Raw genomic sequence first — 72089 nt, 5'->3', positions numbered from 1 at the left:
ATAGTGGGGGTTTGGGGCTGCCCAAGACACACGATTTGATCTCTCCCTGGCGCAGCCCTACCTCTCTCCTCCTCGTCTCTTGCGGTGCTTGGCGAAGCCCTGCTGGAGTACCACGCTCCTCCACCACCACCACGCTGTTGTGCTGCTGCTGGATGGAGTCTTCCTCAACCTCTCCCTCTCTCCTTGTTGGATCAAGGCATGGGAGACGTCACCGGGCTGTACGTGTGTTGAACGCGGAGGTGCCGTCCGTTCGGCACTAGGATCTCCGGTGATTTGGATCATGACGAGTACGACTCCTTCAACCCCGTTCTCTTGAACGCTTCCGCATAGCGATCTACAAGGGTATGTAGATGCACTCTCCTTCCCCTCGTTGCTGGTTTCTCCATAGATTGATCTTGGTGGCATGTAGGAAAATTTTGAATTTCTGCTACGTTCCCCAACAGTGGCATCATGAGCTAGGTCTATTGCGTAGATTCTATGCACGAGTAGAACACAAAGTAGTTGTGGGCGTTGATTTTGTTCAATATGCTTACCGTTACTAGTCCAATCTTGTTTCGACGGTATTGTGGGATGAAGCGGCCCGGACCGACCTTACACGTACTCTTACGTGAGACTGCTTCCACCGACTGACATGCACTAGTTGCATAAGGTGGCTAGCGGGTGTCTGTCTCTCCCACTTTAGTCGGAACGGATTCGATGAAAAGGGTCCTTATGAAGGGTAAATAGCAATTGGCATATCACGTTGTGGTTTTGCGTAGGTAAGAAACGTTCTTGCTAGAAACCCATAGCAGCCACGTAAAACATGCAAACAACAATTAGAGGACGTCTAACTTGTTTTTGCAGGGTATGCTATGTGATGTGATATGGCCAAGAAGAATGTGATGAATGATATGTGATGTATGAGATTGATCATGTTCTTGTAATAGGAATCACGACTTGCATGTCGATGAGTATGACAACCGGCAGGAGCCATAGGAGTTGTCTTTATTTATTTATGACCTGCGTGTCAACTTAAACGTCATGTAATTACTTTACTTTATTGCTAAAGCGTTAGCCATAGTAGTAGAAGTAATAGATGACGAGACAACTTCAAGAAGACATGATGATGGAGATCATGGTGTCATGCCGGTGACAAGATGATCATGGAGCCCCAAGATGGAGATCAAAGGAGCTATATGATATTGGCCATATCATGTCACTATTATTTGATTGCATGTGATGTTTATCATGTTTATGCATCTTGTTTACTTAGAATGACGGTAGTAAATAAGATGATCCCTCATAATAATTTCAAGAAAGTGTTCCCCCTAACTGTGCACCGTTGCGACAGTTCGTTGTTTCGAAGCACCACGTGATGATCGGGTGTGATAGATTCTAACATTCACATACAACGGGTGTAAGACAGATTTACACACGCGAAACACTTAGGTTGACTTGATGAGCCTAGCATGTACAGACATGGCCTCGGAACACAAGAGACCGAAAGGTCGAGCATGAGTCGTATGGTAGATACGATCAACATGAAGATGTTCACCGATGATGACTAGTCCGTCTCACGTGATGACCGGACACGGCCTAGTTGACTCGGATCATGTAATCACTTAGATGACTAGAGGGATGTCTATCTGAGTGGGAGTTCATAAGATGAACTTAATTATCCTGAACATAGTCAAAAGGTCTTCGCAAATTATGTCGTGGCTCGCGCTTTAGTTCTACTGTTTAGATATGTTCCTAGAGAAAATATAGTTGAAAGTTGACAGTAGCAATTATGCGCACAGTAGAAAGCTTATGTCCTTAATGCATCGCTCAGTGTGCTGAACCCCAAACGTCGTTTGTGGATGTTATGAACATCGGACATACACGTTTAGATAACAACATGATAGTTCAGTTAAACGGTTTAGAGTTGAGGCACCAAAGACGTTTTTCAAAACGTCGCGGAACATATGAGATGTTTCGAGGGCTGAAATTGGGATTTCAGGCTCGTGCCCACGTCAAGAGGTATAAGACCTCCGACGATTTTCTTAGCCTGCAAACTAAGGGAGGAAAGCTCAATTGTTGAGCTTGTGCTCAGATTGTCTGAGTACAACAATCATTTGAATCGAGTGGGAGTTGATCTTCCAGATGAGATAGTGATGTTTCTTCAAAGTCATTACCACCAAGCTGCTAGAGCTTCGTGATGAACTATAATATATCAGGGATATATATGATGATCCTTGAGATATTCGCGATGTTTGACACCACAAAAGTAGAAATCAAGAAGGAGCATCAATTGTTGATGGTTGGTGAAACCACTAGTTTCAAGAAGGGCAAGGGCAAGAAGGGATACTTCATGAAACGGCAAATCAGCTGCTGCTCTAGTGAAGAAACCCAAGGTTGAACCCAAACCCGAGACTAAGTGCTTCTGTAATAAGGGGAACAGCCACTGGAGCAGAGTTACCCTAGATACTTGGTAGATAAGAAGGCTGGCAAGGTCGATAGAAGTATATTGGATATACATTATGTTAATGTGTACTTTACTAGTACTCCTAGTAGCACCAGGGTATTAGATACCGGTTTGGTTGCTAAGTGTTAGTAACTCGAAATAAAAGCTACGGAATAAACGGAGACTAGCTAAAAGGTGAGATGACGATATGTGTTGGAAGTATTTCCAAGGTTGATCAAATATCGTATGCTCCCTCTACCATCAAGATTGGTGTTTGCGTTGAGCATAGACATGATTGGATTATGTCTATCGCAATACGGTTATTCATTTAAGGAGAATAATGGTTACTCTGTTTATTTGAATAATACCTTCAATGGTCTTGCACCTAAAATGAATGGTTTATTGAATCTTGATCGTAGTGATACACATGTTCATGCCAAAAGATATAAGATAGTAATGATAGTACCACCTACTTGTGGCACTGCCACGTAAGTCATATCGGTATAAAACGCATGAAGAAGCTCCATGTTGATGGATCTTTGGACTCACTCATTTTTTGAAAAGTTTGAGACATGCGAACCATGTCTATTGGTGTATATGCATGAAGAAACTCCATGCAAATGGACCGTTTGGACTCACTTGATTTTGAATCACTTGAGACATGCAAATCATACCACATGGGCAAGATGACTGAAAGCCTCGTTTTCAGTAAAATGGAACTAGAAAGCAACTTGTTGGAAGTAATACATTTTGATGTGTGCAGTCCAACGAGTGCTGGGGCATGTAGTGGATATCGTTATGTTCTTACTTCACAGATGATTTGAGTAGATGTTGAGTACATTTACTTGATGAATCACGAGTCTGAATTATTGAAAGGTTCAAGTAATTTCAAGGTGAAGTTGAAAGATCGTCGTGACAAGAGGATAAAATATCTATGATATGATCATAGAGATGAATATCTGAATTACGAGTTTGGCACAGAATTAAGGAATTGTGGAAATTGTTTCACAACTAATACAGCCTGGAACACCATAGTGTGATGGTGTGTCCGAACATCATAACTGCACCCTATTGGATATGATGCATACCAAGATGTCTCTTATCGAATTACCACGATAGTTTATGGGTTAGGCATTAGAGACAACCACATTTACTTTAAATAGGGCACCACGTAATTCCGATGAGATGACACCGTATGAACTATGGTTTAGAGAAACCTAAGCTGTCATTTCTTAAAAGTTTGGGGCTGCGACGCTTATGTGAAAAAGTTTCAGGCTGATAGCTCAAACCCAAAGCGGATAAATGCATCTTCATAGGACACCCAAAACAGTTGGGTATACCTCCTGTCTCAGATCCGAAAGCAATAAGGGATTGTTTCTAGAATCGGGTCCTTTCTCGAGGAAAAGTTTCTCTCGAAAGAATTGAGTGGGAGGATGGTGGAGACTTTATGAGGTTATTGAACCGTCTCTTCAACTAGTGTGTGGCAGGGCACAGGAAGTTGTTCCTGTGGCACCTACACCAATTGAAGTGGAAGCTTATGATAGTGATCATGAAACTTCAGATCAAGTCACTAACAAACCTCGTGGGATGACAAGGATGTGTACTACTTCAGAGTGGTACGTAATCCTGTCTTGGAAGTCATGTTGCTAGACAACAATGAACCTACGAGCTATGGAGAAGCGATGGTGGGCCCGGATTCCGATAAATGGCTCGAGGCCATAAAATCCGAGAGAGGATCCATGTATGAAAACAAAGTGTAGACTTTGGCAGAACGGCTCGATGGTCGTAAGGCTGTTGAGTACAGATGGATTTTAAAAGGAAGACGGACAATGATGGTAAGTATCACCATTAAGAAAGCTCGACTTGTCGTTAAGATTTTTTCCAACAAGTTCAAGGAGTTGACTATGATGAGACTTTCTCACTCGTAGCGATGCTAAGAGTCTGTTGGAATTATATTAGCGATTACTGCATTATTTATGAAATCTTGCAGATAGGATGTCAAAACATTGTTTCCTCGACAATTTTCTTGAGGAAAGGTTGTATGTGATACAACCGGAAGGTTTTGTCAATCCTGAAAGATGCTAATAAGTATGCAAAGCTCCAGCAATCCTTCTAAGGGCTGGAGTAAGCATCTCGGAGTTGGAATGTATGCTTTGATGAGATGATCAAAGATTTTGGGTGTATACAAAGTTTATGAGAAACTTGTATTTCCAAAGAAGTGAGTGGGAGCACTATAGAATTTCTGATGAATATATGTTGTTGACATATTGTTGATCAGAAATGACGTAGAATTTCTGGAAAGCATATAGGGTCATTTGAAAGGTGTTTTTCAATGGAAAACCTGGATTAAGCTACTTGAACATTAAGCATCAAGATCTATAAGGATAGATCAAAAACGCTTAATGGTACTTTCAAATGAGCACATACCTTGACATGATCTTGAAGGTGTTCAAGATGGATCAGCCAAAGAAGGAGTTCTTGCCTGAGTTGTAAGGTATGAAATTAAGACTTAAAGCTCGACCACGGCAGAAGAAAGAGGAAGGACGAAGGTCGTCCCCTATGCTTTTGTCATAGGCTCTATACGGTATGCCATGCTAAGTACCGCACCTGATGTGTGCATTGCCACATGTCTGGCAAGAGGGTACAAAGATGATCTAGGAGTAGATCAGCATATAGCGGTCAAATTTATCCTTAGAGGAATAAGGATAAGTTTCTCGGTTATGGAGGTGATAAAGAGTTCGACGTAAAGAGTTACATCGATGCAAGCTTAACACCTATCCGGATAGCTCTAAGTATAGTAGAACAGTTATTTGAAATGGCTCCAAATATAGCGTAGTAGCTGCATCCGCAAGATGACATACATACGAATCTGAATGTTGCAGACCCGTAGACTACAACCTCTCTCACAAGCATAACATGATCAAACCCAGAACTCTTTGGGTGTTAGTCACATGGGGATGTGACCTTGAGTGTTAATCACATATCGATGTGAACTGGATTATTGACTCTAGTGCAAGTGGGAGACTGTTGGAAATATGCCCTACAGGCAATAATAAATTGGTTATTATTATATTTCCTTGTTCATGATAATCGTTTATTATCCATGCTATAATTGTATTGATAGGAAACTCAGATACATGTGTGGATACATAGACAACACCATGTCCCTAGTAAGCCTCTAGTTGACTAGCTTGTTGATCAATAGATGGTTACGGTTTCCTGACCATGGACATTGGATGTCGTTGATAACGGGATCACATCATTAGGAGAATGATGTGATGGACAAGACCCAATCCTAAGCCTAGCACAAAGATCGTGTAGTTCGTATGCTAAAGCTTTTCTAATGTCAAGTATCATTTCCTTAGACCATGAGATTGTGCAACTCCCGGATACCGTAGGAATACTTTGGGTGTGCCAAACATCACAACGTAACTGGGTGGCTATAAAGGTACACTACAGGTATCTCCGAAAGTGTCTGTTGGGTTGGCACGAATCGATACTGGGATTTGTCACTCCGTGTGACGGAGAGGTATCTCTGGGCCCACTCGGTAGGACATCATCATAATGTGCACAATGTGATCAAGGAGTTGATCACAGGATGATGTGTTACGGAACGAGTAAAGAGACTTGCCGGTAACGAGATTGAACAAGGTATCAGGATACCGACGATCGAATCTCGGGCAAGTACAATACCGCTAGACAAAGGGAATTGAATACGGGATTGATCGAATCCTCGACATCGTGGTTCATCCGATGAGATCATCGTGGAACATGTGGGAACCAACATGGGTATCCAGATCCCGCTGTTGGTTATTGACCGGAGAACGTCTCGGTCATGTCTGCATGGTTCCCGAACCCGTAGGGTCTACACACTTAAGGTTCGATGACGCTAGGGTTATAAAGGAAGTTTGTATGTGGTTACCGAATGTTGTTCGGAGTCCCAGATGAGATCCCGGACGTCACGAGGAGTTCCGGAATGGTCCGGAGGTAAAGATTTATATATGGGAAGTCCTGTTTTGGTCATCGGAAAAGTTTCGGGGTTTATCGGTAACGTATCGGGACCACCGGGAGGGTCCCGGGGGTCCACCAAGTGGGGCCACCAGCCCCGGAGGCTTGCATGGGCCAAGAGTGGGAAGGGACCAGCCCCTGAGTGGGCTGGTGCGCCTCCCACAAGGCCCAAGGCGCAGCTAGGAGGAGAAGGGGGAAACCCTAGGCGCAGATGGGCCTAAGGCCCACCCTAGGGCGCGCCCCCCTCTCCCCCTCTTGGCCCCCCCCTCCATCCTATCTAGGGCTGCCGCCCCCCTAGGGGTGGGAACCCTAGAGGGGGTGCACCCTCCTCCCCTTCTCCTATAAATAGTGGGGGTTTTGGGCTGCCCAAGACACACGATTTGATCTCTCCCTGGCGCAGCCCTACCTCCCTCCTCCTCGTCTCTTGCGGTGCTTGGCGAAGCCCTGCTAGAGTACCACGCTCCTCCACCACCACCACGCCGTTGTGCTGCTGCTGGATGGAGTCTTCCTCAACCTCTCCCTCTCTCCTTGCTGGATCAAGGCATGGGAGATGTCATCGGGCTGTACGTGTGTTGAACGCGGAGGTGCCATCCGTTCGGCACTAGGATCTCCGGTGATTTGGATCACGACGAGTACGACTCCTTCAACCCCGTTCTCTTGAACGCTTCCGCATAGCGATCTACAAGGGTATGTAGATGCACTCTCCTTCCCCTCGTTGCTGGTTTCTCCATAGATAGATCTTGGTGGCACGTAGGAAAATTTTGAATTTCTGCTACGTTCCCCAACATGAGATGCATTAACAGTTACTTATTTTTGTTCGCTCAGTGTTTACAAGTTACTGATCGATCACTAGCTAGCCTACAAATGTGCTCCTGGCAGTTTTATTTGCGACGCAAGATGCGAAGTGGCAGTTTTTTGAATAAAAATGCCTACCTCTAAAGAAACTGACAAGCTCGTACACAAGCAAGTGCCTCCTATCACACCTCTGGCAAGTCCGAGGCGAGACGGAGGACGCCGGTGCCGGCATTTAGCATGGACAGCAGATGGCGGCCGGCATCGTCTAGTTAGCTAAGAGTAAGTTAGTACTTGTATGCTACTAGAGTGTTAGTGGGAGTAGATAGTTAACTTGGCTATGATGGTTGTCAACGTGGAAGTTCAGTACTCTATATGTGGATCAGACCTGTTACTTTGGTCTGAATGTTGAACTTTCCGTTTGAACGTATGGAATGGGCTATTATTTTTTAAAATGGGTTGTATTTGTCCTCCACGGTTTAGAGGCTGACTTGTGGGCATAGCAAGTTGACGCATACACAATCAGGAGATGATTGTACGTGGAGAGGATGACAGCAGGGACCCGCCAAGGTCATGGCAGTACGCAAGCAAGTGCCTCCTTATTTCAAGCCAATAAAAAATGGCTCCTCCTAGTGGATTTCTGACATCTGGGTCCCATGCCATTGTCAACGTAGTCAATAAACGAGAGAATTGCACAACGAGCGGCTGACACCAGGGACCCAGCAGCTCGCCCAGTTATTTTTGTTTTGGGTTAATTTGATAAATGCCACTTCAAATTTGGTGTATCCGAGAAATGCCACTGCAATTTCCAAACTTTGAAAAATGCCATTTCATGCCATTTCTAGTGGCATTTTTCGAAGTCTGGAGTGGCGTTTTTCAAAGTTTGCAAACTGCAGTGGCGTTTTTCAAAGTTTGCAAAAATTGCAGTGGCATTTTTCAAAGTTTGGAAATTGCAGTGGCATTTTTATGAGTTGCCATAATTGGAGTGGCATTTATCTAATTTGTTTTTGAGACGGAAGCAGGGTGTCAACTGGGCTGTGCGGGACACTCTGGCCTATCTAGACATCCTTTTCTTTTATGTTTACCACAGACCAGCCCAGTAGTTTTTTTTTCTTTCTGAAAATGGCTAGCCCAGTTTTTTTGTGATTTGTCAAGTAAGTCACTTTATCAGGCCTGTTGGGATGCAAATCTTTCAAGACGAGGAGAGTGGCCTATCAGTAATGAGAAATGGGCTGTACATTTTTAAAACACATCAAACCGGCAATTATTTTCAAATATCTTTTTTTTCATTTCGAGATTTTAAATTGCATTGATTTTTATGCGTGGACAATTTATTGGATTTTATATTGATATACATTTATTTTTTAAAATCAGTCTGAATGTGACTCGAAATTTCGGGATTAAAAACAGTTCAGACTGCACTAACATATGCAAAATTTTGTATAATTTTTTAACCGTGGCCACAATATGGGCTGTAATGCTAACATAAAGAATATGGGCTCCAAAAAACCCCGTAAGAATTAGCAAATGGGCTGTAAATTATTTGAAATAATGGCAGATGGGATGTATGCTGTTTCCCACAGATTTGAGGCTTTCCACAGATGGCCTGTATACTGTTGGATGTCCATCCAACGGCCGTCGTGCTTCTTCAATCTCTGCTCTTCCTGCTCCAACCGCTCAAACAAGCGCCGGCGGGACTGCCTGCTCCCTCCTCCCCACGGCCGGCTATGCTGCCGCGCAGGCCTCACCGCCCCACCGTACTCCCATCGCTGGCCTAGCCATCCCTCTACTCACCCACACCTGCTGTTATTCTCCGGCGACGGCAGACGAACCAGTAAACCCTCATACAGTCATACTCCCCTCCGCGTGGGAAACAAAAACAACGGCCGAGTCTTCCCTGCCTCCGTGTTGTTCCCTTCCTAGGCCTCGTCGTCGTCCACCGCCCTGGTGCTCTCGGCGTGGCATGGTCAGCGTGGTCAACGACCGACATGCATCTGAAGTGGACTGTACGTGGAGAGGCTGACAGCTGGGTCCACGGCCGCACGCAAGGAAATGCCTCCTTATTACGTGCAAAATAATGATTTCCTCCACATGACATCTGGGACCCACCGAAACGGCCTTTGTATTTCGTGAAAAAAACGTCACCGCCGCTGACAGCTCGGACCCACCAGCTATATCTTCGCACGCAAGGAAGTGCCTCCTTATTACGCACAAAAAAAATGAATACTCCCCTGCTAGCTGGGACCCAGTATAGTGGGCCTACTAAGTTGACGGGGACGAAGGGTTTGTCAACTTAGTCAATATGCATGATTCTAGCTCGACTGACCGTACGATGTCCATCCAACAGCCGTAGTGCTTCTTCAACCTCTGGTCTTCTTGCTCCAACCGCCCAAACCAGCGTTGGTCGTGACGCTTGCTCCTGCCTCCCGTGGCCGGTTGTGCTATCGCGGAGGCCTCACCGCCCCCATACTACTCCCACCGCTGGCCAGGCCATCCCTCCACTCCACTCACCCACACCCCCTGTTATTCTGCGGCGATGACAGCGCAGCCGAACTAGTGAACCCTTGTACTCCTCTCCACGTGGGCATCCACTGCCGCGTCTTCCCCGGCTCTGCGTCATCCCCTTCCTAGGCCTCGCCGTCGTCCACCGCCGTGGTGCTGTCGACGCGCCGTGGTCAATGTGGTCAACGACCGAATTCCATCGGAAGAATACTGTACGTGGAGAAGCTGACAGCTGGGTCCACTGCAGCCGCAAGGAAGTGCCTCCTTATTACGTGGAAAATAATTATTCCTCCACCTGACAGCAGGGACCCACCGGATGGGCCACCAGTATTTTGTGAAAAAATTATTTCCCCTGACTGCTGGGACCCACCGGACGGGCCATCGTATTTCGTGAAAAAAACGTTCCCCTCGCTGTCAGCTCGGACCCACCGGAAGTGCCTAATTATTACGCACAAATAAATGAATACTCCCCCGGCTAGCTGGGACCCACCTTGCTGGGAGGCTGACTTGTGGGCCTACTAAGTTGACGGGGACGGAGGGCTTTGTCAACTTAGTCAATATGCACGATTCTAGCTCCAGTTACCGTACGATGTCCATCCAACGGCCGTAGTGCTTCTTCAACCTCAGGTCTTCTTGCTCCAGTCGCCCGAACCAGCGCCGGTCGTGCCTCATGCTCCTGCCTCCCGTGGTCGGCTGCGATGCGGCGGAGGCCTCACCGCCCCCTACTACTCCCACCGCTGGCCAAGCCATCCCTCTACTCACCCACACCCCCTGTTATTCTGCGGCGACGGCAGCCTCACACCGCAGCGAACCAGTGAACCCTCGTACTCCTCTACGCGTGGGCATCCACTGCTGCGTCTTCCCCGGCTCCGCGTCGTCCCCTTCCTAGGCCTCACCGTCGTCCACCGCCCTGGTGCTCTCGGGGCGGCATGGTCAACGTGGTCAAGGAACGACTTCCATCAGACATGGACTGTACGTGGAGAGGCTGACAGCTGGGTCCACGGCCGCAGCAAGGAAGTGCCTCCTTATTACGTGCAAAATAATTATTCCTCCACCTGACAGCGGGGACCCACCGGACGGGCCACCGTATTTCACCCCCCTGCCTGCTGGGACCCACCAGCTACATCTTCGCAGGCAAGGAAGTGCCTGACAGTCGGGACCCTCCTGGTCGAAGCGTACGTAGTGTTGTCATTCTGGTCGCGAACGTGTACATACATATATACTGGTGGATGTAGAGGCGCACACGTGTCGTAGTAGAGGCGGCAGGGTGCAAGAAAGAAAATATGGCCACGTATGTGTACATACGGGTGGGGTCTCGAACGCCTAGTCGCGCATACGTACGGCGAGGGCTCGTGTACATGGCTGGGTCGGAACGGAGAAACAGCGTCGTCGTCGTGTTCATGGGTCAGAACGGAATGCGTGGTCGTGTTCATTGGGAGGGCTTGGATGGAAGAGGCGATGGAAACGAGGCCTGGCATACCGCACAACGGAGGAAACTGACCTTCTACGGTCGAAACGGGGGTCCTGTTGATCGGGAGGGGTGTGGCGTACCGCAAAACGGAGGAAATGGACCTCCTACGGTCAAAACGGGGGTCCTGTTGATCGGGAGGGGTGTGGCGTACCGCAAAGCGGAGGAAGCGGACTTGTGTTGGAGTGCTACTGTCGAAACGGGGGTCCTGTTCATCGGGAGGGGTGTGGCGTACCGCAAAACGGGACTCCACGGGATATTGTTCATCTCCACCGTCGACCCCCTCCAGCCTCCACGAGCTACTGTTCATCCACCGTCGACCTCCTCCAGCCTCCACGGGCTCCTGTTCATCCAGCCTCCGCCGCGTGCTACTCCACCGGCTACTGTTCAACCACCCCTCCACCGTCTACTGTTCATCCAGCCCTCCACACCACGGGGTCCTGTTCAACCACCCCTCCACGGGCACCCCTCCACCGTCTACTGTTCATCCAGCCCTCCACACCATGGGGTCCTGTTCAACCACCCCTCCATGGGCACCCCTCCACCGTCTACTGTTCATCCTGCCCTCCACACCACGGGGTCATGTTCATCCACCCCTCCACGGGCACCCCTCCACCGTCTACTGTTCATCCAGCCCTCCACCACACCACGGGGTCCTGTTCATCCAGAGGCAACGCCACCGCTCACTGTTCATCCAACCCCCTCACCCCCCGCAACACTCATTGTTCATCCCATCAATCGGCTTCAGTTAGCAGCAGTAGCCAAGGAATCGCTCGATCAGGTTCAGTTAACAGCCATCGATCGATCGCTCGGGTTCAGTAACGCGTAGCCTGCAGTGCAATTGCTCGGGTTCAGTTAGAGCCCAACGCCTCGCTCAGGTTCAGTTAGAGCCAACGCCTCGCACACACGCGCATACGTGTAAGAGAGAAACGCGCATCGCTCGGCCCCCGACCTCCCACCGTAACCGGGAACTCCCCGAAATTTTCCTCCCCCTCGCTTCTACCACGGTTTTTTCCGTCATGGATGGCCCAAAGAATGTCATGCAGCTGCGTCTCCGGCCCGCCCAGGACGAAAAGCCCATTTTCTGTCATGATTTTTTGTCATAGAAGTAGGAGCCCACCACATCTATGATGATACCGGGTTTTGTCACAATTATCTTCATAGAAGTGTCATATGTATGACAGAAAAAAAATTCGTTCGGCCCAAAATGTCACGGATGTGTCTTTTTTTTGTAGTGATCGTTGCCATTGAGGATAACAAGATGGGGTTTATTTCATATTGCATTAATTTATCTCTCTACATCATGTCATCTTGCTTAAAGCGTTACTCTGTTTTTAACTTAATACTCTAGATGCATGCTGGATAGCGGTCGATGAGTGGAGTAATAGTGGTAGATGCAGAATCGTTTCAGTCTACTTGTCACGGACGTGATGCCTATATACATGATCATGCCTAGATATTCTCATAACTATGCTCAATTCTGTCAATTGCGCAACAGTAATTTGTTCACCCACCGTAGAATACTTATGCTCTTGAGAGAAGCCACTAGTGAAACCTATGGCCCCCGGGTCTATTCTCATCATATCAATCTCCATCACTTTAATCTTGCTTTTCTTTTTTACTTTGCCTTTTACTTTTCACTTTGCATCTCTATACCAAAAATACCAAAAATATTATATCTATCAGATCACACTCTCGTAAGTGATCGTGAAGGGATTGACAACCCCTAATCGCGTTGGTTGCGAGTAGCTATCGTTCTATGCAGGTACGAGGGACTTGTGCGTGGCCTCCTGAAGGAAATATGCCCTAGAGGCAATAATAAAGTTATTATTTATTTCCTTATATCATGATAAATGTTTATTATTCATGCTAGAATTGTATTAACCGGAAACATAATACATGTGTGAATACATAGACAAACAGAGTGTCACTAGTATGCCTCTACTTGACTAGCTCGTTAATCGAAGATGGTTATGTTTCCTAACCATGGACAAAGAGTTGTCATTTGATTAACGGGATCACATCATTAGTTGAATGATCTGATTGACATGACCCATTCCATTAGCTTAGCACCCGATCGTTTAGTATGTTGCTATTGCTTTCTTCATGACTTATACATGTTCCTATGACTATGAGATTATGCAACTCCCGTTTGCCGGAGGAACACTTTGTGTGCTACCAAATGTCACAACGTAACTGGGTGATTATAAAGGTGCTCTACAGGTGTCTCCAAAGGTACATGTTGGGTTGGCGTATTTCGAGATTAGGATTTGTCACTCCGATTGTCGGAGAGGTATCTCTGGGCCCTCTCAGTAATGCACATCACTTAAGCCTTGCAAGCATTGCAACTAATGAGTTAGTTGCGAGATAATGTATTACGGAACGAGTAAAGAGACTTGCCGGTAACGAGATTGAACTAGGTATTGGATATCGACGATCGAATCCCGGGCAAGTAACATACCGATGACAAAGGGAACAACGTATGTTGTTATGCGGTCTAACCGATAAAGATCTTCGTAGAATATGTAGGAGCCAATATGAGCATCCAGGTTCCGCTATTGGTTATTGACCGGAGACGTGTCTCGGTCATGTCTACATTGTTCTCGAACCCGTAGGGTCCGCACGCTTAAGGTTTTGATGACAGTTATATTATGAGTTTATGAGTTTTGATGTACCGAAGGAGTTCGGAGTCCCGGATGAGATCGGGGACATGACGAGGAGTCTCGAAATGGTCGAGACGTAAAGATCGATATATTGGACGACTATATTCGGACATCGGAAAGGTTCCGAGTGATTCGGGTATTTTTCAGAGTACCGGAGAGTTACGGGAATACGTATTGGGCCTTATTGGGCCATACGGGAAAGAAGAAAAAGGGCCTCAAGGGTGGCCGCACCCCTCCCCTTGGTATGGTCCGAATTGGACTAGGGAAGGGGGGCGCCCCCTTCCTTCCTTCTCCTTTTCCCTTCCTTGAATCATATTCCAATTAGGAAAGGGGGGGAATCCTACTCCCAGAAGGAGTAGGACTCCTCCTGGCGCGCCACACCTGGCCGGCCGGCCCCCCTCCCTTGAACCTTTATATACGGAGGCAGGGGCAACCCCTAGAGACACAAGTTGATCCACGTGATCATATTCTTAGCCGTGTGCGGTGCCCCCTTCCACCATAGTCCTCGATAATATTGTAGCGGTGCTTAGGCGAAGCCCTGCGACGGTAGTACATCAAGATCATCACCATGCCGTCGTGCTGACGGAACTCTTCCCCGACACTTTGCTGGATCGGAGTCCGGGGATCGTCATCGAGCTGAACGTGTGCTAGAACTCGGAGGTGCCGTAGTTTCGGTGCTTGATCGGTCGGGCCGTGGAGACGTACGACTACATCAACCAAAGTTAATGCTTCCGTTGTCGATCTACAGGGGTATGTAGATCACACTCTCCCCCTCTCGTTGCTATGCATCACCATGATCTTGCGTGTGCGTAGGAATTTTTTTGAAATTACTATGAAACCCAACAGTGGCATCCGAGCCTAGGTTTTATATGTTGATGTTATATGCACGAGTAGAACACAAGTGAGTTGTGGGCGATATAAGTCATACTGCTTACCAGCATGTCATACTTTGGTTCGGCGGTATTGTTGGACGAAGCGGCCCGGACCGACATTACGCGTACGCTTACACGAGACCGGTTCTCCCGACGTGCTTTGCACAAAGGTGGCTAGCGGGTGACAGTTTCTCCAACTTTAGTTGAACCGAGTGTGGCTATGCCCAGTCCTTGCGAAGGTTAAAACAGCACCAACTTGACAAACTATCGTTGTGGTTTTGATGCGTAGGTAAGAATGGTTCTTGCTTAAGCCCGTAAAAGCCACGTAAAACTTGCAACAACAAAGTAGAGGACGTCTAACTTGTTTTTGCAGGGCATGTTGTGATGTGATATGGTCAAGACATGATGCTAAATTTTATTGTATGAGATGATCATGTTTTGTAACCGAGTTATCGGCAACTGGCAGGAGCCATATGGTTGTCGCTTTATTGTATGCAATGCAATCGCGCTGTAATGCTTTACTTTATCACTAAGCGGTAGCGATAGTCATGGAAGCATAAGATTGGCGAGACGACAACGATGCTACGATGGTGATCAAGGTGTCGCGCCGGTGACGATGGTGATCACGACAGTGCTTCGAAGATGGAGATCACAAGCACAAGATGATGATGGCCATATCATATCACTTATATTGATTGCATGTGATGTTTATCTTTTATGCATCTTATCTTGCTTTGATTGACGGTAGCATTTTAAGATGATCTCTCATTAATTATCAAGAAGTGTTCTCCCTGAGTATGCACCATTGCGAAAGTTCTTCGTACTGAGACACCACGTGATGATCGTGTGTGATAGGCTCTACGTTCAAATACAACGGGTGCAAAACAGTTGCACACGCAGAATACTCAGGTTATACTTGACGAGCCAAGCATATACAGATATGGCCTCGGAACACGGAGACCGAAAGGTCGAGCGTGAATCATATAGTAGATATGATCAACATAGTGATGTTCACCATTGAAACTACTCCATCTCACGTGATGATCGGACATGGTTTAGTTGATTTGGATCACGTGATCACTTAGAAGACTAGAGGGATGTCTTTCTAAGTGGGAGTTCTTACGTAATATGATTAATTGAACTTTAAATTTATCATGAACTTAGTCCTGGTAGTATTTTGCAAATTATGTTGTAGATCAATAGCTCGCGTTGTTGCTTTCATGTGTTTATTTTGATATGTTCCTAGAGAAAATTGTGTTGAAAAATGTTAGTAGCAATGATGCGGATTGGATCCGTGATCTGAGGTTTATCCTCATTGCTGCACAGAAGAATTATGTCCTTGATGCACCGCTAGGTGACAGACCTATTGCAGGAGCAGATGCAGACGTTATGAACGTTTGGCTAGCTCAATATGATGACTACTTGATAGTTTAGTGCACCATGCTTAACGGCTTAGAATCGGGACTTCAAAGACGTTTTGAATGTCATGGAACATATGAGATGTTCCAGGAGTTGAAGTTAATATTTCAAGCAAATACATGAGTTGAGAGATATGAAGTTTCCAACAAGTTCTATAGCTAAAAGATGGAGGAGAATCGCTCAACTAGTGAGCATGTGCTCAGATTGTCTGGGTACTACAATTGCTTGAATCAAGTGGGAGTTAATCTTCCAGATAAAATAGTGATTAACAGAATTCTCTAGTCACCATCACCAAGTTAGTAGAACTTCATGATGAACTATGATATGCAAGGGATAATGGAAACGATTCCCAAGCTCTTCGTAATGCTGAAATTGACGAAGGTAGAAATCGAGAAAAACATCAAGTGTTGATGGTAGACAAGACCACTAGTTTCAAGAAAAAGGCAGATGGAAGAAGGGGAACTTCAAGAAGAACAGCAAGCAAGTTGCTGCTCAAGTGAAGAAGTCCAAGTCTGGTCCTAAGCCTGAGACTAAGTGCTTCTACTGCAAAGGGACTGGTCACTGGAAGTGGAACTATCCCAAGTGATTGGCGGATAAGAAGGATGGCAAAGTGAACATAAGTATATTTGATATACATGTTATTGATGTGTACTTTACTAGTGTTTATAGCAACCCCTCGGTATTTGATACTAGTTCAGTTGCTAAGATTAGTAACTTGAAACGGAGGTTGCAGAATAAACAGAGACTAGTTAAGGGTGAAGTGACGATGTGTGTTGGAAGTGGTTCCAAGATTGATATGATCATCATCGCACACTCCCTATACTTTTGGGACTAGTGTTGAACCTAAATAAGTGTTATTTGGTGTTTGCGTTGAGCATGAATATGATTTGATCATGTTTATTGTAATACGGTTATTCATTTAAGTAAGAGAATAAATTGTTGTTCTGTTTACATGAATAAAACCTTATATGGTTACACACCCAATGAAAATAGTTTGTTGGATCTCGATCGTAGTAATACACATAATCATAATATTGAAACCAAAAGATGCAAAGTTAATAATGATAGTGCAACTTATTTGTGGCACTGCTGTTTAGGTCATATTGGTGTAAAGCGCATGAAGAAACTCCATGCTGATGGGCTTTTGGAATCACTTGATTATGAATCAGTTGATGCTTGCGAACCATGCCTCATGGGCAAGATGACTAAGACTCCGTTCTTCAGAACAATGGAGCGAGCAACAGATTTGTTGGAAATCATACATACTGATGTATGTGGTCCGATGAATATTGAGGCTCGCGACAGGTATCATTATTTTCTGATCTTCACAGATGATTTGAGCAGATATGAGTATATTTACTTGATGAAACATAAGTCTGAAACATTTGAAAAGTTCAAAGAATTTCAGAGTGAAGTGGAAAATCATCGTAACAAGAAAATAAAGTTTCTACGATCTGATCGTAGAGAAGAGCATTTGAGTTACGAGTTTGGCCTTCAGTTAAAAACAATGTGAAATAGTTTCACTACTCACGCCACCTGGAACACCACAATGTAATGGTGTGTCCGAACGTCATAACCGTACTTTATTAGATATGGTGCGATCTATGACGTCTCTTACCGATCTACCACTATCGTTTTGGGGTTATGCATTAGAGACAACTGCATTCACGTTAAATAGGGCACCATCTAAATCCGTTGAAACGACACCGTATGAACTTGAAGGAAATATGCCCTAGAGGCAATAATAAATTTATTATTTATTTCCTTATAATCATGATAAATGTTTATTATTCATGCTAGAATTGTATTAACCGGAAACATAATACATGTGTGAATACATAGACAAACAAAGTGTCACTAGTATGCCTCTACTTGACTAGCTCGTTAATCAAAGATGGTTATGTTTCCTAACCATGAACAATGAGTTGTTATTTGATTAACGGGATCACATCATTAAGAGAATGATCTGATTGACATGACCCATTCCATTAGCTTAGCACCCGATCGTTTAGTATGTTGCTATTGCTTTCTTCATGACTTATACATGTTCCTATAACTATGAGATTATGCAACTCCCGTTTACCGGAGGAACACTTTGGGTACTACCAAACGTCACAACGTAACTGGGTGATTATAAAGGAGTACTACAAGTGTCTCCAAAGGTACATGTTGGGTTGGCGTATTTCGAGATTAGGTTTTGTCACTCCGATTGTCGGAGAGGTATCTCTGGGCCCTCTCGGTAATACACATCACTTAAGCCTTGCAAGCATTGCAACTAAATGAGTTAGTTGCGGGATGATGTATTACAGAACGAGTAAAGAGACTTGCCGGTAACGAGATTGAACTAGGTATTGGAATACCGACGATCGAATCTCGGGCAAGTAACATACCGATGACAAAGGGAACAACGTATGTTGTTATGCGGTCTGACCGATAAAGATCTTCGTAGAATATGTAGGAGCCAATATGGGCATCCAGGTCCCGCTATTGGTTATTGACCGGAGACGTGTCTCGGTCATGTCTACATTGTTCTCGAACCCGTAGGGTCCGCACGCTTAAGGTTACGATGACAGTTATATTATGAGTTTATGCATTTTGATGTACCGAAGGTTGTTCGGAGTCCCGGATGTGATCACGGACATGACGAGGAGTCTCGAAATGGTCGAGACATAAAGATTGATATATTGGAAGCCTATATTTGGACATCGGAAGTGTTCCGGGTGAAATCGGGATTTTACCGGAGTACCGGGAGGTTACCGGAACCCCCCGGGAGCCATATGGGCCTGAATGGGCTTTAGTGGAAAGGAGAAAGGGGCAGCCCAAGGTGGCCGCCGCCTCCCCCCTTCCCCTAGTCCTATTAGGACTAGGAGAGGTGGCCGGCCCCCCTCTCCCTCTTTCCCCCTTGGGGAATCCTAGTCCAACTAGGATTGGGGGGGGGGAGTCCTACTCCCGGGAGGAGTAGGACTCCTCCTGCGCCCTCCTCCTGGCCGGCGGCCCCCTCCCCCTTGGCTCCTTTATATACTGAGGCAGAGGCACCCCAGAAACACACAAGTTGATCCACGTGATCTATTCCTTAGCCGTGTGCGGTGCCCCCAGCCACCATAGTCCTTGATTATACTGTAGCGGAGTTTAGGCGAAACCCTGCTGCTGTGGTACATCAAGATCGTCACCACGCGTCGTGCTGACGGAACTCTTCCTCGACACTTTGCTGGATCGGAGTCCGGGGTTCGTCATCGAGCCGTACGTGTGCTCGAACTAGGAGGTGCCGTAGTTTCGGTGCTTGATCTGTCGGATCATGAAGACGTACGACTACATCAACCAAACGCTTCCGTTGTCGATCTACTAGGTATGTAGATCACACTCTCCCCTCGTTGCTATGCATCACATGATCTTGCGTGTGCGTAGGAATTTTTTTGAAATTACTACGAAACCCAACAGTGGCATCCGAGCCTAGGTTATTTATGTTGATGTTATATGCACGAGTAGAACACAAGTGAGTTGTGGGCGATATAAGTCATACTGCCTACCAGCATGTCATACTTTGGTTCGGCGGCATTGTTGGACGAGACGACCTGGACCAACATTACGCGTACGCTTACGCGAGACCGGTTCCCCCGACGTGCTTTGCACATAGGTGGCTTGCGGGCGACTGTCTCTCCAACTTTAGTTGAACCAAGTATGGCTACGCCCGGTCCTTGCGAAGGTTAAAACGGAGTCTATTTGACAAACTATCATTGTGATTTTGATGCGTGGGTGAGATTGGTTCTTGCTTAAGCCCGTAGCAGCCACGTAAAACTTGCAACAACAAAGTAGAAGACGTCTAACTTGTTTTTGCAGGGCATGTTGTGATGTGATATGGTCAAGACATGATGCTGAATTTTATTGTATGAGATGATCATGTTTTGTAACCAAGTTATCGACAACTGGCAGGAGCCTTATGGTTGTCGTTTTATTGTATGCAATGAAATCGCGATGTAATGCTTTACTTTATTACTAAGCGGTAGTGATAGTCGTGGAAGCACAAGCTTGGCGAGACGACAACGATGCTACGATGGAGATCAAGGTGTCACGCCGGTGACGATGGTGATCACGACGGTGCTTCGGAGATGGAGATCACAAGCACGAGATGATGATGGCCATATCATATCACTTATATTGATTGCATGTGATGTTTATCCTTTTATGCATCTTATCTCGCTTTGATTGACGGTAGCATTAAAAGATGATCTCTCACTAAATTATCAAGAAGTGTTCTCCCTGAGTATGCACCGTTGCGAAAGTTCTTCGTGCTGAGACACCACGTGATGATCGGGTGTGATAGGTTCTACGTTCAAATACAACGGGTGCAAAACAGTTGCACACGCGGAATACTCAGGTTATACTTGACGAGCCAAGCATATACAGATATGGCCTCGGAACACGGAGACCGAAAGGTCGAGCGTGAATCATATAGTAGATATGATCAACATAACGATGTTCACCATTGAAAACTACTCCATCTCACGTGATGATCGGTTATGGTTTAGTTGATTTGGATCACGTAATCACTTAGAGGATTAGAGGGATGTCTATCTAAGTGGGAGTTCTTTAATAAATTTGATTAACTGAACTTAAATTTATCATGAAACTTAGTACCTGATTAGCATCTTGCTTATTTATGTTTGATTGTAGATAGATGGCTCGTGCTGTTGTTCCGTTGAATTTTAATGCGTTCCTTGAGAAAGCAAAGTTGAAAGATGATGGTAGCAATTACACGGACTGGGTCCGTAACTTGAGGATTATCCTCATTGCTGCACAGAAGAATTACGTCCTGGAAGCACCGCTGGGTGCCAGGCCTGCTGCAGGAGCAACGCCAGATGTTATGAACGTCTGGTAGAGCAAAGCTGATGACTACTCGATAGTTCAGTGTGCCATGCTTTACGGCTTAGAACCGGGACTTCAACGACGTTTTGAACGTCATGGAGCATATGAGATGTTCCAGGAGTTGAAGTTAATATTTCAAGCAAATGCCCGGATTGAGAGATATGAAGTCTCCAATAAATTCTATAGCTGCAAGATGGAAGAGAACAGTTCTGTCAGTGAGCATATACTCAAAATGTCTGGGTATAATAATCACTTGATTCAATTGGGAGTTAATCTTCCAGATGATTGTGTCATTGACAGAATTCTTCAATCACTGCCACCAAGCTACAAGAGCTTCGTGATGAACTATAATATGCAAGGGATGAACAAGACTATTCCCGAGCTCTTCGCAATGCTGAAAGCTGCGGAGGTAGAAATCAAGAAGGAGCATCAAGTGTTGATGGTCAACAAGACCACTAGTTTCAAGAAAAAGGGCAAAGGGAAGAAGAAGGGGAACTTCAAAAAGAATGGCAAACAAGTTGCTACTCAAGAGAAGAAACCCAAACCTGGACCTAAGCCTGAAACTGAGTGCTTCTATTGCAAGCAGACTGGTCACTGGAAGCGGAACTGCCCCAAGTATTTGGCGGATAAGAAGGATGGCAAGGTGAACAAAGGTATATGTGATATACATGTTATTGATGTGTACCTTACTAATGCTCGCAGTAGCACCTGGGTATTTGATACTGGTTCTGTTGCTAATATTTGCAACACGAAACAGGGACTACAGATCAAGCGAAGATTGGTTAAGGACGAGGTGACGATGCGCGTGGGAAACGGTTCCAAAGTCGATGTGATTGCAGTCGGCACGCTACCTCTACATCTACCTTCGGGATTAGTATTAGACCTAAATAATTGTTATTTGGTGCCAGCGTTAAGCATGAACATTATATCTGGATCTTGTTTGATGTGAGACGGTTATTCATTTAAATCAGAGAATAATGGTTGTTCTATTTATATGAGTAATATCTTTTATGGTCATGCACCCTTGAAGAGTGGTCTATTCTTATTGAATCTCGATAGTAGAACACACATATTCATAATGTTGAAGCCAAAAGATGCAGAGTTGATAATGATAGTGCAACTTATTTGTGGCACTGCCGTTTAGGTCATATCGGTGTAAAGCGCATGAAGAAACTCCATTCTGATGGACTTTTGGAACCACTTGATTATGAATCACTTGGTACTTGCGAACCGTGCCTCATGGGCAAGATGACCAAAACGCCGTTCTCCGGTACTATGGAGAGAGCAACAGATTTGTTGGAAATCATACATACAGATGTATGTGGTCCGATGAATACTGAGGCTCGTGGCGGATATCGTTATTTTCTCACCTTCACAGATGATTTAAGCAGATATGGGTATATTTACTTAATGAAACATAAGTCTGAAACATTTGAAAAGTTCAAAGAATTTCAGAGTGAAGTTGAAAATCATCGTAACAAGAAAATAAAGTTTCTACGATCTGATCGTGGAGGAGAATATTTGAGTTACGAGTTTGGTGTACATTTGAAAAATTGTGGAATAGTTTCGCAACTCACGCCACCCGGAACACCTCAGCGTAATGGTGTGTCCGAACGTCGTAATCGTACTTTACTGGATATGGTGCGATCTATGATGTCTCTTAGTGATTTACCGCTATCGTTTTGGGGATACGCTCTAGAGACGGCCGCATTCACGTTAAATAGGGCACCATCAAAATCCGTTGAGACGACGCCTTATGAACTGTGGTTTGGCAAGAAACCAAAGTTGTCGTTTCTGAAAGTTTGGGGCTGCGATGCTTATGTGAAAAAGCTTCAACCTGATAAGCTCGAACCCAAATCGGAGAAATGTGTCTTCATAGGATATCCAAAGGAAACTATTGGATACACCTTCTATCACAGATCCGAAGGCAAGACTTTTGTTGCTAAATTCGGAAACTTTCTGGAGAAGGAGTTTTTCTCGAAAGAAGTGAGTGGGAGGAAAGTAGAACTTGACGAGGTAACTGTACCTGCTCCCTTATTGGAAAGTAGTACATCACAGAAAACTGTTTCTATGACACCTACACCAGTTAGTGAGGAAGCTAATGATAATGATCATGAAACTTCAGAACAAGATACTACTGAACCTCGTAGATCAACCAGAGCAAGATCCGCACCAGAGTGGTACGGTAATCCCGTTCTGGAAGTCATGCTACTAGATCATGATGAACCTACGAACTATGAAGAAGCGATGGTGAGCCCAGATTCCGCAAAGTGGCTTGAAGCCATGAAATCTGAGATGGGATCCATGTATGAGAACAAAGTGTGGACTTTGGTTGACTTGCCTGATGATCAGCAAGCAATTGAGAATAAATGGATCTTCAAGAAGAAGACTGACGCTGACGATAATATCACTGTCTACAAAGCTCGACTTGTCGCGAAAGGTTTTCAGCAAGTTCAAGGGATTGACTACGATGAGACCTTCTCACCCGTAGCGATGCTTAAGTCTGTCCGAATCATGTTAGCAATTGCCGCATTTTATGATTATGAAATTTGGCAGATGGATGTCAAAACTGCATTCCTGAATGGATTTCTGGAAGAAGAGTTGTATATGATGCAACCAGAAGGTTTTGTCGATCCAAAGGGAGCTAACAAAGTGTGCAAGCTCCAGCGATCCATTTATGGACTAGTGCAAGCCTCTCGGAGTTGGAATAAACGTTTTGATAGTGTGATCAAAGCATTTGGGTTTATACAGACTTTTGGAGAAGCCTGTATTTACAAGAAAGTGAGTGGGAGCTCTGTAGCATTTCTGATATTATATGTGGATGACATATTGTTAATTGGAAATGATATAGAATTTCTGGATAGCATAAAGGGATACTTGAATAAGAGTTTTTCAATGAAAGACCTCGGTGAAGCTGCTTACATATTAGGCATTAAGATCTATAGAGATAGATCAAGACGCTTAATTGGACTTTCACAAACAACATACCTTGACAAAATTTTGAAGAAGTTCAAAATGGATCAAGCAAAGAAAGGATTCTTGCCTGTGTTACAAGGTGTGAAATTGAGTAAGACTCAATGCCCGACCACTGCAGAAGATAGAGAGAATATGAAAGATGTTCCCTATGCATCAGCGATAGGATCTATCATGTATGCAATGCTGTGTACCAGACCTGATGTGTGCCTTGCTATAAGTCTAGCAGGGAGGTACCAAAGTAATCCAGGAGTGGATCACTGGACAGCGGTCAAGAACATCCTGAAATACCTGAAAAGGACTAAGGATATGCTTCTCGTATATGGAGGTGACAAAGAGCTCATAGTAAAAGGTTACGTTGATGCAAGCTTTGACACTGATCCGGACGATTCTAAATCGCAAACCGGATACGTGTTTACATTAAACGGTGGAGCCGTCAGTTGGTGCAGTTCTAAACAAAGCGTCGTAGCGGGATCTACATGTGAAGCGGAGTACATAGCTGCTTCGGAAGCAGCAAATGAAGGAGTCTGGATGAAGGAGTTCATATCCGATCTAGGTGTCATACCTAGTGCATCGGGTCCAATGAAAATCTTTTGTGACAATACTGGTGCAATTGCCTTGGCAAAGGAATCCAGATTTCACAAGAGAACCAAGCACATCAAGAGACGCTTCAATTCCATCCGGGATCTAGTCCAGGTGGGAGACATAGAGATTTGCAAGATACATACGGATCTGAATGTTGCAGACCCATTGACTAAGCCTCTTCCACGAGCAAAACATGATCAGCACCAAGGCTCCATGGGTGTTAGAATCATTACGGTGTAATCTAGATTATTGACTCTAGTGCAAGTGGGAGACTGAAGGAAATATGCCCTAGAGGCAATAATAAAGTTATTATTTATTTCCTTATAATCATGATAAATGTTTATTATTCATGCTAGAATTGTATTAACCGGAAACATAATACATGTGTGAATACATAGACAAACAAAGTGTCACTAGTATGCCTCTACTTGACTAGCTCGTTAATCAAAGATGGTTATGTTTCCTAACCATGAACAATGAGTTGTTATTTGATTAACGGGATCACATCATTAAGAGAATGATCTGATTGACATGACCCATTCCATTAGCTTAGCACCCGATCGTTTAGTATGTTGCTATTGCTTTCTTCATGACTTATACATGTTCCTATAACTATGAGATTATGCAACTCCCGTTTACCAGAGGAACACTTTGGGTACTACCAAACGTCACAACGTAACTGGGTGATTATAAAGGAGTACTACAGGTGTCTCCAAAGGTACATGTTGGGTTGGCGTATTTCGAGATTAGGTTTTGTCACTCCGATTGTCGGAGAGGTATCTCTGGGCCCTCTCGGTAATACACATCACTTAAGCCTTGCAAGCATTGCAACTAAATGAGTTAGTTGCGGGATGATGTATTACAGAACGAGTAAAGAGACTTGCCGGTAACGAGATTGAACTAGGTATTGGAATATCGACGATCGAATCTCGGGCAAGTAACATACCGATGACAAAGGGAACAACGTATGTTGTTATGCGGTCTGACCGATAAAGATCTTCGTAGAATATGTAGGAGCCAATATGGGCATCCAGGTCCCGCTATTGGTTATTGACCGGAGACATGTCTCGGTCATGTCTACATTGTTCTCGAACCCGTAGGGTCCGCACGCTTAAGGTTACGATGACAGTTATATTATGAGTTTATGCATTTTGATGTACCGAAGGTTGTTCGGAGTCCTGAATGTGATCAAGGACATGACGAGGAGTCTCGAAATGGTCGAGACATAAAGATTGATATATTGGAAGCCTATATTTGGACATCGGAAGTGTTCCAGGTGAAATCGGGATTTTACCGGAGTACCGGGAGGTTACCGGAACCCCCTGGGAGCCATATGGGCCTTAATGGGCTTTAGTGGAAAGGAGAAAGGGGCAGCCCAAGGTGGCCGCGCGCCTCCCCCCTTCCCCTAGTCCTATTAGGACTAGGAGAGGTGGTCGGCCCCCCTCTCCCTCTTTCCCCCTCGGGGAATCCTAGTCCAACTAGGATTGGGGGGGGAGTCCTACTCCCGGGAGGAGTAGGACTCCTCCTGCGCCCTCCTCCTGGCCGGCGGCCCCCTCCCCCTTGGCTCCTTTATATACTGAGGCAGAGGCACCCCAGAAACACACAAGTTGATCCACATGATCTATTCCTTAGCCGTGTGTGGTGCCCCCAGCCACCATAGTCCTCGATTATACTGTAGCGGAGTTTAGGCGAAGCCCTGCTGCTGTGGTACATCAAGATCGTCACCACGCCGTCGTGCTGACGGAACTCTTCCTCGACACTTTGCTGGATCGGAGTCAGGGGATCGTCATCGAGCCGTACGCGTGCTCGAACTCGGAGGTGCCGTAGTTTCGGTGCTTGATCGGTCGGATCGTGAAGACGTACGACTACATCAACCAAACGCTTCCGTTGTCGATCTACTAGGTATGTAGATCACACTCTCCCCTCGTTGCTATGCATCACATGATCTTGCGTGTGCGTAGGAATTTTTTTGAAATTACTACGAAACCCAACAGAACTATGGTTTGGCAAGAAACCTAAGCTGTCGTTTCTTAAAGTTTGGGACTGCGATGCTTATGTGAAAAAGTTTCAACATGATAAGCTCGAACCCAAATCGGAGAAGTAAATCTTCATAGGTTACCCAAAAGAAAATGTTGGGTACACCTTCTATCACAGATCCGAAGGCAAGTTATTCATTGCTGAGAATGGATCCTTTCTAGAGAAGGAGTTTCTCTCGAAAGAAGTGAGTGGGAGGAAAGTAGAAAACTTGATAAGGTAATTGTACCTTCTCTCTTATTGGAAAATAGTTTATCACAGAAATCTGTTCTTGTGACTACTACACCAATTAGTGAGGAAGCTAATGATGATGATCATGTAACTTCAGATCAAGTTACTACTGAATCTCGTAGGTAAACCAGAGTGAGATCCGCACCAGAATGGTACGGTAATCCTGTTCTAGAAGTCATGTTACTAGACCATGACGAACTTGCGAACTATGAAGAAGTGATGGTGAGCCCAGATTCCGCAAAATGGCTTGAGGCCATGAAATTTGAGATGGGATCCATGTATGAGCACAAAGTATGGACTTTGGTTGACTTGCCCGATGATCGGCAAGCCATAGAAAATAAATGGATCTTCAAGAGGAAGACGGACGCTGATAGTAGTGTTACTATCTACAAAGCTAGAATTGTCGCAAAAGGTTTTCGACAAAGTTCAAGGTGTTGACTACGATGAGATTTTCTCACTCGTATCGATGCTTAAAAGTCTGTCCAAATCATGTTAGCAATTGCCGCATTTTATGAAATCTGGCAAATGGATAATAAAACTGCAATCCTTAATGGATTTCTTAAAGAAAGAGTTGTATATGATGCAACCAGAAGGTTTTGTCAATCCTAAAGGTGCTAACAAAATAAGCAAGCTCCAGCGATCCATCTATGGACTGGTGCAAGCATCTCGGAGTTGGAATAAACGCTTTGATAGTATGATCAAAGCATATAGATTTATACAGACTTGCGGTGAAGCCTGTATTTACAAGAAAGTGAGTGGGAGCACTACAACATTTCTGATAAGTATATGTGAATGACATATTGTTGATCGGAAATAATGTAGAATTATTCTGCAAAGCATAAAGGAGTGTTTGAAAGGAGTTTTTCAAAGAAAGACCTCGGTGAAGCTGCTTACATATTGAGCATCAAGATCTATAGAGATAGATCAAGACGCTTGATAAGTTTTTTTCAATGAGTACATACCTTGACAAGATTTTGAAGTAGTTCAAAATGGAACAGTCAAAGAAAGAATTCTTGCCTGTGTTACAAGGTGTGAAATTGAGTAAGACTCAAAGCCCGACCACGGCAGAAAATAGAATGAGAATGAAAGTCATTCCCTATGCCTTGGCCGTAGGTTCTATAAATTATGCCATGCTGTGTACCAGACCTATTGTATACCCTACACTGTACAATAGTGATCTAGGAGTAGATCACTTGACAGCGGTCAAAATTATCCTTAGTGGAATAAGGATATGTTTCTCGATTATGGAGGTGACAAAAGGTTCGTCGTAAAGAGTTACATCGATGCAAGTTTTGACACTAATCTAGATGACTTTAAGTCTCAATCTGGATACATATTGAAAGTGGGAGCAATTAGCTAGAGTAGCTCCGTGCAGAGCATTGTTGACATAGATATTTGCAAAATACATACGGATCTTAATATGGCAGACCCGTTGACTAAACTTCTCTCACAGGCAAAACATGATCACACCTTAGTACTCTTTGGGTGTTAATCACATAAACGATGTGAACTAGATTACTGACTCTAGTAAACCCTTTGGGTATAGGTCACATGACAATGTGAACCATGGGTGTTAATCACATGGTGATGTGAACTATTAGTGTTGGATCACATGGCGATGTGAACTAGATTATTGACTCTAGTGCAAGTGGGAGACTGAAGGAAATATGCCCTAGAGGCAATAATAAAGTTATTATTTATTTCCTTATATCATGATAAATGTTTATTATTCATGCTAGAATTGTATTAACCGGAAACATAATACATGTGTGAATACATAGACAAACAGAGCGTCACTAGTATGCCTCTACTTGACTAGCTCGTTAATCGAAGATGGTTATGTTTCCTAACCATGGACAAAGAGTTGTCATTTGATTAACGGGATCACATCATTAGTTGAATGATCTGATTGACATAACCCATTCCATTAGCTTAGCACCCGATCGTTTAGTATGTTGCTATTGCTTTCTTCATGACTTATACATGTTCCTATGACTATGAGATTATGCAACTCCCGTTTGCCGGAGGAACACTTTGTGTGCTACCAAATGTCACAACATAACTGGGTGATTATAAAGGTGCTCTACAGGTGTCTCCAAAGGTACATGTTGGGTTGGCGTATTTCGAGATTAGGATTTGTCACTCCGATTGTCGGAGAGGTATCTCTGGGCCCTCTCAGTAATGCACATCACTTAAGCCTTGCAAGCATTGCAATTAATGAGTTAGTTGCGAGATAATGTATTACGGAACGAGTAAAGAGACTTGCCGGTAACGAGATTGAACTAGGTATTGGATACCGACGATCGAATCCTGGGCAAGTAACATACCGATGACAAAGGGAACAACGTATGTTGTTATGCGGTCTAACCGATAAAGATCTTCGTAGAATATGTAGGAGCCAATATGAGCATCCAGGTTCCGCTATTGGTTATTGACCGGAGACGTGTCTCGGTCATGTCTACATTGTTCTCGAACCCATAGGGTCCGCACGCTTAAGGTTTTGATGACAGTTATATTATGAGTTTATGAGTTTTGATGTACCGAAGGAGTTCGGAGTCCCTGATGAGATCGGGGACATGACGAGGAGTCTCGAAATGGTCGAGATGTAAAGATCGATATATTGGACGACTATATTCGGACATCGGAAAGGTTCCGAGTGATTCGGGTATTTTTCGGAGTACCGGAGAGTTACGGGAATACGTATTGGGCCTTATTGGGCCATACGGGAAAGAAGAAAAAGGGCCTCAAGGGTGGCCGCACCCCTCCCCTTGGTCTGGTCCGAATTGGACTAGGGAAGGGGGGCGCCCCCTTCCTTCCTTCTCCTTTTCCCTTCCTTGAATCCTATTCCAATTAGGAAAGGGGGGGAGTCCTACTCCCAGAAGGAGTAGGACTCCTCCTGGCGCGCCACACCTGGCCGGCCGGCCCCCCTCCCTTGAACCTTTATATACGGAGGCAGGGGCAACCCCTAGAGACACAACTTGATCCACGTGATCATATTCTTAGCCGTGTGCGGTGCCCCCTTCCACCATAGTCCTCGATAATATTGTAGCGGTGCTTAGGCGAAGCCCTGCGACGGTAGTACATCAAGATCGTCACCATGCCGTCGTGCTGACGGAACTCTTCCCCGACACTTTGCTGGATCGGAGTCCGGGGATCATCATCGAGCTGAACGTGTGCTAGAACTCGGAGGTGCCGTAGTTTTGGTGCTTGATCGGTCGGGTCGTGGAGACGTACGACTACATCAACCAAAGTTAACGCTTCCGTTGTTGATCTACAAGGGTACGTAGATCACACTCTCCCCTTCTCGTTGCTATGCATCACCATGATCTTGCGTGTGCGTAGGAAATTTTTTGAAATTACTATGAAACCCAACACCTCCTACTGGATTGATACCTTGGTTCTCAAAAACTGAGGGAAATACTTACGATACTCTGCTGCATCATCCCTTCCTCTTCGGGGAAATCCAACGCAAGCTCAAGAGGTAGCACTCCTCGTCTCACCCCCGAGGAGGAATTGGAGCGTCGTGCCGCCAAGATTGCTTCCAAGCTCTCCACCAAGGGTCATCTCATGACAAATGTGCTTGGAAGCTTAAGAAAGGGGGTAAGCACTCGTAGACAATTAGCAAACTATTGTGAACATCACGTGTTTGTCTCGTGTGTTGAACCCCAAAAGGTCTATGAGGCGCTCGAAGATCCGGATTGGCTCAATGCCATGCATGAAAAACTCAACAACTTCGAGCGCAACAAAGTGTGTAGATTGGTGCCAAGGTCAATGGAGAACCACAATGTCATTGGAACCAAGTGGATATTCAAGAACAAGCAAGATGCTCATGGGATTATCATTCGCAACAAGGCTCGTTTGGTAGCACAAGGCTACTCCCAAGTCGAGGGTATCGACTATGGTGAAACCTTTGCCCCCGTTGCTCGTCTTGAATCCATTCGCATGTTGATTGCATATTCTTCTCATCATAACTTTAAGTTACAACAAATGGATGTGAAGAGTGCTTTCCTTAATGGTCCGATTAATGAATTGGTATATGTCAAGCAACCCCCCGGGTTCGAGGATCCCTACTTTCCCGATCATGTGTATCAACTCGATAAGGCACTCTATGGCCTTAAACAAGCCCCACGTGCGTGGTGTGACCACCTTACCGAGTTGTTACAAGACCGTGGTTTTGAAGTTGGGCTAATTGACCCCACTCTTTTTACTAAGAAGGTCAAAGGGGAGTTGTTTGTGTGCCAATTATATGTTGATGATATTATCTTTGGTTCCCCTAACAAAGCTTTCAATGAAGAATTTGCCGCTCTCATGACCTCAAAGTTCGAGATGTCTTCCATGGGAGAGTTGAAGTTCTTTCTCGGGTTCGAAGTGAAGCAAAGGAGAGAAGGAACCTTCATCAACCAAGCCAAATACACTCAAGACATGCTCAAGAGATTCAAGCTAAGTGATGTCAAGCCGGCTTCCACTCCCATGCCCACCAAGTGCCAACTTTACATTGATCCCAATGGTAAAGCGGTGGATCAAAAGGTATATCGCTCCATGATTGGCTCCTTGCTTTACCTTTGTGCATCTAGACCGGATATCATGTTGAGTGTGGGAATTTGTGCATGGTTTCAAGCCGCACCTAAGGAAAGTCACTTTGTGGCGGTTAAGCGAATCTTTCGATATTTGGCTCATACCCCAAACTTTGGCTTATGGTACCCAAGGGGAGCAAACTTCAAGCTTGTAGGTTATTCAGACTCAGATTGGGCGGGAGACAAAGTGGATAGGAAGTCCACTTCCGGAGTGTGCCAATTTCTTGGTTGCTCTTTGGTGAGTTGGTCTTCCAAGAAGCAAAGTTGTGTATCTCTCTCATCCACAGAAGCGGAGTATGTGGCTGCCGGTAGTTGTTATGCATAACTTCTATGTATGAGGCAAACTTTAAAGGATTACGGTGTCATTTGTGACAAAGTGCCTCTTTGGTGTGACAATGAAAGTGCCATCAAGATCTCTCTCAACCCGGTGCAACACTTCAAGACGAAGCATATTGAGATTCGGTATCACTTCATCCGGGATCATATTAGGCGAGGGGAGATCGAGCTCAACTATGTCAACACTCTTGATAACCTTGCAGATATTTTCACGAAGCCTTTGGATGAGGCAAGATTTCGCGAGTTAAGGCATGAGCTAAATATCATTGATTCAAGCAATGTGACTTGAACCCTTGCAGACCCCATCACATTCAACTTGTTGTCTAGTTTAGGTGTAGGCATGGACACAGGGGGAGTGTTGTTCTCTCAATGAACTTTCCCTCCCCCCATAATGCATAAACTAATCAAACTTTCACATTAGCCATTTTTGATGGTACTTGTGCTTCAAAGATGAGTCTTGGTCATGGGCCCAAGGTTAAAATCTTCGCGGCGCCATACCTCTGAACTCAAACATAGGTGTCCTCGGCCACCGCCCTCTCTTGGAGAGGTTTGTCTTTGTCGGTTTTGTGTGTGTGTTGGTTCTTGCTTTCGTTTCGATTTCTTTTTCTTGAGCTAAGCCTTTTGGCCAGTCCTCTTTGCGGTAGAGCGGTACTATCATGGCGTGCACGGTACTACCGCTGACAAGCGTCAAGCGGTACTACCGCCCACCCCAGCGGTACTACCGCTGCGGGGCAGGCAGTGGGGGTTATGTCGGGGCAGGGGGAGTTGTTTTCTCCCCCATACCCATTCGCCCCCACTCGCTCATCTTCTTCGTCGCTCCAGCGACGCCTTGCCGCAGGAAGGCCTCGGCCGGCCGCCGTTTTATGCCGTCCCTCTCCATTTCCTCCGGTGGAGTCGATCCCCACCATGTCCTCTAGCCATGGATGCCAGTATTGCCCCCGATCCCGTTCTCTCTTTGCCTAGATCTTGGATCTAGTTTTTAGGGGCAATAGGCATTGTTTTACCGTTTTGTGCCAGTAGGCTTATTTTTGAATTTGGCATCTCCGGTAGTGCCGGATCTGTCCACGGCAGTAAGGGAACCGTCGTTCCTCGTCTTGAGCGGTACTACCGCCCTCCTTGAGCGGTACTACCGCGCAAGCGGTACTGTCGCTGTTGGGTCACGGTACTACCACTACATGCCCAGTTCCATCATTTCCTACCACGTTTTGATCCTTGTTGCTTTGTTTGGTGGCTTATGCTCTTTCTTTCATGTTGTTTCTTCTGCTCGTGTGTTTGGTTCCAGGTGATGATCATCCTGAGCAGCAGGTCCACCGTGTCAACCCTGGTCGTGCAATGTCAAAGCGCTACCGCACATCTGAGTCAGCAGGTGGTTCCACTAGTGCTCCACCGCCGCCAGCGGGTGCTACCTCAAGTGCTCCACCGCCGCCTCAGCTCACGAAGAGATCGGCAAGCAAGCCAAAGGGAAATACTATGTCTGAGATGACTGCCAAGGAATTTTGGGCAAAGCGTCGCCGCAACCCTTATGAGGAAGACCAAGATCCCACTTTGGTCAACCGCCCGTTCTGGAGCCGCTTTCAGTTCGCCATCTTCTTTGATGTGATCAAGGCTAAGAAGAATCACTTTGTTGATGTTCGTTCCATCGACACCGATCCTATGGAAAAGGACCCTGAGTACTTTGGCGAAGCCCTTCAGATGTGCACTCAGTTGAACATTCTCAGAATCATGCAGTTCAACAAGGACTTTGATGCCGATAAGATATGCCAATTCTATGCCACTGTCCATCTTGGAACTAATGCAGAAAGGACTCTGACTTGGATGACAAATGGCAAGTTGCTCACTATCACGTGGAAGGCCTTCATGGAGTTACTTGGGGTGGAAGATCACGGGCTTGAGAATCCAGTCGGCTTCCGTCCTCACCGCAATGTCACCTCCACTCACAAGCAAGCCCTTTGGCCCTACTGTTCTAAGAAGGTTAACCCCAAGACAAAGAAGGTAACCTATGAGCTGTCTACCTATCTGGACATCCTTCACCGTGTCTTCCGAGAGACTCTTTTCCCTCGCATTGGGAATCTGGATATGGTCCACTCCTATCTTGTGGACATGCTTTTCTTCTGCCAGCGTGAGAAGGAAGCAAACACTGGAGAGTCCCTGGACATTTCTCATGTTATGTGGTCTGAACTTCTTTCTGCCATTTCTGAGCGCAAGTGCCCGATCTATGGTCCTTTCATCATGCTGCTCATTGAGAAGGCCTGGGCACATCATTATCCCAGGACTGCGCTGAAAACTAGAGAGTTGATTTCTCATGATATCAAGCGTTTGAGGAAGAAGAAGAACTGGGGCACCCAGGCCCCTCGATCTAGTGATCCACCTTCTGAGGCTGACATGGAGACCGAGGACGAGGCTGAGGCCGACAAGGATGAGGACTATGAGCCCTCCGGTGTGGAGCCCTCATGGGCTAAGAGGATTAAGCGCAAGATGAAGAAACTTTTCTGCATGGAGTCTCATGGCCAATACATGTCTCATGTCTCTGAGAAGAAGGCCCCCAAACGTCACAAGGAGCTCATGCGCCAGTTGGGTGCCACTGTTAACAGCAGATCTCAGGAGAGGATCACTGATGAGGAGGAGTGGGTTCAGCAGCATTACCAGTGGACCGATTCAGACACAGAGCAGTTTTTGACCAATGATGGCGGTGCAGACGATCCCGCTGGGATGTGATGTTCGAGATCCTCAACTTGCTATCACCTGGAGCCGTAGCAACGCTCTTTGCCCTTTTGGTGTCTCGTTGCCAAAGGGGGAGAGAGTTTAGGGATTTGTGTTGTTGTTGTTGCGAGTGTGTCTTTGTGGTTTGTGGTGTCGTTGTGTTTTCTCGCCGTTTGCTTTGTTTGGTTTTGTGCCAGTGAGACCTAAGTTCCAAACTTATGGTGTGAGACATATGCTACCTTATCTTTATCTTATCATTATCTATGTCTATCTAGTACTTTGGTATCTTATGAGTTGCATGCTTATCCTGTTATATACCCTGCTCTCTTGTAACCTGTGCTTAGATTGTTGGACTATAAAATATAGGGGGAGTGTTGATCCTAATGTGTGTGTCTTGCATTCCAAAGGCACTACTAACTAGGTGCACACATTCAGGGGGAGCCCGTCTATATTTTGTAGTTCTAAGTATCTTTACTTTCATGTCTTTTCCCTGTGCAAATCCCTGGTTGTCATCAATCCACCAAAAAGGGGGAGATTGTTAAGGCATATCTCTCTCGATGTAGTTTTGGTGATTGATGACAACATGTTTGCGGACTAACCATGTGCTTTGAGCCTTTTAAAGATTCATCCTTTGGCACGAGACGATTTCTTTCCCCTCGTAGTGTTTTTCAAGACAGTGTAGCTCATTCGTTTCTTGTTTGGTGGACTAGTTTCGTAAGAGTCACCGTTCTATCAAGAGGGGGTCTGCTTTGGTAAGGCTTGGGTGGAATCAACACGTACACATCCCTCTCTCACCCTCTGAGCTTTTTCGCTTCAACTAGAGAGCTCGTTCCCCTTGCAGTTGTGATGATTTGTGTCCAAGCGGTAGTACCGCGGTACCCAGCAGTAGTACCGCTTATGGTTCTCAGCCGCAGTACCGCTGCGGTACCGGGCTACTACCGCGTCGACTCGAGGGGGTCGCCTCTCGTGTCAGGTTGAGCAGCGCTTTGCAGCGGTTGTAGAAGCGGTAGTACCGCTCGAGAGCGGTAGTACCGCCCTACCACCGCGGCAGTACCGCGCTGGGCACATTTCCTGCTCTCTCTCTTCTAGCCCTCCCAGGCTGGGCGGTAGTACCGCAAGGGGGAGCGATAGTACCGCTGGGTCTAGCGATAGTACCGCTGCCACCTGCGGTAGTACCGCCCTGTGCGGTGTTGTTTTGGGGGTAACGGTTGGATGGGATCCCCTTCTATAAAAGGGGTCCTCTTCTTCTTCGTTGACTTACCTCTTCCCCCAAAAGCTTCATTAATGCTCTAAGCTCCATTTTCGCCCGATCTCTCTCCCTAGCCAATCAAACTTGTTGATTTGCTCGGGATTGGTTGAGAAGGCCCCGATCTACACTTCCACCAAGAGAAAGTTGATTCCCCCATCAATCCCTAGCGGATCTTGTTACTCCTGGGTGTTTGAGCACCCTAGACTGTTGAGGCCACCACGGAGCCATAGTCCATTGTGGTGAAGCTTCGTGGTGTTGTTGGGAGCCTCCGATTAAGTTGTGGGGATTGCCCCAACCTTGTTTGTAAAGGTCCGGTCGCCGCCTCCAAGGGCACCAATAGTGGAATCACGGCATCTCGCATTGTGTGAGGGCGTGAGGAGAATACAGTGGCCCTAGTGGCTTTTTGGGGAGCATTGTGCCTCCACACCGCTCCAACGGAGACGTACTTCCCTTCAAAAGGAAGGAACTTCGGTAACACATTCTCGTCTTCACCGGCTCCACTCTTGGTTATCTCGTACCTTTACTTGTGCAAGCTTATTAGTGTTACTTCTCTTGCTTACTTGTGTGCTTGTTGTTGTTGCATCATATATGTTGCTCACATAGTTGCACATCTAGACAACCTACTTTGATGCAAAGTTTAATTTGGTAAAGAAAAGCTAAAAATTGTTAGTTGCCTATTCACCCTCCACCCTCTAGTCAACTATATCGATCCTTTCAGTAGTGCCTGCAGCAATATTGGCATACTTGGTGACCTCACTATTCTCAAATGCAACATGCAGAGCTCCAACAAGGATTGCCTTGTGCTCACCTGGTGGCATGCGGCTGCGATGATCATTAACGGATCACGCTGGCATGCACTGCTGCCGGTGAAGAGCAAGGTGGTGGTGGTTAGTGACAAGGCAAGGACATATATGGTGGTGGCCATGCTCTTCATTTTTCTTTCCTGTGTCTTTCTCTATGTGAAATGTGAAATCTTTGTGGCTATGTAGAACACCAAGAACGGCCTTTATAGAATTTCTCTGGTACCAAGAACCAAGGAAGCAATGTGAATGCGTGATGAATTTTTGCAATCTGTACTTGATCGTTATCTACACGTATCTTTTATGTGATATATATTTGATAAATAAAACAAAGTTTTAGATGCATGAAATCATAAAATAAATTGCTCACAATAAAACAGAATTCAAAGCATACTTGCAGCCAATTAGATAACTTTACAAATCCACGGAATTAATTTGTCTTAATTGTTGGGCTCCCATCAGGGATTATCGTGCAGCGTCAGTAAGGGAGTGCCACGTGTCTAAGTTGGGCCAGAAGCTCTAATCAGATACAAAAGCCCGAACCGCAAACTACAGGCTTGAGGCTAACCCAAAGCCCGGAAATGTCCCTTTTCTCAAGCCTAAAACCCGAAAGCTCAGCGCGACGGAGACAAAAACGTGTGCCAGACGTGATGCCCCACTTTACGTTGTAACATTGAGTACTCAACCATCAACCTTGCCGGGCTTGAAATTTGCATTCAAAATGTCAAGTAGCCTCCCCAAGCGAGTGAAAACCATGAAACCATCACTATTCTAGCGTCATTAGCATAGACTGACATTGCATATTGTATATCAAACAAGTATCACTTTCACGGTTAAAACAGGTTGCATATATACAATCAACATACATGCATATATATGATAGATTAACATTGCACACACATCAATCCCTACATGAACGACATAGGCAAAAAATATACCTTTGTACCCTTATGGGTCTCGAGAACGAGCTCCAGAACGGGTGAAACCTGGCATGGTGTATTTACTTGACCTATGTAGGGTGTGGTAAAAATTTGATAGCGTTAGAGCATCTATAGCCAGACTCCTTATATTAACCGAGCAGACCCAGGGCCCACTGACCGGATAGGAGAGAGAAGAAAAAAGTTGACCCAACTGGACCCCTCATAGCCTCCTTAAATGCCCGGACTGTCCGACACTCCTCATGTTGCCCTCATACATGGGACGAGTATGAGGTGCGCCCGGGCGCCTGCATCCGCCACATAGGTTTTGGCCCACCCTTTCTCTTTGTTTATTCTTTCTTTTCTTTCTCTCACTTTATCTCCACCAATCACATGCATGTGACCGAATGTATAGGGTAAAAATGAGACTGTGAAAAGTGAAAATTTGAGAGGTGATCGACCAGTGTCTGCGGACTCGTCCATTCGCGTCCGCGGGCGTTTGAGGGACCGAATTTGCAGGTTGCGGCAAAAAACGCCCGCAGTGTATACATGGTCAACATTTTTATATAGACATTTAACATTTTTCAAATGTTTGATTACCATTTTCAAATATGTATTCAAATTTTATTTTCAAATGCTTGATCAATTTTTTTATAAAAATTAATAAATTTGTCATCATTTTAAATACATGGTCAACATTTTTATATACACATTTAACATCTTTCAAATACTTGATTAAAAAATTTCTAATAATTATTCAACATTTTTTGAATGCTCAAGTAACATTTTTAAAATACATGGTCAAAGTTTTTCATAAACATTGTATTTTGGGGGTACATTATTCGTATATTTGATAAACATTTTCTCTATACACATTTAACATTTTTTTAAATGCTTGGCTAACATTTTAAAGTATGTAAATTTTAATATTTTAAAGTATAAAATGGTAAAAGAAAGCAAAAAAGAAAACCGAAAATGTTAAAAAACAGGAAAAAAAAGAGGCTTCGGCCTGGCATGCGCCTGGGTAGGCCCATCTGGGGTTCCCCTTCACGCGAGGATGCAAATTTCATCGGACTGCCCGGGAGCCGTTCGGGAATTCAAAGATGCAAAGAATATGGGTGGACATTGCATGATAATCCAAGAGATGAAGAAGCAAAGTGCTTCGTTTGCGTCATGCACTTTCAAGTTTGAACGACGCAATAGCAATGGAGAGGCACATAGACTTGCCTGGATGGCGTCCTTGCTAGATGTGGGACGACATATCTGGTTTACTCTCCCCTTGAAAACTTTTGTATCCCTGTAAACTTTCATACGACGGAATAAACCGCGTTGTTTGTGTGTAAAAAAAAGCCTCGCAATAAGTGAGACATAGGGGCGCCCAACTCCATTTGCTACCTTTCTTTTAGGGTTACTCCATGTGCTACAAATTTTTTTTAGGCAAACTCCATGTGCTACATGACCACGCATACTTTCGCCGAGACCCTGCCGGCCCAAAAGACGAGCCAAACCAGGCCCGCTAAAAGTCCACGAGAGAAAAAAAAAAGCTAATTGGCGGGAACGCAGATAAAAGAGCGCCGCAAACCAAAACCCCTTCCCCAAACCCCCCACCTCGCCGCCCACCACCACCCGTCCGTTCCATTCCAATCCCCTCGCCCCCCTCCCTTCCTTCCCCAATCCAACCCTACCGCAGCCGTCCGGCTCAATCTCCCCCCGCGGAGCCCGACGCCCCGGCACCGCAATGGAGGCGGCCCTGAAGGTATCCTCCCCGCCCGCTCCCCCCTAAACCCTAGCCGGCGCCTAAACCCTAGGCCCCGAGGCGCGCCATTCTAATCTGCGTCTGTTTTCTGGCCGCAGAGGTACTTCGGGTACACGGGGTTCCGGCCGTACCAACGGGAGATCGTGGATACGATCTTGCAAGGGCGGGACTGCCTGGTCGTCATGGCCACCGGCAGCGGCAAGTCCATGTGGTAAGTGAACAAACCCCACGCCTGCTCGCGCGCTCCATTTTGCTTGGTTGCGGTTGTGGAGGATGGCGCTAGGCGCTGTTCCTTTTTTTGTTTAGTGTGTGTGTGGAAGTGGGTGGATCTGCAGGTTGAGCACTGCAGTGGCTGAATCTAGGTTTGGGCGCTGCATTTGGTGGATATATTAGTTGTGCTGTATCCCTTGGCAGTGCTCTGCTTTGCGCTCCAGCGATTCCGCTGGTTGGATTGCTAAAAATTGTTTTGGAGAGTCTGATCTGCATTACTGTTTTTGGGAGAAAATGTAGTCATTTTGGTGATAAATGCTGGGATTCTGTAAGCTATAAAGTGGTTAAATCATCGTCAACGGAGTATCCAAACTCATCTAGTATTCCAACTTGTCATCGGATCAGTGTGAGGCTAAGAGAGCTTTGCCGAGCATGATTATAAGTTATATTTTGTGCCAGTGGAGTTGGTTGATGGTCAGAGATTGCGAAGTATGTGCCATCGTTTCACATTTTGGTGACATTTTTATAACATTGATAAACGGGTGGTCATGTATAAGCATCTCATCTCTGTTATGGCGACTGCTAGCTTGTCGATTGTATGTACCCAGCAGGAACTGCTGGGGAAGAATTTTGTTTGTTTACACAGATATATATATATAGTGGATGTTCTATTCGCACAATCGTTTATTGACCTTTTTTTTAAATGGGTGAGGGTGGTTCTTTCTTGAAACTGGGCAGTGTGTTTGTCATCGTGTCAAAAGAAAAATTATTGAAGTTTCTGATTTTTTTAGTTAAGGACCTGAAAATGTGTTAAACATTTGCAGGCCATCGGAAGTAAAAGAAATATGCATCTGTTTAAAATTTTGATGTTATTACTTCCCCTTGTATGTCGGAAACTTAATTTTCTCACGGCAATTCTTTTCATGGCAGCTATCAAATCCCTCCACTGGTTGCAAAGAAGACAGCTGTTGTTGTCAGCCCTCTTCTGTCACTGATGCAAGATCAGGTATGATTGCTAGATACAGTATAACATTTTTGGTGCTTTCCTCATTCTGGGTTTGCTTTGACATGAAAGCTTTTATTGTGGGTCTCATTTACTTCAAACAGGTCATGAGTTTAAAACAACATGGTGTGAGATCTGAGTATCTTGGCAGCACCCAAATGAATAGCTCTGTTAGCAGTGAGGCTGAAAAAGGCATGTATGATGTTCTCTACATGACCCCTGAGAAAGCTATTGCACTTCCTTCAAGGTGAAAATCCTGTGATATAAAAACAGATTATGGTCGTTATTGACTTATAGTTTGCAGCACTTACAAAACTATAATTATCAATTATTTGGCTGAGATGGAAGGCACACACTTACGAAGCTGCAAATTACTGCTCATGTGTCTTCTTTGGTCCCTTGTAGAATTTAATAATATGGCGGTGGGTCTGTTGATTTACAGTTTTCAATCTTCTATCCAGGTTCTGGAGTAACTTGCAAGCTTCCGGAATCTGCTTGTTCGCCATTGATGAAGCGCATTGCATATCGGAATGGGGTCATGATTTCAGGTCATTTGTTCTTCTATTGTGTGAATTATTTCTTCAGCAAAAGGGCTGATAATTTACTTTCATTTAAATTTTTGATATGTCTTATGCATGTATTTCAAAAAGTCTGTGTGTGCTGATGTCAAATGTAAGCAGTCAGTTCATATCACCCATCAATTCTCGCTCGGTTTCTCTCAACCTTAAATTCTGCAATCAAACTTAGCGACCAGTCAGTCTATTACTCCCTCTGTCCCAAAATATAAGAACGTTTTTGACACAATCATAGTGTCAATCATAGTGTCAAAAATGTTCTTATATTTTGGGACGGAGGGAGTACTTATTACTTATAGCTTCTTTTCTTCATTGCAGTTCTCTCTCTTATTACTGTTTGTAATTCTCTCCGTTGTATGCAGGCCGGAGTACAAGCAGCTGCATTTATTGCGTGAGCACCTTTTGGGTGTTCCCTTCGTTGCTCTAACTGCGACAGCCACAGAAAGGTATGGATGTTTCACTATCAGTTGTTTTTACCTGTTTATCCTGCTTTTGTTGATATCCAATGGTAATGCCTTTCCTCTGCTTGTTGTAGCTACTTGCATATTATTACCATAAATATTTTTGCTCACTATGATGATTGCTTACTTGTTTTATTTATTTTCCAGAGTGTCTATATCCCTTTTCTACCTGTACCAAATTTGTGGTAACTTCCAATTTGATTTTCTAGGGTCCGTGGAGATATTGCCAATTCCTTGAACCTGAGCAATCCTCACGTTGCAATCGGATCATTTGATCGTCCTAACCTTTTCTACGGTGTGAAATCATACAACCGATCTATGTCCTTTATCAGTGAACTTGTGAAAGATGTCTCAAAGAACTGCACTGTTGGTGGCTCAACAATCATTTACTGTACCACCATCCGGGATACTGAACAGGTTTGTATTTTCCAGCGTTGTACATTTTCATTCTTCTATATTTTGAGGCAACTGGTACACAAGCACGGTTATGGCTGCTTGTAAGTGGGAGCTGTGTGGTCTTTAAATTCTTTAGGAAAATATTAAGTTCATGCTGACTCAGTAAGACTTTTTTGGAGAAAAATAATAAGCTTGAAATAAGTATGGGATACTTCTCTGTTGATGATTGATAGTATCAGGCATTTTCTTCTTCTGACTGATGTAACAGATTTTGGAGAGTAGTCAAACTTTTGTTGGGTACACACATTTAGATCTGTACTGTATGTAATGTAGATACACAATTATAGGTTTATATACATTTTTCTTGGAGTAATATGGGAATTTCTGGGCTCCAGTTTTGATCGTAGAAGCTGCTTTTAACATATACCTTGTGCCTATTAGATTACGCTAGGATTGATTTATCTTTATCTTTATACTTATAATGATCTGGATTGGTGTCGGTCCATCGACCCTCACAAATTCCTATTAAGTTGGTAAAAAGATTAATTACTGCAATTATCTTACATTCTATGTAGTAGACAGATATCATGATCTTTTGATTAGTTGATTTGATTGATGTATATTTCGAGATATTTTTTCATTTGCACAAAGTTAGGGACTAATTATATAAGTGTTTAAACAACTCATGCAATAGAAAATGCTTCTATAGAAATGCACAAGCATTTAAATTCTGTAGCAACACACATGTATTTAGCTAGTTAATGTGCTAAATGCGACTTTTCTCTGTCAGGTACATGAAGCAATGATCACTGCTGGAATCAAAGCTAACATTTACCATGGTAAAATGGGTAGCAAAGCTAGAGAGGAATCCCATAGGTCTGCCATCTATGCACATGCCAACTTTTTTGTTTGGCTGTTCATCGTCTCTTCTTTCCTTCTCAATTTGTTTTGGACAAACCAAATTCCTTAAGCAGATTGAATTGATGAATGCTCAGAGTACCATTCTGAGTTCATTTTAAACACTTCATCTAAAGAATGATTTGCCAGTAAATATACTGGATCAAGCCATTTTATACCTCTTATGATTTACAACTCATGAGGGTTATTATCTGATCTGACACTACAAAACACTGCCAAGATAATGTTCTGTTACTAACGCTTTAGATCTTGCAAGTAATCAAACGAGAAAATATAACAGATATGAGGCATTAAGTGTAGTGAGTTCTCATACAGCCTTTTACAAATGTTGGCTTCACAACGTAGTGATTTTGATGATAAATTATGGTCCCCCTTTGCAGATCATTTGTTAGAGATGAAGTACTTGTGATGGTGGCAACTATTGCATTTGGAATGGGAATTGATAAGCCAGATGTTAGATGTGTAATACACTATGGATGTCCTAAGAGCCTAGAATCGTACTACCAGGAAAGTGGGCGTTGTGGAAGAGATGGACTGCCTTCAGTGTGCTGGCTATATTACCAAAGAAGTGATTTTGCAAAAGCTGACTTCTATTGTTCTGAAGCAACAAATGTATGTAAATATTGGGCACACAATCAGGACTTCATGTCACACTTCAGTGATAAACATACACGGCTGCAGTTTGATTCCCTTGTACTGCTTACCTGTTTCATTATCTCATGGTGTATAGTTCTTACTCATCTACAGGCAACTCAAAGGAATGCCATCATGGATTCCTTCATGGCAGCACAGAAATATTGCCTCCTTGCTACGTGTCGCAGAAAATCCCTGCTGCAGTACTTTGGTGAAGAGCGTTACACCGACTGTGGTATGTTTATATCACACTAGTATAGAAAAATACATCAACATCTACAACACCAAATTATTGTGATTAGATTCATCATAAAATATATTTTTTATGTTATAGATATTAGCACATTTTTCTATGGACTTTGTAAAATATAGAGAAGTTTGACTTGGTACAAAACCAGCACATCAATTAATTTGGAAATGGAGAGGCTGAGGGAGTTCTATTTTATGAAGGTTACAAACCACCGGACACAGTATCCTTATGTATTCGGTATTCCCAAAGCCAAACATCTTCAACTACTCCCTCCGTCCCATAATGTAAGACGTTTTTTGACACTACGCTAGAGTAAAAAAACGTCTTATATTATGGGACGGAGGGAGTAGAACCCATCACAGGCCCAAGTCACTGCAAAACCTAGAAAGCTCCTTCCACACAAAGCACTGTCTGTCAGCTGCTATGCATGTTTTATTTTTCTTCTTGTAAATACATATATACTCGCAGTATCCCTGTACTTTGTGTAAGGAAAATGTTGTATTGTTGTACCAATACCCGCATATTCTTTGCTATATCGGCACATGCTACATCAAGTCTTGTCTCAACCGTGACATTGATTTACAACATGCCCTTAATCTTCAGGTAACTGTGATAATTGCACAGGGACAAAAAATGAGAGGGATTTGTCAAAAGAATCTTTCTTATTGCTGTCCTGTGTCAAGTCGTGTGGGGGACGCTGGGGCCTTAATATGCCAGTTGATGTTCTCCGTGGATCACGAGTAAGTTTTTCTATCATTGATGTTTGCTATGTTCCTTAGTTTGTCACATACATTGGCTAGTTTAACTTGATTGGAGATCGTCTATGCGCTGATAGTCGGGAGCAATATGCGGCATTATTATTGATAGTAAAGGGATTTGAAATATATCTTTGCTGAACAGTTTTGGAGTGTGTATTGTTGTACATGTTTGCAGCACCTACACTGCACACAGCAGTACTTTTTTTCTTAACAACCTTGGATATTTTCCGCATTTTTAAAAAGAAAGATGTTGTATAACAAGTGCTTTCTCATTTTTGTAGGTTAAAAAGATACTTGAGAAGAACTACGATAAACTTCCAATGCATGCGATGGGAAAAGACTATCCGCCAAACTGGTGGAAAGCACTTGGCAGTCTGCTTATGGCACATGGTACTGTTATGAAGTCTGTATACTCAACCAATTATTCACTTCTTGGCTAAAGCAAGGCATTCCACAAAAAATACCTGCTCCATGTGCAGACTTTATCTCGTGCTTGTTTTCTTCTTTTTCGAGAAAACTTAATAAGGTTGAAGGGCTTCCTATATAGTATCACAGTTTTGGTTGGCCCTAAGCCTCACTGAAAGTAAACTCATGAAATTTCTTGGGAGATGATGCAGTTTTTGCGATGTTTGACTTAGTGTTAAATGTGTAATACCCCCTCCGTCCCAAAATTAGTGTCTCAACTTTGCACTAACTTTAGTACAAAGTTGTACTAAGGTCAGGACACTTATTTTGGGATGGAGGGAGTAGTAAATTACCACAGATTTCTGATGGGGTTATTAGCTTACTATCATGCACAAGCATCTCAACTGGACATTTTACACTTGAAGTGGTATAATATTTACTTTGTTGTTGGATACACTGAGCAAACACCATTCATCAGCTGCCAGTACAAAGCATTTCTGGCATCATTATTACCGGTGCTCTTTTTTTTTCATTTTTCTTGTTATTTTGTGCAGGTTACTTAAAGGAGACTGTCAGTGATGGATTTAGATTGGTCAGGTGCTTTGTTGAGTATTTATTTTGTCTGTTTTGTCCTAGTGATGCTCCGAATTCTTTTTCGCTGGTACTTCTCATTGTGGTGACTTTAAGTAATCACCATAGTAACTCTGCATCTCCATCTTTAGTGTTAGTCCAAAAGGGGTCAAGTTTCTCTCCGATGGTGGAACGCCACTGGTTTTGCAGCTGACTGAAGAGATGATTGGGCAAGAGGAGCAGGGTAGTTCACAGAATAAAGAAGGGGGCTTAAATCCTTTAACCACCGCAGAATCTGAAAAGATATCTGAGGTAGACCTGATCGGATTTCCTCATTAATGACTTAGGCGTTGTGCATTTTTCTTTCACACAATGCTGTTTTCTTCCTTTGTACATTTGATTTGAGATTTTGTTTGTGGTGTTGTTTTTTCTTTCAGGAGGAATTGAAACTCTACCAAATGCTCTTGAACGTCAGGATGAAACTTGCTCAGGATATTGGAACTGCACCGTGAGTTAAATTTTGAATCTGAAATGGCATTTTTTGGGCTCTATGCTACTTAGGTATTGGAACAGTCATTGAATTGAATCTCTCCAATCCCATTGTTTCAGATATGCTATATGTGGTGATCAGACCCTAAGACACTTTGCAAAGATTAGGCCTTCTACTGGAGCCAGACTGGCCAATATTGATGGTGTAAACCAGGTATCTCTTAGTAATGATACTTCGCAAATGCTATGCTGTAACAAGGACTATGCAAGAAAGTGTGATCATATTTTTTCCCTCATCTGCTCACATAACATCTGACCTTTTGTTTCCAGCACTTCATCTCGCGCTACAGTGGCACTTTTGTCCAAAATATCGCACAATTCTCAAAACAGTTGAATCTTTCATTGGATGATTCAGCAGGAGTAGAGGATATGATGTCAGTTCCAAAACCTGTAAACAACAGTCTTCCAAGAAACTTGGGTGATGCCAAATTTACTTCATGGGAACTGTGGCAGAAACAGGAATACTCGTTCAAGAAAATTGCAGTGAGTTAGTTTTCGTTTTTGTTTTCTACTGACCTTAAACTGAAGTTCGCAGCTTGACATGATAGTGCATTCTAGCATTTTCGCAGAGCAGTGCCGATAAAAGAGCAGACGGTTATTTCATACATACTTGATGCTGCTCGGGATGGATGTGAGATGAACTGGAATAGGTTTTTTGAGGAGACAGGACTGACCCCTGAGATAGCTTCACAGATCCGTCTTGCCATTGCAAAGGTTGGATCACGTGAGAGGTTGAAGCCAATAAAAGAAGAGCTTCCAGAAAATGTAATTCTTCTTCCATTATTCATTATGCCATTCTGTGTGATTAAGTAGATCATAGCTTCAGCAAACGTAGGAATCACTTCTGAGCCCATTGTATGTTCATCCAAACCATTAGGGAATGACTAATCTGCTGGGTGAAATGCTGCATGGCAACTGCAGGTAACATACGAAATGATCAAGATATTCTTCGCAGCTGATGATCTTGGAGCGTTAGAGAAGACTTTTGGCAACGGTCCTACTGACGAGTCTCCTGCCCAAACAGCCGAGTCGGCAAAACCCTGTTCCCATGGCAGCGAAGCTCTGGAGAAGGGTGATCAGGGAAACCCCGTCATCATATCAGGCACCTGCGATTCAAGCCCTTCGACAAAGAGATCCCAGACCGACGGAACTCCGCTCTCTGCCGATGAGCCAGTAATGAAGCTGCAAAAGATAGAGGAGCAAGGGACCGAACCTACCACCACAAATGTTGCAACCGAGGACGCTATACTTGAGCTGGCCGCGAGCCGCAACGGGGTAAGCCATCCCATTCCCCTCTGAAGATTCTTTGACCAGAAGTCCAGAACCTTACTTGTGCTGAGCATTCTCAAACCGTTGCAGGTTTCTTTGGAGGACGCCGTCAAGCACTTCAGCGGGTCGAAACGGGAATCCGTCGTCGAGATGCTGGAGAGCCTCCGGTGCAGCTTCGCGGTGTACATGAAGAACGGCTGCTACTTGGTTCTGTGACCAGCGAAAGGGAAAGAAGGATGGCGCCATTTGCTGCTCTTGGCTTGTTCGTGGCGTGGGTGTTGGTTATGGCTTTTGGGCTCTGGGACCTTGACGGCGCTCTGCATCCCAGTTCCCATATTTTGAGGGCTTGCCTTGCCATGGAAATGCTCTTTGGTTGTGTATATACGTAGGTACTCAAGGAAGTGAGCGTAGCTGAGTAGTAGAATGGACAATTTCATCACTAGTCTGGTTCGACCCTTTCTAGACTCGCTCATATGCGAGTTCCTATTTATCGGTATCTTTTCCTGCAAAGCGCTTTTTATTTTCTAGAATTGTCGGAGGTTTTTTTCCACCGGCATTGCCCCGCCCTGCCCAAACCGCTTCCCAGGTAACCACATCTCCAGTTTTTCTTTTTTAAGATAACCACATCTCCACCTGGTTCTGCATGTGGTGTATGTAACTACTGTTGCCGCTCTCCACCGCCCAAACGCGATTCTGCCTCAACATTCTCTGCCCGAATCACCTTTGGCAGCCCGCACATTCGCCCTGCTGGGAGTGCCTAAAATCGCCGCCTGGAATGAGCCGGCGCAAAAATTGAGCCATATTCGTGGATTTTCATTACATAGCAAAATAGATAACTAATCTAAAAAAAACTGGCTGAATGCCGAGTAGTTGCCATCGTCGCCGCCGTAGTCGGACTTCTCCTTGACGCGGCCGTCCCTGATGGACCCCTGACCGGCGTCGTCGTCGTCACTGTCGCAGATGATGACGACTCCGCCTTCGTCGCGGCCGCGTCGGCGCTCCGCGAAGCGGCACAGGGCGGCGCACTGGCGCTCCTTCGCCTTCTCCAGGCGCTCCTTCTCCATCACTATGGAGTCCCTGCACGCCCATTCCAGGGCCGCGTCGTCGTCGTCGAGCTCCGTCTTCACCGGCGTGAGCCCCGGCTCCGTCTTTGGCTTGACGAAGCGCGGAGGAGGAGCCGACGAGGAGGCGCGCCGGCCGCCCTCGTTGATGGCGATGCCGGCGCTGCGAGTGCGCCGGCCGAGCGGCGTCTCCGCCGCGGGCTCGGCCTTGACGCCGAGCAGGGCCGGAGTACCGGAGGAGTGCGAGGAAGATCGCGAGGAGGAAGAAGAGGAGCAGGACCCGAACCTCCTTGGCGCCCATGGCCCGGCGCGTCGGTGGTGCGCCGGGGCGGCCACCCTCGCCGGGTATGCCAACGGCGGGTCGTTGCCGCCCTCGACGTACGTCAGCACGCCCTCGAGTGTGCGGCCGAGGACGCCCCACCACAGGTGGCGCCCCTCGCTGTTCTTCTAGCCGCCGACCACCGACGCGCCGTTGGTGGACGCCAATCGCTGCTGCTGGCGATGCTCGAAGTACGCCGCCCAAGCCGCGTGGTTGTCGGCGGCGTACCGGGGGAGGGAGAGCTGGGCGTCGGTGAGGGAGGCGCGTACGACCTCGACCTCCTCTGCGAAGTATTTGGGCTTGGCCACGGCGTCGGACAACGGGGGAATGGGCATTCCCCCGTCGCTGAGTCTCCACCCCGTCGGCCCGGCGCACATGTCCGGCGGCGCCGGGATGTTCGCCTGGAACAGGAGCCAGGACTCCTGTTCGCGCAGCGAACGGCGGACGAAGCCGTTGGCCGCTGCCTCGTCTCCGGGGAAACGCTCTGCCATGGCGACGGGCTTGGGAGAGGTAGAAAGGGAGAGGGAGGGGCTGGGCGGCGGCGCTCGGGAGAGGTAGAGGGAGGGGCTGGGCGGCGGCGAGGTGCGGGGCTGGTGTGGGCACAGGCGAGTGAGGCCACCGTCTATATAACCGCGCCGCGCCCGTGTGTACGCGTGCGAGGGAGGGGAGGCGTCGGCGCGCCGTCCCGTGACGCGCCGCCCGTGAGGAATCAATGGCAAGGCTGACCGGCGGCAGCCTTGCCATTGATTCCTCGTGGGAACCGAGGTCGTTGGGGAAAGATGAGGCGCCGTGTCGCTGACGCGGCTGGCCCGCGGCTTTTTCGCGCCAAAACAGCTCGCCCCGGCGCCCCCGGGCGCCCCCCAGCGCGCCGTGTTTGGCCTGGGTCCGCCGACGCTGTTTTCGGCCTAGGTCGGCGAAAATCGGGCTCCTAGGGGCGCGACTGGGCCGTTTTTTCGGCGCCGGCGCGAAAAAATCGTCTGGGAAGGCCTTCCCGGGGCGCGGCTAGATATGCTCTAAGGCACCGTTTGTTTGGGCTTTTACTTATGCTTTTATAGTTTTTTCACTTTAGCAAAAAAGTCACAAAAACTTCTACGCCCTCCTTTCCTAAATATTTGTCTTTCTAGAGATTTGAACAAGTGACTACATACGGAGCAAAATGAGTGAATTTACACTCTAAAATATGTCTATATACATCTGTATTGATAGTTCATTTGAAATCTTTAAAAAGACATATTTAGGAACAGAGGGGTAGATAGGGTTTCTTTGTTTCGGCGTTTGGCTTATGAATCAATATTGTTATATGATGGTAAAGCCAACACAAAAATCATCTGTTTGGAAGCTTTTCTCTACCTAGAGAGTCTCCCGCCGCCGTAGCGGCCATGGAGGCCACGAGCGACCTCCCACCCCCCACCCCCCTCCTGGCACCGACCCTTCTCCTTCACTTCCCGACGCGGCCGTGACCAAGCCCATGGCCCAGCGGTGCCTAGGGTTGGTCCCGTCGCTAAGGTTTGTGGCCGCCACTCTACTGCCATCCCCGGCGCCTCCAATGGCCCCGCTGTCACCGCGTCCATCTTTTCCCCCACCGCCCCTTCCAGTCGCAAGCAGAGGAGTCCGTCGCGTGATTCCTTCGCACCGAGGGCGAAGAAGACGGCTCCTCTGACACCCATGCATTTGCCTATGGCATGTGTGGAGCCTTCCCCCGACAACCTCCATGGAGCCCGAGGCGAGCTCGCCTGCCCCGTGGCCACCGGCGCGCTGGTGGTGCTCGAAGAGATGCCCACGAGGCAATTCTAGTTTTAGATTGATATTATAGAAAGGCTAGCAAGTCGAAAAAAGAAAAGAAAAATGTTGGCTTTGTAAACCTTGTCTCTCTTCTTGCTATAACAAGTTTTTGGCGATCCAATATACAAAGGTTGCTGGAGATGCTCTAAGCCCGTAAGGCTAGATTCTTCTTAAGTGTCAGCATTGTGCTCCACTCCCACACCTCTAAGTCTCATCTTGCCTCCACTTACGATGACACACAAAGTGAGCTACATCATCACTTCATGGCCTCGCCGTCACTTGAGCTTGTTGGGCCATGCCAATATAAACTATTCTTTGCTAAAGGGGAGAATAAGATTCACCCGTTTCTCGGCCCCTTTGCCATTCTCTACCAATTTCTATGGCATAAAGTTCAACAAAAATAACTGTGTGGCAGTTTCTTTGGTCCAAAAGGTGTGATGACAGAGTAGAAATAGTAGGATGGGGTGCGCGATTTTGCTCTTACTCTTGGCTAGAAAGTTTGATACCACATACCATGTCTTCTGCAGGTGCGCGTGTGCCGTGGACTTATGGCGAGCTATGGCGCAAGTTTGGATTCTACCAGATGTCTCCAAGCCACGGAACACAAGGCTGAAGTGGTTGTTCGAAGTGGCCGCTGACCTTTAGGACGATGACCGCCAATGCCTACTGAAGGTATTATGGCCGTGCTAGCACGTTCTTAATGAGATCACACATGACAAGCAGGCGCCACAAGACGCATGACAACATCGAAACGACGGCTTTGTAAAGGGCAAAATGGTGATCAAATGAAGCGGGTGTTGGGGATCCTATATCACATGTGCAGATTGCTGGTCCCAACACATGAAATCAGCCCCCTTTTGGTTGGATGGGTTAAGCTCAATGTCAGATCTTTCTCTACTGGAGATGGAAGTGCGGGTGCCGAGATGATCCTTCTAGACCATGCTGGTGTCATTACCTTCTCGGCTTGCCGCTCATTATGGTCTTGCACCGATGTTTTGCAAGCTGAACTGGCTGGAATGATGAAAGGGCTATCCTTGCTATCAATTGATCGTCCAGTCATTCTCGAGTCTGACTACCCGCAAGGGGTGAATATGGCGAACTTGGAAGCCAAGGAAAATTCTCAATATGCCATGTGTTGGAAATATGCCCTAGAGGCAATAATAAAATGGTTATTATTGTATTTCCTTGTTCATGATAATCGTCTATTGTTCATGCTATAATTGTATTATCCGAAAACCGTAATACATGTGTGAATACATAGACCACAACATGTCCCTAGTAAGCCTCTAGTTGACTAGCTCGTTGATCAATAGATGGTCATGGTTTCCTGACCATGGACATTGGTTGTCATTGATAATGGGATCACATCATTAGGAGAATGATGTGATGGACAAGACCCAATCCTAAGCATAGCGCAAGATCGTGTAGTTCGTCTGCTAAAGCTTTTCTAATGTCAAGTATCATTTCCTTAGACCATGAGATTGTGCAACTCCCGGATACCGTAGGAATGCTTTGGGTGTGCCAAACGTCACAACGTAACTGGGTGGCTATAAAGGCACACTACGGGTATCTCCAAAAGTGTCTGTTGGGTTGGCACGAATCGAGACTGGGATTTGTCACTCCGTGTGACGGAGAGATATCTCTGGGCCCACTCGGTAGGACATCATCATGAGCTCATTGTGACCAAAGAGTTGATCATGGGATGATGTGTTTACGGAATGAGTAAAAGTGACTTGCTGGTAACGAGATTGAATGAGGTATTGAAATACCGACGATCGAATCTCGGGCAAGTAACGTACCGATTGACAAAGGGAATTGTATACGGGATAGATTGAATCCCCGACATCGTGGTTCACCCGATGAGATCATCGTGGAACATGTGGGAGCCAACATGGGTATCCAGATCCCGCTGTTGGTTATTGGCCGGAGAGTTGTCTCGGTCATGTCTGCATGGTTCCCGAACCCGTAGGGTCTACACACTTAAGGTTCGATGACGCTAGGGTTACTAGGAAGACTTGTATGTGATTACCGAATGTTGTTCGTGTTGGGGAACGTAGCAGAAATTCAAAATTTTCCTACGTGTCACCAAGATCTATCTATGGAGAAACCAGCAACGAGGGGAAGGAGAGTGCATCTACATACCCTTGTAGATCGCTAAGCGGAAGCGTTCAAGTGAACGGGGTTGATGGAGTCGTACTCGTCGTGATTCAAATCACCGATGATCCTAGCGCCGAACGGACGGCACCTCCGCGTTCAACACACGTACGGAACGGAGACGTCTCCCATGCCTTGATCCAGCAAGGAGGAGGGAGAGGTTGATGGAGATCCAGCAGCACGACGGCGTGGTGGAAGTAGCGGGATTCCAACAGGGCTTCGCTAAGCGCTGCGGGAGGAGGAAGATGTGTCACGAGAGGGAGAGGGAGGCGCCAGGCCTTAGATTGGTTTGCTCCTCCTTTTTCCCTACTATATATAGGGCCAAGGGAGAGGGGGAGGCGCAGCCCTTGCCCCTTCCTCCAAGGAAGGGTGCGGCCAAGGGTGGGGAGGAGTCCATCCTCCCCAAGGCACCTCGGAGGTGCCTTCCCCTTTTAGGACTCTCCCCTTTTTCCCATCTCTTGGCGCATGGGCCTCTTGGGGCTGGTGCCCTTGGCCCATATAGGCCAAGGCACACCCCCTACAGCCCATGTGCCCCCCCGGGGCAGGTGGCCCCACCCGGTGGACCCCCGGGACCCTTCCGGTGGTCCCGGTACAATACCGATGACCCCAAAACTTGTCCCGATGGCCGAAATAGCACTTCCTATATATAATTCTTTACCTCCGGACCATTCCGGAACTCCTCGTGACGTCCGGGATCTCATCCGGGACTCCGAACAACTTTCGGGTTACCGCATACTAATATCTCTATAACCCTAGCATCACCGAACCTTAAGTGTGTAGACCCTACGGGTTCGGGAGACATGCAGACATGACCGAGACGTTCTCTGGTCAATAACCAACAGCGGGATCTGGATACCCATGTTGGCTCCCACATGTTCCACGATTATCTCATCGGATGAACCACGATGTCAAGGACTTAATCAATCCCGTATACAATTCCCTTTGTCTAGCGGTACGATACTTGCCCGAGATTCGATCGTCGGTATCCCGATACCTTGTTCAATCTCGTTACCGGCAAGTCTCTTTTACTCGTTCCGTAACACATCATCCCGTGATCAACTCCTTGATCACATTGTGCACATTATGATGATGTCCTACCGAGTGGGCCCAGAGATACCTCTCCGTCACACGGAGTGACAAATCCCAGTCTCGATTCGTGCCAACCCAACAGACACTTTCGGAGATACCCGTAGTGTACCTTTATAGCCACCCAGTTACGTTGTGACATTTGGTACACCCAAAGCATTCCTACGGTATCCGGGAGTTGCACAATCTCATGGTCTAAGGAAATGATACTTGACATTAGAAAAGCTTTAGCATACGAACTACATGATCTTGTGCTAGGCTTATGATTGGGTCTTGTCCATCACATCATTCCCCTAATGATGTGATCTCGTTATCAATGACATCCAATGTCCATGGTCAGGAAACCGTAACCATCTATTGATCAACGAGCTAGTCAACTAGAGGCTTACTAGGGACATGGTGTTGTCTATGTATCCACACATGTATCTGAGTTTCCTATCAATACAATTATAGCATGGATAATAAACGATTATCATGAACAAGGAAATATAATAATAACTAATTTATTATTGCCTCTAGGGCATATTTCCAACAGTCTCCCACTTGCACTAGACTTAATAATCTAGTTCACATTGCCATGTGATTAACACTCACAGGTCACATCGCCATGTAACCAACATCCAAAGAGTTTACTAGAGTCAATAATCTAGTTCACATCACTATGTGATTAACACTCAATGAGTTCTGGGTTTGATCATGTTGCTTGTGAGAGAGGTTTTAGTCAACGGGTCTGAACCTTTTAGATCCGTGTGTGCTTTACAAATCTCTATGTCATCTCCTAGATGCAGTTACCACGCTCTATTTGGAGCTATTCCAAATAACTGTTCTACTATACGAATCCAGTTTACTACTTAGAATAATCTGGATTAGTGTCAAAGTTTGCATCGGCGTAACCCTTTACGACGAACTCTTTATCACCTCCATAATCGAGAAAATTCCTTAGTCCACTAGTTACTAAGGATAACTTTGACCACTGTCCTGTGATCCGTTCTTGGATCACTCTTGTACCCCTTGACTGACTCATGGCAAGGCACACTTCAGGTGCGGCACACAGCATAGCATACTGTAGAGCCTATGTCTTAAGCATAGGGGACGACCTTCGTCCTTTCTCTCTATTCTGTCGTGGTCGAGCTTTAAGTCTTAACTTCATACCTTACAACTCAGGCAAGAACTCCTTCTTTGACTGATCCACCTCGAACAACTTCAAGATCATGTCAAGGTATGTGCTCATTTGAAAGTACCATTAAGCGTTTTGATCTATCCTTATAGATCTTGATGCTCAATGCTCAAGTAGCTTAATCCAGGTTTTCCATTGAAAACACTTTCCAAATAACCCTATATGCTTTCCAGAAATTCTACGTCATTTCCGATCAACAATATGTTAAAACATATACTTATCAGAATTCTATAGTGCTCCCACTCACTTCTTTGGAAATACAAGTTTCTCATAAACTTTGTATAAACCCAAAATCTTTGATCATCATCAAAGCATACATTCCAACTCCGAGATGCTTACTCCAGTCCTTAGAAGGACAGCTGGAGCTTTGCATACTTATTAGCATCTTTTAGGATTGACAAAACCTTCCAGTTGTATCACATACAACCTTTCCTCAATAAAATCGTCGAGGAAACAATGTTTTGACATCCTATCTGCAAGATTTCATAAATAATGAGTGACTGCTAATATAATTTCAACAGACTCTTAGCATCGCTACGAGTGAGAAAGTCTCATCACAGTCAACTCCTTGAACTTGTCGGAAAACATCTTAACGACAAGTCGAGCTTTCTTAATGGTGACATTTACCATCATTGTCCGTCTTCCTTTTAAAATCCATCTACACTCAACAGCCTTACGACCATCAAGGAGTTCTTCCAAAGTCTACACTTTGTTTTCATACATGGATCCTCTCTCGGATTATGTGGCCTCGAGCCATTTATCGGAATCCGGGCCCACCATCGCTTCTCCATAGCTCGTAGGTTCATTGTTGTCTAGCAACATGACTTCCAAGACAGGATTACGTACCACTCTGAAGTAGTACGCATCCTTGTCATCCCACGAGGTTTGGTAGTGACTTGATCTGAAGTTTCATGATCACTATCATAAGCTTCCACTTCAATTGGTGTAGGTGCCACAGGAACAACTTCCTGTGCCCTGCCACACACTAGTTGAAGTGACGGTTCAATAACCTCATCAAGTCTCCACCATCCTCCCACTCAATTCTTTCGAGAGAAACTTTTCCTCGAGAAAGGACCCGATTCTAGAAACAATCCTTTATTGCTTTCGGATCTGAGACAGGAGATATACCCAACTGTTTTTGGGTTGTCCTATGAAGATGTATTTATCTGCTTTGGGTTCGAGCTTATCGGCCTGAAACTTTTCCACATAAGCGTTGCAGCCCCAAACTTTTAAGAAATGACAGCTTAGGTTTCTCTAAACCATAGTTCATACGGTGTCATCTCATCGGAATTACGTGGTGCCCTATTTAAAGTGAATGTGGTTGTCTCTAATGCCTAACCCATAAACTATTGTGGTAATTTGATAAGAGACATCATGGTATGCATCATATCCAATAGGGTGCAGTTATGATGTTCGGACACACCATCACACTATGGTGTTCCAGGCTGTATTAGTTGTGAAACAATTTCCACAATGTCTTAATTCTGTGCCAAACTCGTAATTCAGATATTCATCTCTATGATCATATCATAGATATTTTATCCTCTTGTCACGACGATCTTTCAACTTCACCCTGAAATTACTTGAACCTTTCAATAATTCAGACTCATGATTCATCAAGTAAATATACTCAACATCTACTCAAATCATCTGTGAAGTAAGAACATAACGATATCCACTACATGCCTCAGCACTAATTGGATTGCACACATCAAAATGTATTACTTCCAACAAGTTGCTTTCTAGTTCCATTTTACTGAAAAACGAGGCTTTCAGTCATCTTGCCCATGTGGTATGATTTGCATGTCTCAAGTGATTCAAAATCAAGTGAGTCCAAACGGTCCATTTGCATGGAGTTTCTTCATGCATATACACCAATAGACATGGTTCGCATGTCTCAAACCTTTCAAAAACGAGTGAGCCCAAAGATCCATCAACATGGAGCTTCTTCATGCGTTTTATACCGATATGACTTAAGTGGCAGTGCCACAAGTAGGTGGTACTATCATTACTATCTTTTGGCATGAACATGTGTATCACTACGATCGAGATTCAATAAACCATTCATTTTAGGTGTAAGACCATTGAAGGTATTATTCAAATAAATAGAGTAACCATTATTCTCCTTAAATGAATAACCGTATTGCGATAGACATAATCCAATCATGTCTATGCTCAACACAAACACCAATCTCGATGGTAGAAGGAGCGTATGATATTTGATTATATCAACATTGGAAACACTTCCAACACATATCATCAACTCACCTTTAGCTAGTCTCCGTTTATTCCGTAGCTTTTATTTCGAGTTACTAACACTTAGCAACCGAACCGGTATCTAATACCCTGGTGCCACTAGGAGTACTAGTAAAGTACACATCAACACAATGTATATCCAATATACTTCTATCGACCTTGCCAGCCTTCTAATCTACCAAGTATCTAGGGTAATTCTGCTCCAGTGGCTGTTCCCCTTATTACAGAAGCACTTAGTCTCGGGTTTGGGTTTAACCTTGGGTTTCTTCACTAGAGCAGCAGCTGAATTGCCGTTTCATGAAGTATCCCTTTGTTCCCTTGCCCTTCTTGAAACTAGTGGTTTCACCAACCATCAACAATTGATGCTCCTTCTTGATTTCTACTTTCGCGGTGTCAAACATCGCGAATATCTCAAGGATCATCATATATGTCCCTGATATATTATAGTTCATCACGAAGCTCTAGCAGCTTGGTGGTAATGACTTCGGAGAAACATCACTATATCATCTGGAAGATCAACTCCCACTCGATTCAAATGATTGTTGTACTCAGACAATCTGAGCACAAGCTCAACAATTGAGCTTTTCTCCCTTAGTTTGCAGGCTAAGAAAATCGTCGGAGGTCTTATACCTCTTGACGTGGGCACGAGCCTGAAATTCCAATTTCAGCCCTCAAAACATCTCATATGTTTCACGACGTTTCAAAAACGTCTTCGGTGCCTCAACTCTAAACCGTTTAACTGAACTATCACGTAGTTATCAAAATGTGTATGTCAGATGTTCGCAACATCCACAGACAACGTTCGAGGTTCAGCACACTGAGCAGTGCATTAAGGACATAAGTCTTCTAAGAAGCATTGAGGACAATCCTCGGTTTACGGACCTAGTCCGCATAATTGCTACTATCAACTTTCAACTAATTTTTTTCTAGGAACATATCTAAACAGTAGAACTATAGCATGAGCTACGACATAATTTGCAAAATCCTTTTGACTATGTTCAGAATAATTAAGTTCATCTTATGAACTCCCACTTAGATAGACATCCCTCTAGTCATCTAAGTGATTACATGATCCGAGTCAACTAGGCCGTGTCCGATCATCACGTGAGACGGACTAGCCAACGTCGGTGAACATCTTCATGTTGATCGTATCTACCATACGACTCATGCTCGACCTTTCGGTCTTCTGTGTTCCGAGGCCATGTCTGTACATGCTAGGCTCGTCAAGTTAACCCTAAGTGTTTTGCATGTGTTCCGAGGCCATGTGTGTACATGCTAGGCTCGTCAACACCCGTTGTATGTGAACGTAAGGATCCATCACACCCGATCATCACGGCGTGCTTAGAAACGACGAACTTTAGGAACGGTGCACAGTTAGGGGAGAACACTTCTTGAAATTTTAATGAGGGATCATCTTATTTACTACCGTCGTACTAAGAAAATAAGATGTATAAACATGATAAACATCACATGCAATCAAATAGTGACATGATATGGCCAATATCATATTGCTCCTTTTGATCTCCATCTTCGGGGCTCCATGATCATCATCGTCACCGGCATGACACCATGATCTCCATCATCATGATCTCCATCATCGTGTCTCCATGAAGTTGTCACGTCATCTATTACTTCTACTACTACAGCTAACGGTTAGCAATAAAGTAAAGTAATTACATGACGTTTATGTTGACACGCAGGTCATAAATAAATTAAGACAACTCCTATGGCTCCTGCCGGTTGTCATACTCATCGACATGCAAGTCGTGATTCCTATTACAAGAACATGATCAATCTCATACATCACATATATCATTCATCACATCCTTTGGCCATATCACATCACATAGCATACCCTGCAAAAACAAGTTAGACGTCCTCTAATTGTTGTTGCATGTTTTACGTGGCTGCTATGGGTTTCTAGCAAGAACGTTTCTTACCTACGCAAAGACCACAACGTGATATGCCAATTGCTATTTACCCTTCATAAGGACCCTGTTCATCGAATCCGATCTGACTAAAGTGGGAGAGACAGACACCCGCCAGCCACCTTATGCAACTAGTGCATGTCAGTCGGTGGAACCGGTCTCACGTAAGAGTACGTGTAAGGTTGGTCCGGGCCGCTTCATCCCACAATATCGTCGAATCAAGATAAGACTAGTAACGGCAAGCATATTGAACAAAATCAACGCCCACAACTACTTTGTGTTCTACTCGTGCATAGAATCTACGCAATAGACCTAGCTCATGATGCCACTGTTGGGGAACGTAGCAGAAATTCAAAATTTTCCTACGTGTCACCAAGATCTATCTATGGAGAAACCAGCAACGAGGGGAAGGAGAGTGCATCTACATACCCTTGTAGATCGCTAAGCGGAAGCGTTCAAGTGAACGGGGTTGATGGAGTCGTACTCGTCGTGATTCAAATCACCGATGATCCTAGCGCCGAACGGACGGCACCTCCGCGTTCAACACACGTACGGAACGGAAACGTCTCCCATGCCTTGATCCAGAAAGGAGGAGGGAGAGGTTGATGGAGATCCAGCAGCACGACGGCGTGGTGGAAGTAGCGGGATTCCAACAGGGCTTCGCTAAGCGCTGCGGGAGGAGGAAGATGTGTCACGGGAGGGAGAGGGAGGCGCCAGGCCTTAGATTGGTTTGCTCCTCCTTTTTCCCTACTATATATAGGGCCAAGGGAGAGGGGGAGGCGCAGACCTTGCCCCTTCCTCCAAGGAAGGGTGCGGCCAAGGGTGGGGAGGAGTCCATCCTCCCCAAGGCACCTCGGAGGTGCCTTCCCCTTTTAGGACTCTCCCCTTTTTCCCATCTCTTGGCGCATGGGCCTCTTGGGGCTGGTGCCCTTGGCCCATATAGGCCAAGGCACACCCCCTACAGCCCATGTGGCCCCCCGGGGCAGGTGGCCCCACCCGGTGGACCCCCGGGACCCTTCCGGTGGTCCCGGTACAATACCGATGACCTCGAAACTTGTCCCGATGGCCGAAATAGCACTTCCTATATATAATTCTTTACCTCCGGACCATTCCGGAACTCCTCGTGACGTCCGGGATCTCATCCGGGACTCCGAACAACTTTCGGGTTACCGCATACTAATATCTCTATAACCCTAGCATCACCGAACCTTAAGTGTGTAGACCCTACGGGTTCGGGAGACATGCAGACATGACCGAGACGTTCTCTGGTCAATAACCAACAGCGGGATCTGGATACCCATGTTGGCTCCCACATGTTCCACGATTATCTCATCGGATGAACCACGATGTCAAGGACTTAATCAATCCCGTATACAATTCCCTTTGTCTAGCAGTACGATACTTGCCCGAGATTCGATCGTCGGTATCCCGATACCTTGTTCAATCTCGTTACCGGCAAGTCTCTTTTACTCGTTCCGTAACACATCATCCCGTGATCAACTCCTTGATCACATTGTGCACATTATGATGATGTCCTACCGAGTGGGCCCAGAGATACCTCTCCGTCACACGGAGTGACAAATCCCAGTCTCGATTCGTGCCAACCCAACAGACACTTTCGGAGATACCCGTAGTGTACCTTTATAGCCACCCAGTTACGTTGTGACGTTTGGTACACCCAAAGCATTCCTACGGTATCCGGGAGTTGCACAATCTCATGGTCTAAGGAAATGATACTTGACATTAGAAAAGCTTTAGCATACGAACTACATGATCTTGTGCTAGGCTTAGGATTGGGTCTTGTCCATCACATCATTCCCCTAATGATGTGATCTCGTTATCAATGACATCCAATGTCCATGGTCAGGAAACCGTAACCATCTATTGATCAACGAGCTAGTCAACTAGAGGCTTACTAGGGACATGGTGTTGTCTATGTATCCACACATGTATCTGAGTTTCCTATCAATACAATTATAGCATGGATAATAAACGATTATCATGAACAAGGAAATATAATAATAACTAATTTATTATTGCCTCTAGGGCATATTTCCAACAGTTCGGAGTCCCGGATAAGTTCCCGGACACCACGAGGAGTTCCGGAATGGTCCAGAGGTAAAGATTTATATATGGAAAGTTGTTGTTCGGGTTTCAGGAAAAGTTCGGTTTTTTCCGGTATTGTACCGGGAAGCTTTCGGAAGGTTCCGGAGGATTCCGGAGTGGTCCGGAGGTCCGGAAAATGTTCCACCACGTCCAATACAGCAGCATGGGATGAAGGGGGGCTCCCTAGCCTTAATGGGCCAGGGGCACCAGCTGATGAAGCCATGTACCTAGGGTAGGGGCACGGACCTGTCCAAGGAGCCCTACCCTAGGACATCCCTAGGAGAAGTCACCTTTCAATCGACTTGAAGGTATCCCACTCGACGGATTCAAGACACTCGACCGGAAAGCTATCACTCGACCATGAAGCCAACCACTCGACCGCCAGGGGACCTGTAGTCACTCCGCAGGCAAAGGGTCAGCTGTTAAGTAGTCTTTATGGTCATTATAGCACTTTATTAGGGGCGTTACCAGTAACGCCCAACCTTAAATGTACCTTAAACCCTGCATTACTGAGGGCAGGAGGGGGCCGGCGAACTCTATATAAGCCACCCCCCTCCTCAGTATGAAGGGTTCGCACCCCTGTTATTCACACGCCAGTAATCCAGTCGACCGCCTCCGGGCACCGAGACGTAGGGCTGTTACTTCCTCCGCGAAGGGCCTGAACTCGTACATCTTGGTGTGTTTACAACTTCCCAATAGCTGAGATCTAGCCTCTCCATACATACCCCCCTACATCACTGTCAGAGTTAGAACCACGACAGTTGGCGCCCACCGTGGGGCAGGAATCTTAGCGCCTGATTGGAGAAATTGCGTTTTTTCCGATCCCTTTGATCATGGTTTCGTGCGGAGTTTTGGTGGAGGGCCGCGAGATCCGCCTCGGCGCGCTCACGTTCATCGCCGACGACTCCGCCTGGCTTTAGGAGGCGCCACTCGACGTCGACGCGCTCCCCGTCCGCGGTGCAACGCATTTCCGCGCATGCGTTCGTGGCGTCCTCCTGCGGCAGCCGTCGACCCAGTATCGGTCGGCCCCCGTATCGTCTCCCCGCTCTGTCTCCCACCGGCGCAAGCGCTCCGGTCGGTCGAGACTTCAGAGGTGGGTGAGGCACGCCGTGGCTCGCCAGTCGGCCGCCCCGCAAGTCGCGGCAATCGAGCCCGACGAATCCCTCTGCGGCCTGTTCGACCTGTCGACTGGCTCCACGGAGACCGCATCCGAGTGCGACAGCAGCGACCCCGCGGCTGAGATCCTGGCGGTCGATGGAACGCACGGTCCTCCCGGTTTCCCTCGCGCTGATGGAGGCGCGGGTGGGGGCGACCCGCCGCATCCCCACGATGAGTATCTCCCCGAACCTCTCACGTCATCACAGCGAGAGGAGCTTCGCCGCCGGAACACGGACGCCCTCCGCACCCCTATCGTCGGAGAGTCCCCCGAGGCCCGGGCCTTGGAGGACGCGCGCGCGGCTAATTTGGCCGAGCGCACTCGACTGGAGAATCTCCAGCGAGCACTCGACGAGCAAGCGCGTCAGCGGGCTCCCGAGTCTAGTCGACGCAGCTCTTCCCGCCGACGCAGGTATACCGAACCCCAGTTCAGAATTTGGTCGCCGCGGCCCGTATAGCAGAATCGATTCAGCCCTCCCAGTCGGAGGCTGGCAGGGGCTTGTTACATATCAGAGCGTTGCTCCGGGCGGCGGGAAACCAGAATTCCGCTGTTTCCCAGTCGCGGAATAGGATCCACAGTCGATCCGTTGCAACAGATACAGTCCAGTCGGCTCACAGCCCGCGGTCGCCCCTGAGGCATGAGGGACGTGGCGACCGGCATGATCAGTACAGAAGGAATGAGCAGTATGATCACCGATCCGATCGTGATGATCGACGTCGAGTGCCAACCCCTCCCCCGAGGAGTGGGTCATATGCGCCTCGACATTGAGATGACAGGCGCCCTCATAGCGTTGGGCAGAGGATTCCCATCGACCCCAGGGACCCAGGCTTTGACGCGAGATTTGTCCTCGTTCAAGGCTTGGTTGACAGGAACAGGGCTCATCGGGAAGGCCAGAACAGAGATGCGCCCTCCAGCAGCAGAATACGTGTTTCAGGGCCAGAGTGTTTCAGTCGAGCCATCAGAGCCGCAGTGATTCCTCCCAATTTCAGGCTGGCGACTGGAATCAGCAAGTTCACCGGTGAATCTAAGCCTGACACTTGGCTCGAAGATTACCGAGTGGCTGTACAGATTGGCGGTGGCAATGATGAGGTGGCCATGAAGAATTTGCCTCTCATGTTAGAGGGCTCAGCCAGAGCGTGGCTAAATCAGTTGGCACCCAGCAGCATTTACACTTGGGAGGACCTCTCCCGAGTGTTTATCACAACCTTTGAAGGAACATGCAAGCGACCTGCAGGCCTTACAGAGTTGCGGTCTTGCGTGCAGAAGCCGAATGAAACTCCGAGGGAATACATCCAGAGGTGGATCACACTGCATCACTCGGTTGAGAATGTGCCAGACCATCAAGCAGTTTGTGCCTTGAAGGAAGGCGTTAAATACAGAGAGTTGAATCTGAAGTTCGGTCGAACTGGAGAGATGTCTCTGAATCGGATGATGGAGATTGCCACCAAGTACGCTAATGGTGAAGACGAGGACCGACTCCGGAGTGGCAAGCACAAGGCAGTCGCCCAAGAAACCGGAGGAAACTCCAGTCGGAAACAGAAGCGGAAGGCCGAGCCAGCCGCTCCTGGGGAGGCCCTGGCCGTGCCCAGGGAAACGTCAAGGGAAAACCCAAGGGCACCTGGAAGCCCAAGAAAGTCAAGGATCAGGATGGAAACGATGTTTTGGATCTGCCATGTCACATCCACACCAAGAAAGATGAAGAGGGTAATTTCATTTACCCAAAGCATACCACTCGACAGTGCCGGCTCCTGATCCAGCAGTTTCAGGGCAAACAGTCCAAGGATAAGGAAAAAGAGTCAGACAGGGTCAAGGGCAAGGAAGACAGTGATGATGGATACCCCCAAATCAATTCCACCCTGATGATTTTTGCTGATGTCGAAAGCAAAAGTCGACTGAAAGTCATTAACCGTGAGGTGAATATGGTTGCTCCGGCGACACCCAGTTATCTGAAGTGGTCTCAGACTGCCATCACATTCAACCAGTCCGATCACCCTACGCACATTGCCACCCCTGGGAGGCAAGCTTTGGTGGTCAACCCAGTTGTCGAAGGCACTCGACTGAACAAAGTCCTGATGGATGGTGGCAGTGGCCTGAACATCTTGTATGCTGAAACGTTGAAAGGGATGGGCATTCCGATGTCCAGGCTCAGTGCCAGCAACATGAGCTTCCATGGAGTCATTCCTGGAAAGAAAGCCGAGTCACTCGGCCAGATTGCTCTCGACGTGGTTTTCGGTGATTCAAAGAATTACCGCAGGGAAAAGTTGACATTTGAGGTTGTGGACTTCCAAAGTGCTTATCATGCTATTCTGGGCCGGCCAGCTTACGCACGCTTCATGGCTTGACCATGCTACGTATATCTCAAGTTGAAGATGCCCGGCCCCAGAGGTGTGATCACCGTTACCGGCAATCGGAAGAAAGCAGAAGAGTGTTTTCAGAAAGGATCGAAGATTGCTGACGCTCAGATGGCAGTCGTTGAGCTACAAGAGTACCAGAAGACTGCTGATCCGAGTGAACTGCTACGAGCCAAGAAGCCTGCTTCAGAATCTGCTTTTCAATCGTCCGGTGAAACTAAGACAGCTCACATTCACCCGACCGACCCCGACGCTGCTCCGACTCACATCTCGACGACGCTCGACTCCAAATAGGAAGAAGCGCTCATCCAGTTCCTCCATGAGAACTGGGACGTCTTCGCATGGAAGCCTTCTGACATGCCTGGAGTTCCCAGGGGGCTGGCTGAGCACCGTCTACGAGTCGACCCGAAGTTCAAGCCCGTGAAAGAACATCTTCGACGGTCCGCCGTCCAGAAGAGGAAAGCTATTGGCGAGGAGGTGGCTCGGCTCTTAGCAGCAGAGTTCATCCGAGAGATCTACCACTCCGAGTGGCTCGCCAATGTTGTCATGGTCCCCAAGAAGGACAAGTCACTTCGCATGTGCATTGATTTCAAACATATCAATCGGGCCTGCCCGAAAGATCATTTTCCTCTCCCTCGCATCGACCAAATAGTCGACTCGACTGCGGGGTGCGAGAGATTGTCTTTTCTAGATGCCTATTCCGGGTACCGTCAGATCCGTCTGTATGGACCCGACGAGATCAAAACAACTTTCATCACTCCATTCGGATGCTTCTGTTACGTCACCATGCCGTTCAGCCTCAAGAACGCCGGAGCCACGTTCATGAGAATGATTCAGAAGTGTCTACTCACTCAAATCAGTCGGAATGTGGAGGCATACATGGATGATATTGTGGTCAAGTCACGGAAAGGTTCCGACCTGCGGGCTGACCTTGCTGAAACCTTTGCCAACCTCAGGAGGTATGATATCAAGCTCAATCCGTCAAAGTGCACGTTCGGAGTTCCAGGTGGAAAGTTACTCGGTTTTCTCGTTTCCGAACGGGGGATCGATGCCAATCCTGAAAAAGTTGGCACCATACTCCGGATGAAGCGTCCTGTACGCGTGCACGATGTCCAAAAGCTTACAGGCTGCTTGGCCGCTCTAAGTTGATTCATTTCTCGTCTCGGTGAAAAGGCGTTGCCTCTTTACCGACTGATGAAGAAGTCTGACAAGTTCGAGTGGACTCCAGAAGCTGACGCAGCATTTGCAGAGCTCAAAGCTCTGCTCTCCACCCAGCCGGTGCTTGCTGCCCCAATCAGCAAAGAGCCTCTGCTGCTTTACATTGCAGCCACAGGACAAGTTGTCAGTACAGTACTTACGGTCGAGCGGGAAGAAGAAGGAAAGGCCTTCAGAGTTCAGCGCCCAGTCTATTATCTGTCTGAAGTTTTGACCCCTTCAAAACAAAGATACCCTCACTACCAGAAGCTTGTATATGGGATCTACATGACCACGAAGAAGGTTGTACACTACTTCTCTGACCATTCCATTACAGTCGTCAGCGACGCTCCACTGTCAGAGATCTTGCACAACAGAGATGCAACTGGTCGAGTGGCTAAGTGGGCGATTGAACTCCTCCCCCTAGATATCAAGTTTGAAGCAAAGAAGGCTATCAAGTCCCAAGCAATCGCAGATTTCATCGCCGAGTGGATTGAACAGCAACTTCCGACTCAAGTTCACTCGGAGCACTGGACCATGTTCTTCGATGGATCTAAGATGCTGAATGGTTCCGGTGCTGGGGTAGTTCTAGTCTCCCCCCGAGGAGATAAGCTCAGATATGTTCTCCAGATTCACTTCGATTCCTCCAATAATGAAGCAGAATATGAAGCACTTTTATACGGGTTGCGCATGGCCATTTCACTCGGCGTCCATCGCCTCATGGTCTATGGCGACTCAGATTTGGTAGTTAATCAGGTGATGAAGGAGTGGGACGTCAGAAGTCCGGCTATGACTGGCTACTGCAACGCAGTGAGAAAGCTAGAAAAGAAATTCGAGGGGTTAGAGTTTCATCACATCCCCCGACTAAAAAATCAAGCAGCTGATGATCTGGCAAAGATAGGCTCCAAGAGAGAAGCCGTTCCCAGCAATGTGTTTCTGGAGCACATCCGCTCGCCGTCAGTCCAAGAGGATCCTTTCACAGAAGAAGCCCCGCAGCCGAAAAGTGCCACAGATCCGACTGAAGTCGAAGTTCCTGCTGTGGTCGACCTAATCATGGAAGTCTTGGCAATCACTCCCGACTGGACGATACCGTACATCGCGTATATCCTAAGGAAAGAACTCCTAGAGGATGAGGAAGAGGCTCGATAGATCGTCCGCCGATCCAAGGCCTTCATAGTCATAAAGGGGCAGTTGTATAGAGAAAGCGCGACGAGAATTGGTCAGAAGTGCATAACACCAGAAGAGGGTCGGATAATCCTTGATGATATCCACTCGGGGACCTGTGGTCACCATGCGTCCTCTCGGACCATTGTGGCTAAAGCATACCGAGCGGGATTTTACTGGCCCGGAGTAAATGAGATGGCAAAGGAGATAGTCGACAAGTGTGGAGGGTGCCAGTTCTACCCCAACATGTCGCACAAGCCTGCATCAGCCCTGAAGACCATTCCACTCGTCTGGCCCTTTGCTGTCTGGGGACTAGACATGGTTGGTCCACTGAGAACAGGCAGAAGTGGTTTCACTCATGTGCTTGTGGCAGTCGACAAGTTTACCAAATGGATTGAAGCTAAGCTGTAACGCCCCGAGTCCGATGTGCCAGGTGTCTTCCAGTTATTCGTTGTTTGCCGTGTCATTTGCTTGCGTGTTGCATCTTATCATGTCATCATGTGCATTGCATCTTCATGTTTTCAAAACTTGCATCCGTCCCGGCCTCCTCGTTCTCTCCGTTGTCCGTTCTGAGCCCAGACACACTTGCACGCGCCCGCGGCATGTCCGAAATAGTATTTTATAAGTGGCCGGAAAATGTTCTCGGAATGGGATGAGAGTTGACGTGTGGTCTTATTATAGTGTAGATAGATCGCCTGTCAAGTTTCATCGCATTCGGAGATCGTTTGATGCCCCAACGATTAACTATAGCGGCAGTATAGCCGGTCTAACGTCGGACGTTTTCGGTCTCCGGAAACAGTCGCCGGGCCTCTCTCTCTCTTCTCTTCTCTCAGCTCGAGCCCGTCTACACAGCTCACTACCTACCGCCAGGTCCAACCTAACCTCTCTCGTCAGCCCGCAGCCCCCCCTCGCGCGCGTCCGAAAGTTGTCCCGAACCTGACCCGGACTGTCGCCACCGTTGTGTCCGGATCATCCCCAAACATCTGCAAAACATCACCGTTTTCTTATTCGGACTTCCTAGTCTATTTTTCTCGACCGCTCGATTTTAATTGGAGGGACGGATTAGCCCCTAAACTTCCCCTCTTTTCCTTATATAAAACTCCCTAGTCTAAAACTGGACAAAACCCTAACTTCTAGGGAGATGTCCCACCGATCCCTGTCGGCCGCCGCCACCATCTTCCTCAGGATCCAGATCCACCACCTCCCCTCGTTTTCAGCCCCGAGCCAACCAGCAGCTCCTTCTCGTCCCCGTGGAGCAGCGAGCAGTGCCTGACCCCGCTTCGTCCCCGCGCCACCGACGAGCTTCGTTCAAGATGAGCCCCGCGCCCCTTCTTTTCCTTTCTCTCCTTTCCCCTGGTGCTTCTCTCCCCTGACCGCACTGTCTTCCTCTTCTCTGGTTCACAGGAAGGCCATGGCGTTGGAGCTTCACCCACGTCCATATCCCTCAGCGCGCCCGAGATCCATCCTCCCGATGCAACCAACCACCTCGCACTCCTCCTTCGTGAGCCCCAGTGCCCGCGAGCGCCGGGACGCCAGCCTCCTCTTGCGCCCGAGGGGCTCCCCGAGCACCTCGTCTCCGCCGCCAAGTCGTCGCCCAAGGCCCCGTCCTTGCCACTCTCCGGCGACCTCGTCCTTCACGCGTTGCTGGAACCCCTCGACGCTCTCTCGCACCTGCAAGGCGTCGTCCCCTGAACCTGTCGGTTTTTCCTCCTCTGCAACGAGCCGGAGCGCTCGTCTCGCTCATCCGCATCGACCCCGCGGTCCTGGCCTCAACTCGCCGCCGGATCCGTTTCCTCTCGGCGTCCACGATGAGCTCGGACCGGTCTCCTCGCGCCCAGCCGCCCGCTGCCTCCTCTGCATCGCGCCGGCGCGCCTGACATCTTCGTCGCGCTGTTCCCCTGCTTCTGCGTGCGAGGAGGATGACCAGCGCCAAGTCCCGCATCGTTGACCGCGTCCCTGTTCGCCTGGAGCCAGCTCCAGATCGCACCAAGCCCAGCTGCGCCAGGCTCCAGCTGGCCCGCGTCCGACCTCCCCAACCGGCCTCCTCTAGCCTCTCTGCACCGACCGGGTCAAGGCCCACTGGATGAGGCCACACCCCAGCGCCCCGCCTCTGTTTTTCCTCCTGTTGGGCCAGCTTGTTTCGGTCCGAGTCACTGTTTTTATTTCGCGAACGAATTTACTAATTTTCCAGAGAAAACCTGTTTTACAGAATAGTCCCCCTAGATCATGCATTTAATAACTCACAAATGGTGCATCGGATTAAAATGATTTAGATATGAAAGTTGCTTAAAATTTTGTCTAGTTTCATAATATGTCATTTTCATCCATGTTTAAAATGTTTAAAATGCTGTTTGGTTAAATTTGCTCCTATGTCATGATAAAATGATTTATTTCATAACTAAATAACCGTAGCTCGGTTTTAAATAAATTATATATGTAAATGGGGTAGAAAAATGCCTAGTTTAACATGGTGACCTTTATTTGCATGTTAAACAACTCTAAAATTGTGTTTAGGGCAGAACAGTACCAAATCTATAATATGCTCATAGGGAGTTTCCGGAATTGTTGTTCGTTGCTTCCGGCCTCATTTAACCTTGACTAGATAGGTAGTTTTCATTTGTTTCCCCTCTTGCCATGCTTAGTAACATTTAATCTTGTTGGGTACATAAACGAGAGAGAACTAAATAAGTCATGTGGTTTTTCGTCAATATGCAACTCGTTGCGTATTGAGCTCCACTTAATTTGTAGTGTTGTCTGTTGCACTTTGCCATGCCATGCTTCATTAAACTGGACATGCATAATTCTTGTTTGCGCATCATGCCATGTCTATGTGGTGGTTGTTTACTATGTCGTTTGCTTCTTTCCGGTGTTGCTTCTTCGGGTTGGTTCCGATAACGTCATGTTGTGAGGATTTGTTCTACTACGTCCGTTTGTCTTCGTCATGGACGCGTTCTTCTTCCTTGCGGGATTTCAGGCAAGATGATCATACCCTCGAAATCACTTCTATCTTTGCTTGCTTAGTTGCTCGCTCTTTTGCTATGCCTATGCTGCGATACCCACCACTTGCTTATCATGCCTCCCATATTGTCGAACCAAGCCTCTAACCCACCTTGTCCTAGCAAACCATTGATTGTCTATGTTACCGCTTCGCTCAGCCCCTCTTATAGCGTTGTTAGTTGCAGGTGAAGATTGAAGTTTGTTCCTTGTTGGAACGTGCAGTTGTTGTTCTTTGTTGGACCATGTTTACTTGTTGGGATATCACTATATATCTTATTTAATTAATGCATCTATATACTTGGTAAAGGGTGGAAGGCTCGGCCTTATGCCTAGTGTTTTGTTCCACTCTTGCCGCCCTAGTTTCTGTCATATCGGTGTTATGTTCCCGGATTTTGCGTCCCTTACGCGGTTGGGCTATAATGGGAACCCCTTGACAGTTCGCCTTAAGTAAAGCTCTTCCAGCAATGCCCAACATTGGTTTTACCATTCGCCACCTAGCCGTTTTCTTTCCCTTGAGTCGGCCGGCTCAAGGGTCATCATTATTTTAACCCCCCGGGCCAGTGCTCCTCTGAGTGTTGGTCCAACCTGTCAGCTACCGGTGGCCACCAGGGGCAACTCTGGGCTGGCCTACCCGTACCTAGGACAATCTGAGTGTGCCCTGAGAAAGAGATATGTGCAGCTCCTATCGGGATTTGTCGGCACATTCGGGCGGTGTTGCTGGTTTAGTTTTACCCTGTCGAAATGTCTTGTTGTACCGGGATACGAGTCTGATCGGAATGTCTCGGGTGGAGGTCTATTCCTTCGTTGACCGTGAGAGCTTGTCATGGGCTAAGTTGGGACACCCTGCAGGGATTTGAACTTTCGAAAGCCGTGCCCGCGGTTATGGGCAGATGGGAATTTGTTAACGTCCGGTTGTAGAAAACCTAAAGTCGACCTTAATTAAAATGTATCAACCGCGTGTGTAACCGTGATGGTCTCTTTCCGGCGGAGTCCGGGAAGTGAACACGGTTGTTGGAGTTATGCTTGAGGTAGGTTGTTATAGGATCACTTCTTGATCATAGTTTCTCGACTGTGCTTTGCCTCCTCTTCTCGCTCTCATTTGCGTATGTTAGCCACCATATATGTTAGTCGCTTGCTGCAGCTCCACCTCATACCTTTTACCTTACCCATAAGCTTAAATAGTCTTGATCGCGAGGGTGCGAGATTGCTGAGTCCCCGTGGCTCACAGATACTTCCAAAACCAGTTTGCAGGTGCCGATATTACAGAGCAGGTGACGCAACCAAGCTCAAGGAGGAGCTCGATGAAGATCTTGTCCTTTTGTGTTGTTTCGTTCTAGTTGGTCAGTAGTGGAGCCCAGTTGGGGTCGATCGGGGGACCTTTGTCGCATTTGGGGTTCTTCTTTTATTTTGGTTCCGTAGTCGGACCTTGATTGTATCTGGTTGATGTAATGCTTTATTCATGTAATTTTGTGAAGTGGCGATTGTAAGCCAACTATGTATCTCTTTCCCTTATTATATTACATGGGTTGTGTGAAGATTACCTCACTTGCGACATATGCCTTCAATGCGATTATGCCTCTAAGTCATGCCTCGACACGTGGGAGATATAGTTGCATCGAGGGTGTTACATAAGCCTATCAAGAATCTTGATGCTTGCACTGCTATCAGTTTTGTCAGAGGGCTAACATTCAGATATGGAGTCCCGCATAGCATCATCACTGACAATGGGTCAAACTTCGATTCGGACAAGTTCAGAGCTTTTTGCGCCTCTCAAGGCACTCGAGTCGACTACGCATCGGTCGCCCATCCCCAGTCGAATGGACAAGCTGAAAGAGCAAATGGTCTGATTCTCAAAGGTCTAAAGCCTCGACTGATGCGTGATCTCAAGCACGCGGCAGGTGCTTGGGTCGACGAGCTTCTGTCAGTTCTGTGGGGATTGAGGACCACCCCTAACCGGTCGACTGGAAGAACTCCATTCTTTCTGGTTTATGGAGCCGAAGCAGTCCTGCCGAGTGATCTTCTTCACAACGCGCCCCGAGTCGAGCTTTACACCGAGGATGAAGCAGAACAGGCCCAGCAAGACGCAGTCGACCTCCTAGAAGAAGAGAGGGAGATGGCCATGATCAGATCGACCATTTATCAGCAAGACTTGCGTCGATTCCACGCCCGGAATGTGAAGAGCCGAGCCTTCCAGGAA

General features: G+C 46.5%; 1 protein-coding gene across 1 annotated transcript; it reads left to right on the top strand.

Annotated features, from left to right (window-relative positions):
• The first annotated feature begins 39020 nt into the window (after positions 1–39020).
• Positions 39021–47696, top strand: LOC125535631 (uncharacterized). Its single transcript, XM_048698692.2, has 20 exons — positions 39021–39164; positions 39263–39375; positions 40305–40380; positions 40482–40624; positions 40839–40925; positions 41315–41398; positions 41623–41830; positions 42600–42685; positions 43108–43339; positions 43475–43595; positions 44214–44350; positions 44650–44758; positions 45328–45370; positions 45496–45655; positions 45781–45851; positions 45953–46046; positions 46163–46375; positions 46451–46657; positions 46814–47167; positions 47252–47696. Exons 1-20 carry the CDS (start codon positions 39147–39149, stop codon positions 47375–47377), a joined length of 2682 nt encoding a protein of 893 aa, XP_048554649.1. The 5' UTR covers positions 39021–39146; the 3' UTR covers positions 47378–47696.
• Positions 47697–72089: the final 24393 nt, after the last annotated feature.

Source organism: Triticum urartu, chromosome 2A (assembly GCF_056163025.1).
Source record: "Triticum urartu cultivar PI428250 chromosome 2A, HENAU_Tu73, whole genome shotgun sequence".
In the NCBI taxonomy this organism is placed as follows: Eukaryota; Viridiplantae; Streptophyta; class Magnoliopsida; order Poales; family Poaceae; genus Triticum; species Triticum urartu.
Note: the sequence above shows the minus strand (reverse complement) of the source record. Positions and strands in the feature narration are given on the sequence as shown.

Bases quoted from the DNA above. Each gene is read 5' to 3' on its own strand.
- LOC125535631 (XM_048698692.2), top strand. The intron at 46,376-46,450 runs GTGAGTTAGTTT...AGTGCATTCTAG, and splicing joins ACTCGTTCAAGAAAATTGCA to CATTTTCGCAGAGCAGTGCC. The intron at 47,168-47,251 runs GTAAGCCATCCC...AAACCGTTGCAG, and splicing joins TGGCCGCGAGCCGCAACGGG to GTTTCTTTGGAGGACGCCGT.